This window comes from Eucalyptus grandis, chromosome 2, assembly GCF_016545825.1.
Source record: "Eucalyptus grandis isolate ANBG69807.140 chromosome 2, ASM1654582v1, whole genome shotgun sequence".
NCBI classification, from domain to species: domain Eukaryota; kingdom Viridiplantae; phylum Streptophyta; class Magnoliopsida; order Myrtales; family Myrtaceae; genus Eucalyptus; species Eucalyptus grandis.
The window spans coordinates 42884151-42954299 of NC_052613.1; the positions used below are offsets into that span (position 1 = coordinate 42884151).

The 70149-nt window shown below is 40.1% G+C and overlaps 7 protein-coding genes and 1 non-coding gene across 8 annotated transcripts in view; 6 read left to right on the forward strand and 2 right to left on the reverse strand.

The window, feature by feature from the left end:
• Positions 1–18689: 18689 nt before the first annotated feature.
• LOC104432970 (peroxidase N) lies at positions 18690–21325 on the forward strand. The gene is made up of 4 exons (XM_010045574.2): positions 18690–18929; positions 19784–19966; positions 20132–20297; positions 20698–21325. The coding sequence occupies exons 1-4, from the start codon at positions 18705–18707 to the stop codon at positions 21126–21128; spliced, it is 1005 nt and encodes a 334-aa protein (XP_010043876.2). The 5' UTR covers positions 18690–18704; the 3' UTR covers positions 21129–21325.
• Positions 21326–21664: 339 nt separating this feature from the next.
• On the reverse strand, positions 21665–27015 carry LOC104432971 (formate--tetrahydrofolate ligase). The gene is made up of 5 exons (XM_010045576.3): positions 26644–27015; positions 26398–26547; positions 23296–24471; positions 22575–22721; positions 21665–22286 (listed from the first exon to the last, which is right to left on the reverse strand). The coding sequence occupies exons 1-5, from the start codon at positions 26806–26808 to the stop codon at positions 22011–22013; spliced, it is 1914 nt and encodes a 637-aa protein (XP_010043878.2). The 5' UTR covers positions 26809–27015; the 3' UTR covers positions 21665–22010.
• A 149-nt stretch (positions 27016–27164) lies between these two features.
• On the reverse strand, positions 27165–27237 carry TRNAA-AGC. The gene has a single exon. It is a non-coding gene; the product is annotated as a tRNA-Ala (tRNA).
• A 4613-nt stretch (positions 27238–31850) lies between these two features.
• Positions 31851–36323, forward strand: LOC104432973 (E3 ubiquitin-protein ligase SINAT2-like). Its single transcript, XM_039307589.1, has 4 exons — positions 31851–32384; positions 33375–33692; positions 34703–35089; positions 35715–36323. Exons 2-4 carry the CDS (start codon positions 33495–33497, stop codon positions 36057–36059), a joined length of 930 nt encoding a protein of 309 aa, XP_039163523.1. The 5' UTR covers positions 31851–32384; positions 33375–33494; the 3' UTR covers positions 36060–36323.
• Positions 36324–37927: 1604 nt separating this feature from the next.
• On the forward strand, positions 37928–41501 carry LOC104432974 (GTP-binding protein BRASSINAZOLE INSENSITIVE PALE GREEN 2, chloroplastic). Its single transcript, XM_039304503.1, has 3 exons — positions 37928–39237; positions 39694–39861; positions 40521–41501. Exons 1-3 carry the CDS (start codon positions 38026–38028, stop codon positions 40830–40832), a joined length of 1692 nt encoding a protein of 563 aa, XP_039160437.1. The 5' UTR covers positions 37928–38025; the 3' UTR covers positions 40833–41501.
• Positions 41502–46079: 4578 nt separating this feature from the next.
• LOC104432975 (DNA (cytosine-5)-methyltransferase CMT3) lies at positions 46080–58135 on the forward strand. Its single transcript, XM_039307119.1, has 22 exons — positions 46080–46085; positions 47846–48319; positions 49760–49794; positions 49904–50003; positions 52001–52108; positions 52187–52306; positions 52383–52482; positions 52626–52834; positions 52914–52979; positions 53075–53338; positions 53691–53749; positions 53826–53892; positions 54142–54471; positions 54583–54651; positions 54723–54809; positions 54886–54973; positions 55737–55852; positions 55950–56054; positions 56176–56219; positions 56289–56358; positions 56805–56908; positions 57536–58135. Exons 1-22 carry the CDS (start codon positions 46080–46082, stop codon positions 57705–57707), a joined length of 2793 nt encoding a protein of 930 aa, XP_039163053.1. The 3' UTR covers positions 57708–58135.
• A 5303-nt stretch (positions 58136–63438) lies between these two features.
• On the forward strand, positions 63439–64932 carry LOC104432976 (protein SLOW GREEN 1, chloroplastic). The gene has a single exon (XM_010045580.3). The coding sequence runs from the start codon at positions 63630–63632 to the stop codon at positions 64659–64661; it is 1032 nt and encodes a 343-aa protein (XP_010043882.2). The 5' UTR covers positions 63439–63629; the 3' UTR covers positions 64662–64932.
• A 3346-nt stretch (positions 64933–68278) lies between these two features.
• Positions 68279–70149, forward strand: part of LOC104432977 (pentatricopeptide repeat-containing protein At5g13770, chloroplastic) — a 2141-nt gene continuing 270 nt past the window's right edge. The window contains exon 1 of the mRNA XM_010045581.3: positions 68279–70149. This exon is cut by the window's right edge and continues 270 nt beyond it. Coding sequence (XP_010043883.2) covers positions 68290–70137 — 1848 coding nt within the window. The 5' untranslated portion in view covers positions 68279–68289 and the 3' untranslated portion in view covers positions 70138–70149.

Sequence of the window (70149 nt, forward strand, 5' to 3'; positions counted from 1 at the left end):
AAGGCAGCATTAGCCTTGATTCTTACCTTCAAACACAAAAAGAAGTTCTTGAAAGTGGCTCCAATCCTTCAGTGATTCTTCTGTAAGTTTCTCAACTATAGTCCATCTTTGTCAAAAAGATAGCTCTTATGGTGATTTTGGATGAGCTCATAGTTCCTCAACATAGTCCAAAGAAATTTACCGCTGGATCGCTCGCTCGAGCGAGCAGAGCGTTGCTGATCTGCTCACAATGCCCCCAGCGAACTGCTTGAGCGAGCAGAGCATTGCTGCTCTCTTGCGATGCTCACTCGAGCGAGCAAAGTAGCGATGCTCGCTCGAGCAAGCAAAGCAGCGAACTACTCGCAATGCTCGCTCGAGCGAGCAAAGCGCCGCTCACTCGAGCGAGGAGATCGTTTGTGCTGCCCGCTGCGATGCTCTCTCTCGCGAGCGAGCAACGACGCTCGCTCTCACGAGCAAAATGCTGTTGCTCGCTCAGCGAGCGAGCACCGCTCGCTCTGCTCACGACGCTCGCTTAGCGAGTAGACGTTGCCGCAAAATATGGGCGAGCAACGCTCGCTCAGGGCTCAAGCGCGAGGGCTCGCTCGAGTGAGCGTCTCGTAGATATAGGCAGGCGCTGGCTCGAGCGAGCAAAGCAGCGACGCTTGCTCAAGCAAGCAAACGCTGTCGCAGATTTGGGCAAGCGCTGGCTCAAGCGAGCCATCACGCTCAAGACCCGGAGCAACCGTCGCCCGGTCTGCGAGGGGTGGCTCTCACCGAAGCCCTTGTCAAATGATGAAGGAGGAGCGTGGCGGTGAAGGATGAAACTTACCTCAAATCAGAAGCTTCAACTGGTGAAGGAGCAGCAGTTGTTGGCACTGGAGAGAATGACGAGTTGGGAGGCGCCGGATCGCTCGACGGTGGAGAACTTGCGAGAGACGCCGGAAAAGGGAGGGACTTGAGAGGGCACAAGGCACAAAAGCGAGAAACAAAAAAGAAACAAGTTTTTGTGTTTTTGTTCTTTTTGGGCCTTCAAAAAGTGTTTCCGGAACAAAAGAATAACTTTTTTTGTTTCTTATTTCCGTTCCAATTTTGTTCCGGGAAGAAAAAAACAGATTTTGAACAAAAACACAAACAACCACGATTCTATTTTTTTTTTTTTGTTCCTAGGAACAAAAAAACAAAAAATTTGTTCATAAACACAACCATGCACACCCTTTCTATTTTTTCAAACCCCCTTCTTTACACGAATTGTGGCCCCTTTTATAGCGAAGACCTTCGCTTACCTTTAGAAAGTTTGAAACTACGTTTCCTTGATTGTGGGGATTACCGAATTTCAGCCCCAATTTGCCATCGCAGATTAGCACTTTGATTCTTTTCACTCACAGTACCAGAAATGCCCAAGTTTATTTTTTATTTTTGTGAACAGCTCACCTGATGAGTATAATTCCTCGATATTTTCCCTTCAATTTATTAATCTGGCTATTATTCCCACCTATTTTGGATTTGGTTTCCATTTTGACTTTCTATTCACTTGATTTCTCGATCCTTTATTGATTATCTAATTGAAGTTGTTGGAATTTTGTTTGTTAAAACAAAATGAATGCTTTTTACTTTGTCCCACATAGAAAAGGTGGGAGTAGGAGGGTCACTTTAAAAATGTGGGATTTCCCTTTTGTAGTTAAAGGAGTGATTAGGTGGGGTAGACCCCACCATACCCGCGTGCGGGTGCGCGAATAATTGCGCAATTTTTGGCGTGATTATCACTTTGCATGCTCGCGCCCGCGGTTTAATTAGCATTAATCCCTTGCTTTTTATTTATTTATTTATTTATTTTATATTTTAGTTCAAAGGTTGCCTTTTAATATGAGAATTTCGGAAATGAAATATAAATGAAAATTCGAAATTCTGTTTTTAAAAAAATATTCTGAATTTTTTTGTGTCTTTTCAAGATAACTTTTGGAAAATTAGTTATTCGGTTTTAATTTTTCCGAAGGATTGCAATTGTTCGTTTTTCGACTTCTTCCGAAAAGTCGCATTTGTTTATCCAAACAATTTTCTAAAGACGTGTTTGTTCGCAATTTTCACGAACAGTTGCAAGACTGTTTCATATATATACTTGTCATTTTTCAGAAAGAATAGTGTGGTCATTTTTCGAGTCTTTTTTCTGAAAAACTGCAGCCAATTTTTCGATTATTTTCCTATAGAGACTCTGGAGAAATACTAGAATTGCTATTTAGTATTCTCATCCGAGACTTTGTTGTATCCTGGAGGATTTTTGCTGGTGACCATTAGCAACGTTGTGGGGCAAATAAATCCTTAAAGAAAGTGATATCACGCTTCAAAGTCCAAGTTATTTTACTCAATCCGATTTTATTGTACTACCCATTTTGAAGTCATATTTTCCCAACAATTTTAAGGATTTATCTTGCTACAATGGAGTCGGAGACAATCAAAGTTATGAATCAAGATATGGTCGAACTAGACGGTTCGATGGGAACAATTTTGCTCGCCGGAGGGACAAGATGATGTTCTTACTCACTGCTCCGAAGATCTCCTACATTCGGATCCTAACTTGGCGCCTATAGAAGATCCTAAGCCTACTTTCGATGGAGGACAGCCAAGTGCAGAAGCCATTGAGAGGGTTAATAAGGAAAAGAAGAAACGTGTAGAGGATGAATTACTTTGTCGGTGACACATTCTAAACACACTCTCCAATCGTCCGTACGACTTATTCTTGAAATGAAGTTGGCCAGAGAAATTTGGAATGCACTGGAATTCAAGTACAAAGCGGAGGAGCAAAGTACCAACAAATATCTAATTGCAAAGTATTTTGATTTCAAGTTTATTGATACTAAGCCCTTGCTGGAACAAGTCCATGAATTGCAAGTGATTGTGAATAAGATTCGTGCTCTCAAGATTGATATTCCAGAAGCTTTTCAAGTTGGAGCAATTATTGCGAAATTGCCTCCAAGTTGGAAAGACTATGGAAAAAGGCCGATTCACAAGTTGAAGGACTTTACTTTGGAGCAAATACAGAAACATCTTCATATTGAGGAAGAGTCACGTTTACGTGATAATTCTGTTTTGTACAATTCCAAGGTGAATTTTGTGGATAAAAAACAGAAACTCGGCCAGAACTTCAAAGTAAAAAGCAGGGGGCATAAATTCAAGAGAACACAAAAGAAGCAAAAGGGTTGTTGTTTTGTATGTGGCAAACAGGGACACTACGCCAAGGATTGCATTCACCGTAAGAGCATTTTAAAGGACAAGAACATTCCGGTGGTGAAAGCAGATACAAATCTAGTTGAAGAAAATTATGTAGTCAAGATTTCGAACATGTTTTCGAACATGGAAATTTCTGAAATAAATGATGCGATGGCTATGGTTTCTGAAATTAATTCTACCACTGTCCAATCCGGTTGGTGGATAGATTCTGGAGCAACTATTCATGTGTGCAAAGACAAATACATGTTCAAGCAATTTGAAGAGATTGTCAACTCAAATGTTCAAGAGATCTGATGGCGAATAATGCTCTTGCAAAGGTTGCTGGAAAAGGCACGGTGGAGATAGACTTCACTTACGGAAAGAAGATAACTCTTCTTAATGTGTTATTTATACCCAAAATTAGGAAGAACCTAGTTTCTATTGATTTACTTTGTAAGATGGGGTTTCGGGTTTTGTTTGAATCCGACAAGGTTATCCTGTCGAAAAATGGGTTGTTTGTTGGGAAGGGTTATGCCAATGATGGCATGTATCAACTGAGTATCGATAATAATATTTCTAATTCTGCTTATATTGTCGAGTCTTCAATTTTATGACATAGTAAGTTGGCACATATAAATTTTCGTTATTTGAAGAATATGAAAAAATTAGACTTGATAAATTTTAATGGCGAATTTGATAAATGTGAAATATGTGCTAAGTCAAAACTTACTAAGAAGCCATTTTCTAGTGTTAAAAGAAATTCAAATTTATTGGATTTGGTTCATAGTGATATATGTGAATTTAATGATATGCTAACATGTGAAGGCAAAAGGTATTTTATTACCTTTGTGGATGATTGTAGTAGGTTCTTATATGTTTATCTGATGGGATCGAAGGATGAAGTATTTACCATGTTTAAGAAATATAAATCTGAAGTAGAGAATCAATTAGAAAAGAAAATCAAAGTTCTACGATCAGATAGAGGTGGAGAATATTTCTTAAATAAATTCTCTTCATTTTATGAAGAACATGGTATTATTCATCAAGCTTCAGCACCATATACTCCACAACAAAATGGTTTAGCTGAAAGAAAAAATCGATCTCTTGGAGAAATGGTTAATTGTATGCTTTCGAATTCAAAGCTACCAATTAATCTTTGGGGAGAAGCATTACTTACTGCATGCTATATTCATAATAGAATATCTTCCAAGAAAAATGACATAACCCCTTACGAAATATGGAAAGGTAGAAAGCCAAATTTGTCATATCTTAAAGTGTGGGGGTGTTTAGCATACTACCGAGCTCCAAATCCTAAGAGAACAAAGCTCGGTTCTAGAGCTATCAAAAGTGTCTTCGTAGGGTATGCTGAAAATAGTAAAGCTTATAGGTTTCTTGATTTAGAGTCTAATGTCATAGTAGAATCGAGAGACGTCGAATTCTTTGAGAATAAATGTTTTACAAGTTCTGAAATGATTGAAAATAATTCAAGATCTAGGGAAACTCAAAGTGATTTTCAAGATAAAGAAACGAATTCTAAAAACTTTGATCTAAGGAGAAGTACTAGAGTTAGGAAATAAAAGACTTAGGTCCTGATTTTATTACTCATGTTTTTCTTGTTGAAGGAGATGGAGATAATAATGTGGTAAATAAATACCCTTTAGTGTTAAATTTAGAAGATAATCCTGGAAGCTTTGATGATGCTATGTCTTCTAGAGATGCTTATTTTTGGAAAGAAGCTGTGAATGATGAAATAAACTCAGTTATGTCCAATAATACTTGGGTATTAGTAGATTTACTGAAAGGATCAAAACCTATTGGATGCAAATGGGTTTTTAGAAGAAAATATCATTCTAATGGTTTTATTCAAGCTTTTAAAGCTAGGCTTGTAGTTAAGGGATATAGACAGAAAAAAAGGAATAGATTATTTTGATACATATGCTCATGTTGGACGTATAACTTCCATTCGAGTTCTTTTTGCTCTAGCTTCCATTTATGATCTTTGTGTTCATCAAATGGATGTTAAAACTGCTTTCTTAAATGGAGACTTAAATGAAGAGATTTACATGGAACAATCGGAGGGTTTTGTTCTTCTTGGAAATAAAAGAAAAGTATGTAAATTGATTAAGTCTCTTTATGGACTTAAGCAAGCTCCTAAGTAGTGGCATGTAAAGTTTAATTCGGTCATATTGTCAAATGATTTCATCAATAATAGTGCCGATAGGTGTATATACTATAAATTCACTAAAGACTATGGTGTCTTAGTGTGCTTGTATGTTGATGATATGCTTATCTTTGGAACAAATATGACTGGAGTTAATGAAACTAAGAAGTATTTAACTTCCATGTTTAAAATGAAGGATTTGGGTGAAGTAGATACTATCTTAGGTATTAAAGTTAAGAAAAATAGTGGGGGTTATTCTTTAAGCCAATGTAGTTATGTTGAAAAATTATTAAATAAATTTCAACATCTTGGTTTTGAAGAAATAAGTACTCCATTTGATTCTAATATTAAATTAAATTATAATACTAGTAGAGCGGTGGCACAACTAGAATATGCAAGTGCTATAGGGTCTTTAATGTATGCGATGCATTGTACTAGACCCGATATTGCTTATTCTGTATGCAAGTTGAGTAGGTATATAAGTAATCCAAGTACAGAACATTGGAGAGTTATTACTAAAATTTTTGGTTATATTAAGAGAACTAAAAATTTATGATTGTTCTACAATAATTATCCGGCTGTATTAGAAGGATACACCGATGCTAGTTGGATTACAAGTGTGAGAGATGAGCGTTCCACCTCTGGATGGATCTTCACACTAGTTAGAGGTGTTGTATCTTGGGCGAGCAAGAAACAGACATGTATAACTCACTCAATAATGGAATATGAATTTATTGCTTTGGTGACAGCCAGGAAAGAGAATGAATGGATTAGAAATTTGTTGTTGGATATCAAATTATTTCTATCCACTGTGATAGTCAGGCCACTTTGGCAAGAGCCTATAGTAACACCTATAATGGTAAGTCTAGACATATTAGTCTAAGACATGAATATGTGAGACAATTAATTAAAGATAGTACCATAACAATTGTCTATGTGAGGTCAAGTAAAAATCTTGCCGATCCTTTGACGAAAGCTTTACCAAGACATATGGTAATAACGACCTCACAAGAAATGGGGCTGAAACCCTTTAATTGAAATCACCAATAATGGTAACCCGACCTTTTTCTAGAACATCATTAGTTACAAGGTTTAATGGGTAAGAACAAGTTATTGAATGTGATTGTTTGATACTGACATAGCCCTTATATGAGAAGTCAGTATTGTCTATTACGTTTTGTAGGCTGAATTGAATTCTTAATGAAGTATGATACAAGTTTGTAATATGTTGATAGTAACAGAAACACATGATAGATACTTCACCTATATGAGCTTAGAAGTGGTGCCGCTTCTTACGAAAGTGAGGGTTGCTTTCTAGAGAGCTCACGAAACAAGATCAAGCACAAGGCCATAATAGTGCGGAGTAATATAGAAATTATCGCCGAAACAAGAGGTTAGTGTATGTGTGGTATGTCCGGTTCTATTACATAAAAGTATAAGTTTAAAGTCGAGCTACTTGTCACTTTGATAGAGCTTTGATATACTTGCATTAAGTAAAGGTTTAACTCGAAAGAGACCTTTATGTATGTATATTAATCTTACTGAAACTTTGGCTGTATGGTTTTTTAAAGTTTTATTTTGAAATCTTTGTTTTACAAACAAAGTGGGGGATTGTTGGAATTTTGTTTGTTAAAACAAAATGAATGCTTTTTACTTTGTCCCACATAGAAAATGTGGGAGCAGGAGAGTCAGTTTAAAAATGTGGGATTTCTCTTTTGTAGTTAAATGAGTGATTTGGTGGGGCTAGACCCCACCATACCCGCGTGCGGGAGCGCGAATAATTGCGCAATTTTTGGCGCGATTATCACTTTGCACGCCTGCGCGCCCGCGATTTAATTAGCATTAATCCCTTGCTTTTATTTATTTATTTATTATTTTATTTTATATTTTAGTTCAAAGGTTGCCTTCTAATTTGAGAATTTCGGAAATGAAATATAAATGAAAATTGAAATTCTATTTAAAAAAAAAATTTATTCTGAATTTTATTTGTGTCTTTTCAAGACAACCTTTGGAAAATTACTTATTCGGTTTTAATTTTCCGAAGGATTGCAATTGTTCGTTTTTTGACTTCTTCCGAAGAGTTGCATTTGTTTATCCGAACAATTTTCTAAAGACGTGTTTGTTCGCAATTTTCACAAACATTTGCAAGACTGTTTCATATATACTTGTCATTTTTCGGAAAGAATAGTGTGGTCATTTTCGAGTTTTTTTCTGAAAAACTGCAGCCAATTTTTCGATTATTTTCCTAGAGAGACCCTGGAGAATACTAGAATTGCTATTTAGTATTCTCATCCGAGACTTTGTTGTATCTTGGAGGATTTTTGCCGGTGACCATTAGCAACGTTGTGGAGCAAATAAATCCTTAAAGAAAGTGATATCACGCTTCAAAGTCCGAGTTGTTTTACTCGATCTGATTTCATTGTACTCGAAGTCATATTTTCCCAACAGAAGCAAGAATAGCTAGTCATAAATCCTACCTTTCATGCATTCTCTCTTTTTTTTTCTTTTATTTGCTATGATGCAATTTTTATATGCTATGCAATTTTTATTTTATTTCTTTAGGGTCGCCAAAATTTAGGTGTCAACAAACATGATGATGATAATGGAGGATTTTGCAAATGTATGATTTTGATACTTTGCACCCGATGAATTGGGTTAACCATGCGGAAAGTTAATTTTCTTATTTTCTTTACTTTCTTCTTTCATTCCTTTTCTATTTTTAATAGACATTTTTCATTTCCAAATTGATTTATATTTGCTAGAACAATGCCCTTTTGTGCCATGAACCGCTAGCCAAGTTTTCCATATTAATAACATTTTTGATAATTTTCATATATGATGCAAAATTTCAAGCGTAAAGCTGACCGTGAATTGAGACTATCTTTTTTACTTTTCATCTAATTTTTGGTATTCTTTTTGGGAAGCTTCATCAAGATCTGGGAGTGAGGCATCAATCCTCACACAGTTGATACAAGATACAATAAAAAGGGGAAAAAAAGGTTTTATATTTCTTGATTTAATCAGAAACAGAGGAACGACTATTAGAATAATTTATGAAAGAATGTGGTGGCATGATCATTATAACAAGATTTAGTGAGCATCTACCAAAAAAATTAATGTAAAATAATACTTGATACTAAGCGCGAATTTTCAATTTCAAATGGTGCATAAAATAGCGATATGTTATTAATAGTCCAGTGGATGGATGCAACTATTTAGTCTTGCCAAAAAAATGTCATTTTCAGACCAATTTCCTCCCGAGGACACAAACAACCGCATAAAATGTCATCTTCGTCTATATATAAATCTATGTTCTTGTTCGTGAGTAACTATAATGTAACTCATCTTAAAGAACATTAACAAATTTTTTAAGAGACTAATAGACATGTCTGATAAGATGTTTAGGAATGAGCCAAAACATATGTTTCGATGTCCTCGTCAATATGAGAAGCCCGGACTTTCGATCCTCGAAAACAAATATCTAAAAATCCTTTCTTGTTCTAATCGAAAAGTGTGCCGTATGTATCCATGATTTTCATGAGGTGAGAAATGAGCCTTTTTTTTTTTTTTTTTTCATGTCTCTGAAGCCCAAAACCTCTTTCCACTTATAAAGGCAAAACTTCTCCCACTTTTACTATCCACATACCCCATAAACCCACTCTCAGACAAACTAAACATTGGAAAGATATGGGAAAGCTGAAGCAGAAGGACCAAAGAAAGTGATCGTGCATTTCAGCCATGATCATGCCCTAGAACTCACCAAACTGTTGAAAACAAACCAAGCAATCTGCTCCGGCTGCGGAATTTGCATCCTTCCCGGCGAGGACTATTTGGCTGTGCAACTTGCAATTTCTTTCTTCACAAAGATTGCTCTGAATTGCCCAGAAATATCTATCATCCTTCAGACAAGAATCATGACTTGATTCTTATCCTGTTACCCTCATTTCACTGCAAAGCATGCGGGACTCCTGGTTCTGGTTTCTCCTACAATTGCAATATCTGCCTTGGCGATATCCAGAGTAGAATCTCAGGTGGGACAGAAAGTCCATATTATTCAGGACAAACCAGCTTCTGAAGCTTCAAGCAGAGCTCTTAGTCTTCCTAATAGCACACAAAAGCCTGCCATCCATTAACACCACTTCAGTTGCTCAATCTGGCAAGTCATGCAACAAGTCATGCGAAACTTTGCAAGGCTTCCGACAAGTTAATGTCTCGGGCAATAACAACTACTCAAGGTTCCTTCAACAACCCAGCCTCACAGCCCTTGCCAACAGTCACCTCACAGTGCAGGCCAAATGTTGCTTGTGTTTACCAGTCAAGCAAGTCCTCAATCGGATTTCTGGCAAACGGTCACGAACTTGAGACAACCAATGCTAGCAGCTCAAGTACTAATCAAGCAATTTGTATCGATCCAATCAACACAACCTGAGGTCCCATAGACAATTCACACCCTCCTAGGGGTGCCACCCAATACCAACCAAACGTTGCTTATGCTCAACATGGGACTAACTTTTCTAGTGGAAGACAAATGTACAGCTGCAATGGCTGCTTAGGCAGTACTCATGGAAGAAATGATCTACCAATGCACCTCAGGCCAAATGTAGTTCTCATCAGCCCAAATGCAATGACAGAATCCACTAATCAAGTCCTCTTAAACGCCACAACCCCACCAGTTGTTGTGTCGGAGTACAGGTTGAACAGTGCTTCTGTCGGTCAGGCAGGCAATTTCTCAAATGGGATCCAGGCCTACGCCTACCCCTTTAGCCTAACCACTGCCTCAAGCACCATTCAACCATTCCCAATGAGTCCGAATGGAACAACCATGTTCTCCACTAACAAGAGCACAAACCCTGCAAGTGGTGTCCCCCAAAACCGGCCAAGTGCAGCATTTGCCAATCAAGGAACAACTTCCCCCAACGGATCACAAGCGTATGACAGCAACAGCCTCATCTATCTGAACGGCACTCAAGGGATCAACGACCAACCGATATACCTGAGGCCGAATGGTGGTACGGCTTGAATGGCCCCAGTGGTTCCACGAAACCAAGGGCTCCGTTATGGGAATCCAGTATACTATGGAACAAACCAGGGCATGATAGGTGCGGTGACTGGCACGTGGGGTGGCTGCGGCGGCAATGAGAGATCAATGGATCTAGATGGATCAGAGATCCTGAATTCCTATGTCGGTAATTATTTCTAGTCCCGAATTGCCGATTGACTGACGTTTCCCATTTTGCTAGTATCATCATGTGTTTTCATGTCAATTACAGCAGTGTAATTTCAAGTAAATTCAATACTGTTCTTCCAAATTTAATCCAATATTCAAGCTGGAATTGGGCAACATTTGTCCACAACTTCGTCAAGAGGGAGATTTAGAAATAACACAACAACTACGGATGACATTCAAGCAAAGGAAACAGAAGAACATGGAAACAATATTAAAGTCTAATTCGACAAAATAGAAAATATATAAGAGACCCACTTACTTGTGGAAGAATCGTGTTGAAGAAAGGATGAAGGAGACAAAAATTTTGGTTTCAGTGAAATCTATGAATATATACTAAAGGGTTAATACCACGAAAAATCCAAAACTAATACGTGACAAATTTATCAAAAACTAATTTTTTGACCACTGAAAATCCAAAATTAGTATACTTGTAACAAATATACCTCAAACTAATTTTTTGACTACCAAAAACTCTAAAACAGCATACGTGATAAATTTACCCAAAATTAATTTTTTGACTACTAAAAATTTTGAATTGGTACATTTGTGACATATTTACTATCCGTTAAATTAAAATAATACCACGAAAAATCACAAATTGATACATTTATGACAACGCGAAGGTAAAATCCCAAACTTAGTAATTCGATGGTAAAATTTAACAAAAACTAACGGAGGGTAAATTTGTCACAAATGTATTAGCTTAGGATTTTTGGTTGTTAGAAAATTAGTTTAAGGTAAATTTATCACAAACATACCAATTTAAAATTGTAGTGATATTAACCCTATACTAAATATATAGATAGATATAAGGTAATTCGATCTCATCCAACATCTAATAAGTAGATATAAACTTCACAACATTTTTTTTTTTTTTGATATCCAGGATCCGGCCTGGCACACCTTACGGGTGCTCACGGCTGCCGTAGGGTTGACAAGCCCAACGGAAACCACCGACTATACTTGGAAGAATGCTAGCGGGATCCCACCACCATAGTCCCCACTTAAGAAGTGTTAGCAATGTGGAGATTCGAACTCATTCTCTTGGCGCTAAGGTAGTAGAGCCCAACTAGTGCAGCTGCCATCGGTGTCAAACTTTGCAACATTTCATCTCTTGCTACATCTATAAATAGATATAAAATATATTATAGACACTAATTTGGTAGATCTAATTAAGATCGAGTAAGTTCATTTATGCTCCAGTCAATTAATTTAATTATAGGGAAATAGAGAGAAACTGTAATATATGGGCTCTTTAATAAAAATAAAGAAAGAAAGAAAAAGAAAAAGAAAGAGTTTGAAAAGTCAAAAAATGAGACTGAAGAGAATTGTGGAACCTTCGGCTAGGTTATAAAAAGAGAGAAAGAGGGAGAGAAAGAGAAGAATATTGGCAGAAGCAAGGGAAAAAGCGAAACAGGGGAGAAGAGAGAAAGAAGAGAAAGGAAAAAAGGGAAAAGGGAAAAATTTGACGCACTTGTGGTCCGGACACCTCATCAAGCCGACTCAAGTGTGTTTTGTAACGATCTAAATAAATCAAGCTTTTAATCACCTACTTCAAGTAATCACTGCGATTAGGGCTCAAAATTCATATTTTTTGGATATTTGTATGGCGAAGTCTAATTTTTGAGTCGTTAAGCTGTATATTTTTTAGAAATGGTACTTTGGGATGTTTGAAGTTATAGCATCTTTCGGATCGTGATTTGAGCTTGCGATTTGTTCGGAATGAAATTTTGAAGTTGGGGGCGCAATCTGGTACTGTAGCGAACAGTATCTTCGAGTCTCCTTTTTTGTTGTTTTCGGTACTGTTTTGAGGCGGCTGAGTTGGGGTTGTTGTTGTACGTTAAGAGAGCTTTCTAAAGACTATAAGACGGCTTAAAACGGAATTTTGTGGAGGAAGTTATGGCGTGATGAAGTTGGCGCATGGGCCGTGCCTAGCTGAAAATGATGGGTATCCGCTAAATTGTAAGCTTTTGGGGCGCGTAGGTGTCGTTTTATTGACTAATAAGCCTAGTATAGGCGAGTCGTTATAAGAATATCCTTTTTACTTGACCTTTTGATATTGTTTTTCCGTTAATTGTTAGGGATCCGAATGCGTTGGTTCGTGTGAGCGTCGTAGTTGGTTTTTGGCTTTTCCCAGGTGAGTGACATTATTTCTTCTTTGTATTTTAAACTCATATTTTGATAAACATAGTGGATTATATATTCCATGAGTTGATAAAAAGCATATTTTGTTATATAAAACAGGATCGGGCTATTACTGCCATTTTTTTATTATTTGAAGGGAGTTATATTCTGACTTCGATTTAAATGGTTGTTTGAAAATTGATTTTTGGAAATTCTTTGTGAAAGAATCTTGAAATATTTTGGAGAATGCTTTGATATTTATATATCAAATTTTGAGTTGTGATATGACTTCTTTTCTAACGTTGGATTACTGGATATTGTAATTGGTGGTTGGTGCTCAATGTCTCTATGGACCCTGAGGGGTGTGGGTATGCGCATACTATTCTAGAATATTCTTGTGGGCCGAGCCACCGGCTAATAATAAGTGGAGACCTTGCCAAGGGGGGAATCTTGGTCGTTTTGTCACAGGCGTTACGCGTGATCATGGTTAGACATTTGAGCATAAATTGGTCAATGGAGTGGACCATTGACGTGTAATTTGAGTTTGGTCAATGGAGTGGACCATCGATATGATTTGATGAGATTAATTAATGAAATAAACCATTGATGCATGTTTTACGAGATTAACTAATGGACTCGACCATTGGTACTTTCGGTATTTGAGTTATGATTTGGTATTATGATAAAGTGAGTTATGTTTGTGTTTTAAAATGTACATAGTGATTTCTTGATCCACTTAGAAGAAATGTGTTACTCATTGAACCGTGGTAGCTCGCTCCTCTCTTATACTTGTTTTTCAGGTTCTTCAAACATATAGAATAAACGTGAGCGTTACAAAGAGGACTTTTCCAAGTGGAAATTTTTGGGTATGGCTTATGCATAGTTTATAAACTATCAGAGTATTGTGAAAGGAACAATCATAAAAACCGGCTTCATTTTCACGTGCTTGAGTTTTTCAATGACAGGACAAATGACTAAACTCTCATCGTGACATCTCAGCGGACTAAATAAGATGGGTGAATATTTTTCATCCCTTGCCAACATAGAAGTTGTCTTCCTATCGATTTCAACTAAAACCACAGAGTAACTATACATTGGTTTGAACTGTGTTCTTAGGAAATGAGCCCAATGAGGACATCCCAGCGGGCTAAATAAGATAGGTGAATATTTTTCACGCTGCCAACATAGATGTTGTCTTCCTTTCGATTTCCACTAAAGGTACAGAGTAACTGTACATTGGTTTGAACTGTCCTCAGGAAATGAGCCCAACAAGGTGCTGTTAAGAATTACAATTGACCTGCAACTTATCACATTGAAAGAGAGATAATATCTTGACAAGTTAGCATGATTATACTCATTTAAGAGAATGTAAGAATTCATTATGACAAGTTAATAACGTCTTACAATAAGTTAAGAGAACTAAGCCAAAACATCGCTTTTCGACATCACCACCACAATGTGAAATGCAGACTTATTCAAGAGAATGTAAGAATTCATAATGACAAGTTGATAACAATGTCTTGCAATAAGTTAAGAGAACTAAGCTAAAACATCGCTTTTCAACGTCACCACCACAACGTGAAATGCGGACTTCAATCCCAATTATTCGACCCTTGATTTTACTGACAAGTTACATGTATATTACTTTATGGTTTCAGGGAGAATCCAAAACAGCATATGATGACGAATCTTTGGTATTTACTAATAGTTATATCCCAACGCTCCATGAATTCCTCAAGGTTAAAGATGAGCTCATCGTCGAGGTATTGAAGCTGACGCACCTTCAATGTATGAGATATAGAGGATCATTTATCTCGCTTCTCATTTAGTCTGTTCCACACACACGAACACATTGACACACTCGAACACACACAGGAGGGAGATGGGCAAGCTAAAGAAAGAAGCAGAAGACCAAACGAAAGAATTTGAGCTTGAAAAGCATCATCATCCAGTGGTACTCACCAAAATACACAGCACCAGTGAAACACTGTGCGCCGGCTGCAGATTTAACATCCTCCCTGAGGAGGACTACTTCGCCTGCATGCCGTGCCATTTCTTTATCCACAAAAGATGCTTCGAATTACCCTCATCCACTTCACACGATTCATATCCTCATTCCCTAACTTTAATATTTAAAACCCCCCTTATGAAGGAGAAGAAGGCTTCAGGTGCGACGTCTGTGCACAACCGGGAACTAACCAGTGGCTCTACTGCTGCCGGCAATGCAATTACGACGTGCACCTACACTGTGCTAGACCTCCAACTGGACCAAACTTGGAAGCTTCTTGCAGATCCCGGAGTCTTGCAAACGTCAAACCAGCACCTCTGATGGTATATGCCGCGACTGCTGATGCTCAATCAGTGAGTCCACCATGAGGGGTTCGGCAGAATTTCCGCAACACTCATCCAGGCAACACGCCGATGGCTAATCAACCAGTTCTCTTCAGGCCAAATGCAATGACGATGACCACTAATCAAGTCCCTTTAAACACCGCAACCCCACTAATCATTACGTCGCAGTGCACGCCGATCCCTGCTTGTGGCCATCAGTCAGGCAATTACTCAAAAGGGTTCCAAGGAAGCGGTTATTCCTTTAGCCCAACCAATGCCTCGAGCACCATTCGACCCATCCCAATGAGTCCCGATGGAACCACCGTGTTCACCGCTCGGAGTCCCATACACAACAGCACAAATCCTCCAGCCGGTGTTCCCCAGAGCCGGCCAAGCGCGGCGTATAGCAACAACGGTGTCGTGTATCTGACCGGCGCCCAAGGGATTTTCAACAACCAACCGATGTACCTGAGGCCAAATGGTGTCGGAGCTCCGATGGCCGCAGTGGTCCCACAAGGAGCGAATCACGGCATGACGGCTGGTCTGACGGGGACGGCAATTGGAGGAGTCTTCTCTGGGATTGGGGAGTCGTTGGGCAAGAGATCTGCCACGGGGCGACCGACATGTGGGATGGCGGCGGTCACGGCGGCGGCGGCCAGGGATCGATGGGTCTTGATGGGACAGAGACCATGAATGCCTACGTCGGCGATTACTTCTAGTCCTGGATCGCTCATCTTGCAATTCAAGTTTCCTTCTCTCTTTTTTCCTAGTATCATCATGTGCTCTGTCCTCACGTGAATTATAGCAGTGTAATTTCGAGTGAATCCAATGCTGTTCTTCTTCTAAACTTAATCCGACATACGAGCTGGAATCTGGCAGCAATAGCAAAGTGCAGATGCATGGGATCCAACGAAACAAAAAGAACAAAACAAGAGACCCCCGTAACTTATGGAAGAATCGTGCCGAACAAAGGTTGAAGGTGAGAAAAGTTTTGTTAACAAAGAAATCTATGAACTTTGCAACAGTTGATCTCGTACTATATCTATGAATAGATGCAAAATTCATAGGTGTTAGATTGGTAAGATGTTATTTGTATTATGGGGACAGAGCATAAACTTTGGCGGTTCTAATCAAGATCGAGTTCAATGCTTTACCTCTCCCGTTGAGAGAGAGCCAATACCAGACCTCAGTAAATTTGCTAGTGCATGTGCGTCTATAGATAAGCCGACATCGAGAAGCCAAAACCTTCTTGCATGGATGAAGACCGGTAGTATACATAAAACCAACCGAGTTCTTATGCGAGAGAGTTAAAGAAAACGCAATTAGAGTTCGGTTTAAACTAAATCGTCTCCTCGTACTAATTTCATAAGTAAAATAGGAATAAAATATACAGTTATGAATTTCCAATATTTTTTCTCATGCAAAATTATAGAAAAAATTATCAAAAAAACCTAAACTTATTATATTTCGACCAATTCAGTTATAGACTTTTTAATTATACCTTAATCATAAACCTTTTAAGTTTTACCAATGTAATCTTAAACTTTTTAATGAATTGTCAATATGGTTTTTTCATACTAATTTTGACTTGAAATCGCTAATGTAGCAGTCTAGTCAGTTCCAACCATTCAACGCGATATATTAAGCATAGACATGGATAAGTTTTTAGAACTTTTTTCTTTTTTTTTTCTTTTCCATTGTGCTAGTGGAGCCGCCGATACAATTGAATAGTTTGGAATTAAAATGGCCTTCGTACAATAAGCTTAGGACTTTTTAAATAATTATATGTATAAGATATTATCTCTATTGAGGTAGAGACTAGAGAGAATCTATTAATAAATGTAAAATCCAATCTTAAAGAAAAATCTCAAAATGAGACATGACAAATCCATAGAGTACGAGCCCGATGAGCCACGTGACAAGCTTATATACGCTTATATACCCTCGACTTTAGTTTCGGTCAGTGGCAAATTAATAGGACTTTAGTTTGCACTTGAAGTGCTAAATCCTAAAACGTGACCATTGTCTTCAGCCTCATATACTTTGCACTTAGAAGGCCTTGTGATTAGAAATGAGGATAATATATTTTTTTCCCCGAAGTTTGAAGTGTTCACGAATCAGCTAACTTATCCTAAGTTTCAATTGTCCGAATTCTGATCATCCACCCAAATCTACGACATTGTTATAATAATTTGCAGCCACAACGTGATCACGTAAAGCTTCATCTATTGGCATTTGGACCGTTCTGCTACTAGTAAAAGTTATCGTCGACCTTTAGCTTCTCAAAGCACACTGATCACCATAATGCTGTACACATGGCATCTTGATGGAGATTACATATATAAATTGGGTTCTAACAACGGACGCAAACCTATTGCCCAAGCCAACTGAAATTTAAATGGTACACGTGCTCCTAAGAATGACACCTAGGAAATGCGTGAGTATGATAATCCGAATCAGACATATACAAAACAATAAAATATGTTAAAATACACATGTGAATTGTATTAGAAAAATCTTACATCAGAAAATTAGTGTAATGAGCAATTAATATATTTTAGTTGGCCCAGAACTTATTGACTTAAACTTTTTATTAAAGGTAACGGACTTGAATTTGGACTGCATCTTGACGATCTCCTAAGTAAATGTATCAGACTTCTATTTCTATTGGATATATTGAGAGGCTCGGACTTAAACTCTCTTTCAGTGATCTTTCCGATGAATATGTCAAACTTTTGTTGCACACTTCTAACAAAACGCACTTACATCGAGAGGCTTCTCCCAAAATCCTCTCGCAACCTGTCATATTAATTTTGCAAAACTATACTTCAGGAATGTCCCTTCAGCTCTTTTCATGAAACAAACGACAATCGAGACAATACTATTGATGAATTTCCAAAGCGTTTGGACAAGCAAAAACTCAATAAGCAAGCTTAACATCATTTCAAAGACATAGCGTAGAGCAATGAGATCCATCTTATCCCAAACTCGTATTTGCAAGAATATTGGGACCAGCTATACAATATTGGGACTAGACATACATTCATATTTATGTCTCATTTCCAAGATACCTTCTCCCTCAATTTTACTTTAGTACGTTGAGAGAGGTTCCTACAAGTTTTTTTTTTTTTTTCACTTTTACGCTCATTTGCGTGTTTCAATTCGCATTTATCCTCGTCTCCACCGATCAAGTAATATCAAATCAAATATATAAATAAGCACGCATGCATCCATATCTTAATCATGCACTTAGGTGGAAGCAAAGATGATCTTAGCTTCTGTAATGACCCCGAATGCTTCCAAACTTACATGTATTGCATGCACTATCCTCATATAATAATACGCCTAGTGATGGCCACGCTAAACCACCATTTCTTTTAATTTAATCACATTACTTAGATTGCTTTCCGCAACATCTAAGCTGCTAATCAATCAAAGTTAGGTTTAATGCAAATATCACTCTGAGTTCATGCAAGCGAAACACTAACGCTAATGCAGCCGCCATACATCACCAGCACTACACCATGCTTCAGGATAATATCACCACAAAAAACATGGTAATTAATTAAACATTTCCCCATGTGCATTACTCGGGTCCTAGTCCCTTGGTCATTATAAATAGATCGTAGTTGAGATGCCCTTCTATCTTGCATTTGTAGTTCATACAAACTGTAATTCATGAAGATGTCTAGAGGTGCAAGCTTTAGGAGTTGGTCTTTGCGATGGGTGGTTCTCTTGATCTGTTTTGTGGGTGGGAAATCTCAGCTCACAACAGATTTCTACTCCACTAGCTGTCCTAATCTGCTTAGCATAGTAAGGAAAGAAGTTCAAAATGCTATCAAGGCTGAAACGAGAATGGGTGCTTCCTTGCTCCGGCTTCACTTCCATGATTGCTTTGTCAATGTATGTCATGTGTTTAATATCAATAACTTGATCGTTACCGTACCATGCAATCAACGACTAGGTTTTTTACGTGATCAATTATATAAATTGTTATTTCGATTTTGTGTTATTGTTCTTCTAAGTGGGCAGTTTCTTGTAATTGATAAATATTAATAAGCTTGAGATATTGGTTCTCTTGTTCGTAGGTTCTATTGTGGACTGGAATAGGTTTTTAACAAGTGGAAATAATTAGGAGAATTTGAGTATAGACCTTTGTTGATTGTGAATATATTTTCATTTAACTCATTTCCCTAAGCAATTTCAAATGGTAAATATGAGTAAAATGCTTTTTCGTGATTGATTTTATGTGAAACTAATATGAGCTATCATCATATGCACTTAAAATTGAAGTCTAGCTTTTACTCTCACCCAAGACCAAGTCGAGCTATTATTAGAAACACTAGGTTCTAGGAACCCAATGCACTTGATGTGCCACGGCCGTTAAATCATGTGAATTTCCCGCAAACTCAAACAAAAGATTGATGCACCTGGCAAGGGACATCATTGTTTCGCAAAATAAGTTAGTGAACAAAAAAGGTACTTCTTGACCATTCCAAGAACGAGAAAGTCAATCTTCTAATCCTCTTTTTGGAAAAAGTAAGTTACCTGCATGTTAGTTTCCTCAGTCATCCTAGGACTTCCTAGTATTCCGAAGGCTAGGGATATGTATATACATCAGAACAGGACATGAGAGGCTACCCATTCAATCGTCCTCTTTTCCCCATCTTACATTGACTTATCAGCCCTTCATGCTTTCATCATCATTCATGGCTTATATGTTCTCCTGTGAATACTTCACTCTGCTCACACACCAGGGATGCGATGGATCGGTTCTCCTGGATGGAAGTGATGGCGAGAAGTTTGCTGGCCCCAACCTTAACTCCGCTCGGGGGTTCGATGTCGTGGACAACATCAAAACTGCTGTGGAGAGTTCGTGCAGCGGCGTTGTATCGTGTGCCGACATCTTAGCCATAGCCGCCAGAGATTCCGTGCTCTTGGTAAGTGCCAATCTGTATGAATACGAGAAATCTAAAGAGTTTTGTCTGGATTCCACCAAAAAATACAAGAATCAACGGTACCCCGTAAACTATAAATAATTTGGTCCACTGTATTCATCGTAAACTCGGTAAGAAAGTAACTGTATCTGATGGATCCATGTGCAGAGCGGGGGGCCGACATGGAAAGTTCCACTGGGAAGAAGGGATGGGTTAGTGGCGAATCAGACTGGTTCAAACAATGGCCTTCCTTCTCCTTTCGATCCTTTAGACACTATCATCTCCAAGTTTGCCGCCGTTGGCCTCAATGTCACAGATGTGGTAGCTTTATCAGGTACTCTTCTTTTTCTCTTCCTTTTTTCTTTCTCTCTTTGGATCAGTGCTTTATCCGGTACTTTGAGGACACTCCTCAGTCATTCTAATTTCTATACAAACTGCGTATTGGTATCCCTCGTTCAATCAAGAGGCTAGTTAGTGTCTACCATGTTTGATATTTTAACATCCATCTAAAATCAAAGTGATTGTAGTTACTGATCACGCTTAAATTAGGCAACAAAACTCTGACGGCGTTGTCACCTCTCTGTATGTTCATATCGAATCATGCAGATCTTGTTGTAAATTATAATCATTTCCAGATCCATCTGAAGTTTCCTGAGAGAGAGCATGTGCAACTCTTAATGGTGTATAGGATGATCATTTCATGCACTGCTGAACAAAAAGAGGTTTATGTACAGGTGGTCATACAATTGGATTAGCAAGGTGCGCCACCTTCAGCAACAGATTGTTCAACTTTTCGGCGAATTCAGGCTCAGACCCCACGCTTGACACAACTATGACATCGGACCTGCAAAGCCTATGCCCTGTGAATGGCGACGGAAACAAGACAACGGCCCTAGACCGCAACTCAACCGATCTATTCGACAACCATTACTTCAAGAATCTAGCTGTAAACAAGGGCCTTCTCAGTTCGGATCAGGTTCTCTATTCTGGTGACAGCAGCACGGCCAGTTCTACTACAAAAAGTCTAGTAGAATCCTATGGTAGCAACCCCAACCTTTTCATCACCGATTTTACCAACTCAATGATCAAGATGGGAAGCATCAGTCCACTCACTGGTTCAAACGGCGAGATTCGGAAGAACTGTAGAGTGGTTAACTCTTCATGAGCTGCAAGCCGCTGATAAGGAATGTAAAAAAAATAACTTTGTGCAGCGTGCTAGAGGTCGGTCATGTTGCTGTAGTATTCTGACTTATAATGTCCATGAGTTCAGTCAGGATAGGTAACTTTTAATAAAGTGCACCACAAGAATGTAGTATGCTGAATAGGTTCCTCAAACAATAATCAATCTACTTATTCATGTCATCGCCTTCTTTAATAGATGTGCCGATATATACATATGAGTGCGATAGAGAGAGAAACATGGAAGTATCTCAAGAAGTCCTAATTCCTTCTTTACAGCAAGCAGAGGCGCAGTCAGTACACCATACCATTTACTTCTTTCTCAGAAGCACTCGCTCATGGTTTGATAGCTCAAAGTTCATCGTCAGTTGTAAGAGACAAAACAGATTCCCATTTTTTGCATCAAAAGAACATAGAATTAGGCTCCTTTTGATTCGTCAAAGTGATCAGGTACACCGACCATCTTTAAGCATAGAAATTGGCAACCAAGACATGAAGTAGATTATTGCCCAAAACCCAATATGCCGCGAAAAAATTTAAATTTACTAGCAGTTACATATCTCCTTCAAAACATGCTAGTAAAGTCATAGGGTCACATATGCTTACTCGTGTAATTCTCTTATAGAAGTAACATAAATCAAGTTTATTGATAATAAAGCTGAGGTGATACAGATTAACCAACAGTTACCAACATCTTATCGATTCTTTTCATAAAGTACTTGAAACATGGACAAGATGAGAAGAGCAAGGATGCCTAACAGTGACCGGAAGCAAGCTACAGCCAATATCTTCCTTTACGAAGTTGGAGATGGCTTCTCCAGGCTAGAGACTGGATGATGCAGAAACATAGTGGGGTGCTTTGCTGACTTCACGACAGACCAATGACCCTGCCAGTCGCAGTATCAAGATCAATGTCATAAAAGCAAGGCCTTGTGGGAAGACCCGGCATTGTGCTCATGGTGCCAACCAGAGGATATATAAATCCTGCTCCAATGCTGGCCCTGACATCTCTTATTGGCAAGACAAACCCAGACGGGGCCCCCTTCTCTGAAGCATTGTGAGAGAATGAATATTGTGTTTTCGCCATGCAGATTGGGAGATCCAGAAAGCCTTGCCGACTATACATTTCAATTTGTTTCTCAGCCTGTGAGACCAACATTCTAAGTATCAGCAAGAGTCAAAGCTTTTGCAAATCACAAAAATAGCATTGTTACTTATAAAAGATGTATATTGTCTGTATTTGAACAAAAGGACACTCGCAACAATTTTATGACTCCTTTAAATTTTGAACTTCCTCTATGAAAGATCCTTTTAACGGCAAATTTCACATAAAGTAGAATACATGACAATTTCTACCTATGATCTAGTAAACTAAAATAAATCATCACATAAATGGAACTTGTTATTGCAGAGACTACATGAAAAAAATTACCTGGTCTGAGTATTCAACACCGCTAGCACCATATGACCTTGCAATTGCCCCAATCTTATCCTTGATGCTTATGTCCAATGGATATAAAAATCTCAGTGGTTGTGTTACATTCTCACAGGCCTTTTGAACTGCAATTCCAAGGTCCACCTGTAAATCACATCATTTAAGGGAGAATCAGTGCACTGGAAGCAGTCTGTACCAAACTAAACAATGACAACCCAATCCCAGTGAACGAAGAATGCCCAGGGGAAGAGGGGGACCATATTCACTAATAATTATCCATAAAGCACTTGGCACTTTCAAATATTCAACAAGACAGGAATAACAGTTAGTTCTAAATGAATTCAGTTGACAGCATGAGAAATAGCAGGCATATGCCTTAAAAAAGTGGAAAATAATTGAGAATTTTTCAACAAGGTTCATAGTGGATCCTTGAAACTTGAAACTAAATGTTCAAAATACAGAGTTCGTAAAAGACAGAGTAAATCAAACTGCTGAATAGCAGTAACAGATTCTTAAGTTGAGCATCTGAATTGGATCGTATCTGCTTTACTTATGTTGATATGGTGCAATCTACTTTCTTGTCTCAGAAATAAAACATCAATGGTGAATACCACCTCTAAGAAAAATTCTTTATAGGTATACACACTCCGCTAGCTATTACACTTATTTTTAATTGATACAACATACTAAAGCATTATGTTTAGAGGAGGAGACTTACCGCTCCTTTTCCACCATGAGCATGATGAGTACAGATAACAGCATCATAGGCTCCGGCAGAAAGTGCTGCCTTTTTCACTGCATTCAACTCTGCTTCAGTATCTGTTGAAAACATGTTCACTGCCACAACCACGTTTACGCCATAAGCCTTTGTATTGGAGATATGCCTAGCTAAATTCACACAACCAGCTTCAACAAGAGCAACATTTTCTGATAAGTAGGTACGGTCAAGAGGCTTTCCAGCAACAACTTCAGGCCCGCCCCCATGCATCTTCAGGGCCCTTACCGTTGCCACAATGACAGCACATTGTGGGGTTAATCCACTATATCTACACTTTATATTCATGAACTTCTCTGTACCAATATCAGCACCAAAACCGGCTTCTGTCACCACAAAACCACCTGGACCTACTAACTTCAATGCAATTTTATCTGCGACAATGGAAGAATTTCCATGAGCAATATTAGCAAAAGGACCGGCATGCACAAGTACAGGAGTCCCTTCAAGTGTCTGCATCAAAGTAGGGTGAATAGCATCTTTCATTAGCACAGTTAGAGCACCACCAACACCTAGATCGTCAGCAGTTATAGGTTCACCAGCCTTGCTATTTCCAATCACCATCTTCCCTAGCCTCTCTCTCATATCTGCAAGAGATGTTGTAAGGGCTAAAACAGCCATTATCTCACTAGCAACTGATATATCAAACCCTGTTTCTCTCACCATTCCTTTCTCTTCTGGCCCCTGGCCAATGCTAATTTTCCTCAAGAACCGATCATTTACATCCATCACTCTCCTCCAAGTGATAGAATCTGGATCAATATCAAGCCTCGCGAACTTCTTAACTTCTTGTGGGGAAAGATCCTCTGGCTTGTCCTTGGAGATGCCAAGCTTCTTCAGACGCCTCAACATGACATCGCCAAAGTTCCGTTTACCTTCTTTATTCAGCGGGCATAACCGGTTAAAAAGCGCCTTATCTGACTGCGCAGACTCATGAAATATCCGAGTATCAATAGCAGCAGCTAAAAGATTGTTTGCAGCAGTTATAGCATGGATATCTCCAGTAAGGTGAAGATTGAACTCATCCATTGGAATGACCTGACTATAGCCACCCCCAGCAGCGCCACCCTTAATTCCAAAAGTGGGTCCTTGCGATGGTTGACGCACGCACGTGACCACCTAAAATTGTAACTACATGGTTAAGATCTATTGTATTTAAATAATTCACATAAAATATCACTTAGTTTCATGCTTTACTAGACTGCCAAAATCAAGGATCAAAAAGAGGGACCTTCTATAAGCATCTTGAGAGGCCAGGCATCCCTTATTAGTGTTTTTTTTTTTTTTCTGACTCTAGAAATTTATGACAGAATTCTTAGGTGAAAATAAACTCACTCTTTCAATTATTGAATATGTATGCATGCCAGAAAGATGCCTTACCATTATTAGTAGTGATAGAAAGATGACTTGTTGATTTAAAGTAAACAACAAGAGTATGCAACTAACTTAGTGACCTTTTGAGTCTTTAAGATACTAAGCACATCAAGGTTTCTTCCTAGAGGGTCTCTCCCAAGAGTAGCAGAATGCAAACTTTTGATAATGTTTAATATTATCAAACTAGCAATAAATCCAACATTTGTGTTAGCTCTTTCCACATACACCAAGTGTGTTTACAAAAAAATGCCCATCAATACTTCCGTTAAAGTTGGGATCTACAAAAAAAATTCCTATAACGTTGCGCAAAGGTTTATAGAGTTTTCATATATTTTTATTAGTAGGTGGGCTGGATGATAAGTCCTTAGAGGTTAGGTTGGATTGGGCGGGGAGATCCGTCCCTAGATGAGAATGAGTTGATCATTCCAATAAGTTAACAGAAACTAATGCTAACACCAGCCTCTAACATGCCAGCATTCAATGAAGCAGACAATCAGTCTCATATCTGTAAAATGAATAAAAAATATATAAATTACGTTTTAAAATGCATTAACTGCATACTGATGCCACTAAATGATTTCACCACTGACATCATTCTTAGTTAAACAAGATGGAAGTGGAACGGCTTGTGCAAATTTTTAGTTGTTAACTGAATGATTTTGCAATTTTAGAAGAACATGGAAATTATTGAACAAAGAAAGAGCAACTCTTATTTCCAGATGTATTAATGGGAGAGGAACAGTTTAGGTGAGTCATACTCCTAAGATCTCTCCACCTTTCTCTTGCTTACTGATACAGAATCACATCTAACGAGACAGACTTCAGAGTGGTTTTAGTCATTCAGAACATCCAAACAATGCAACTTCGATAGATTAGAGTATCAGTTGTATCAGTTTGGATCAACGTGCTGAAATTAATTTTCGAAACTAGCTTTTCTGAAATACAAGAAGAAAGTGAACTTTATTAGAACAAACAATTTTTACATTTTCACTGTGACACATTCAGATTATTTAAATACTCCTTAGGTCATAGCGATTGGATTCATCGTGCATCAACATAATATTGTGCTCAAGCAAGTCAGGACCATGATTCCACTCACGACACCATGTGCATTCAGACCATGTCCTGAGAATAGCCATGTCACAGTTGAAAGACACCGGTGAATTTGGAAATCCGCTAGATTTTCTGTTGAGGTGCTGACATTTTTCAATCATAAAGTTCTTCATATATAAGCTCAGTAGAAACCGACTGGAGAGAAGGACGGGGGAATAAAGACAAACCCCACAGCAGGAACATAAGAGAAGGTCCACGTCCACCATAATAGCCTAGCCTCATGCCGAAACCTAACTGAAAGCTTTCGAGTTTGACAGCTTGTTGGCTTAGATTATGAGACAACACTCAATTGACATCGTCAGAACCCATCAAATGGGCAATAAAGAACTGCCGCGACAAATCAAATATCGTCATCATGTCTGGCATCACCATGCTAGAGTTGGAAAAAGCGGATCCCAGTAAAGGCATTTTGCACACAGTTTTATAAACCAACGATTACCACGACAACCACGTCCTACGGATTTCCGTGATTAAATACCCGCCTTTCGAATCGATTCCGAATGAATCACCCTTGAACTAACAAGTGGCGATCAAAAGAAGGAAGAAGCAAGGCTTTACCTTCTTATCAAGAAAGGCACCCAAAGCTTGGCAGAGCCCAACAGTGGTAGTGGATTTGCCTTCCCCAAGAGGGGTAGGAGTAATGCCTCCGACCACCACGTAGTACCCATCTCCACGTCCCTCGAGCTCATCCAGCGTCGACAACAGAACCTACGCAATTCACTCAGTCAAATCCAATCTTCATTCATCAATCTCACAACATGGCAACCCGACAAGCAGCAGAACCCGTTCGAGCCTGGCGCTTACCTTGGCCTTATACTTGCCGTAGAGGTCGTAGTGATCGGGGCTGAGGTCGAGCCCGGCGGCGATCTCGGATATGTGGAAGGGCTCGACGGAGTTGGCGACGTCGATGTCGGCGGGCACGGGGTACACCACCTGCAACTTCCGCAGCGTCTTCGACGACGAACTCATCTCCTTAACTTCGGATTTTGAACAAATCTAGGAGCCTGCCACCGAGAACTGCGAATCGGATTCTGGGTATCCTTGCTTTACTGCTGTTTGCGTCGGGTCCGATTCAAACGAAATGTCAAGTGGCGATTGGCCGGGGAGCGGGATGGGGTGGGACTTGGGGAGCGTGCGCCAGCGAGTCTTATCCCGAGCAGGGGAGGCGGTATCTGGAGAGAAAAAACGATCCTTTTATTATATTTTGTGAGAGCGGTTGAGTTGGCGTCATTTGCTGGGCGTGGATCGAAAACGACAAAAAAAAGGTATGAAATGATTCCAAAACGACAAAAAAAAGGGAAGAAAATTCGTGGAAAACAGTGGGTTGGAGATGCGGGGTATCGATCCCCGTACCTCTCGCATGCTAAGCGAGCGCTCTACCATCTGAGCTACATCCCCTTTGTTGGACGATCAACAAAATATTTAAATAAAAAGAAAATTAAATGGATCTCCGCTTTCGCCTTGATGAGAAGTCCAACGAAGTTGTACCCATGTTTTATGCCGAAAATCATGTTCAGTCACTCGTGCGCGAGCATGCTTGGTATGTATAAGACCAACTCACAGATATCGACACTCACGTGATATTCGATTTCTTTTCGTGATGACAGAGCATGCCAAATAGATAAAATATAAATTTGACAAAAAATTATGAGAAATATAGATTATCTTTGCTAACTCGAGTTGTGTTATAAAAATATATATAAATTTTACTAGCATAATGAGATTGAGTGACATGAGGTTTCTATTGACTATGCCTTAAAGTGGAGGTGTTTATTTTGCTACCACATGGGACGACCTTGACATGCTTCATCAGACCAGTATTCTAAAATAAGTGCCCTAGTGCTATTTATTTGAGTTCGATTATTTACGCATAAATAACCCCACAAGTTCTTTCATTTGATCTGGAACTTGGAATGTCATGTCTGCTACCCGGTAACACTCGATGAGGATTGCTATAACCTCGTGTTGTTTGCCCAAATAATCAAAATAAACAAACTAAACATCTTATAATTACAAAAGCAATGTATTTAACCATATCCAAGTGTGCAAAATAAAAGATTTAAAAGAGAAAGAGAATTTCTCGGCTGATTTGCAGTGGTTGAATTCCAAATCGTTGCCACTACAGCACTCCCCAAACCCATTCGGGAGTTCTCCCAATCCACTAGTTAAAAGATTGATTACGATAGTTAGGATGATATCGAATCACTCTACAACAATTACTTAAGTGTAACTAACTCTATAATAATTACTTTCGCTCAGTAATTTGATTGCAAAGTGTTTATAATGAGCTAGAGTGAGTAGAATTAAGAGTGAAATTAGGTTGCATTTAGTTCGGCTTTTAGGTAAGGGGGGCTTGCCTAAATGAGGGAGTGCCTTTTTTATACGAGTCAAGAACGGCCATCTCTTATGGCGACAACATTCCGATGGCTGGACGAGGGCCATCGGTTGCCCAAACATTAGCCCCTATAGCTTCCATAAAATGGCGCGAAGCTGCACGCGGCAATTGAGCAACCAACAACAATAACAATTTATATTAACATAATTAAAAGTGATTTTGGAATCACAAAAGCTAATTTGGGGTCATCAGCCCTCCGCAACCTTTCGCTAGCACGAAAAGGGGGAAAATATAGATTCTAAGATTTCTAATCGAGATTTTGAAAAGACTTTCAAAGTGTTCTGAAAAATGAAGAAAGATAATCTATTTCATCCTTCTTTTTTACTCGTAAGTTATTTAATAAGTCGCATTCAGGCTTTCTTTGGGACTAAAATAACATTTTATGTAAACATTCTAAATAATTTTAAATGTCAGCATATATCGCAGTTAGATTTGTGTAATTTGAAACGCACAGGACTGAAACGCACAGGACTGATGAGCATTGGCTCTCTCCGTACCCTTTGTCATATGAATAACGTAGGGTTTTGGCAAAATTCTCAATTGTCAATGGTCCTTTCAATTATATACAACAAAGATGGAGATTGATATGCATCGACAAACCAATCCGCTAGTATCAATTTTATTTCCAACACAAATATTTGAACAAACAAATCAATGAATTTTGGCAGAACTACGAGCTATTGCCATAGTAGCCCCTCCACACACCCCAAACAATTTCAGGACGAACAGTCATAGCCACTGGGAGGATCGTCAAACATCGGCATGCTCTGGGCATCAGAGGACGACGAGCGCGGTGACGGCTCACCGGCAGTGGCCTGCGGCACATCGGAGAACGCGGCCAAAATCCGGCGGATGCTGGCGGAGCGAGCTGGCTTGAAGCTGAGGGACCTGAGCTTCTTGTCCTTGGAGAACACGTCCGATGAATTGGAGAGGATCAGGTACACCAGAGCCTGGACCACCAGAAAACAGCCACCTTAACCAACACGTCCGGCACGTACGCTGCGATCTCTATCATGGCTATTCGGGACAACGACCACGTATACGAAAAGGGCGAAACTAGAGAGAAGAAAACCAGATGGGAGAGGGTTTCTACGTCGAGTTCTTGGATGCGCAGTTTCTTGCGCTTGGTATATATACACGAGCGGATGACGGGTAATATGGAAAAGAGAAGTCCGGCTGACGGATGCTGCGCTTACCTTTTTTCCATCCGGCTGATGTGGATTTGACGGGGCGGGTCGATCCGTGGGCTAGTCCGGTCAATTGATGCTGCTACGTGGTACGTGTTTACATGGCTTTGTTAGGCATTAATCTATCAAGATTAAAGTATGCATGTCCGCATGAACGCTGAACATGTGGAAAACGTTGCGCGCGAGCGAACGGTCCACCTGAAGATGAGGGATCGAGCTGTAAATTCGACGGGATCCCTCGCATCACGTGGTGAGAACTAGTAGCTCCTTTGAAATTTCTTATTTGCTCTTTGAAAAATTAGAATATGCTGACATGTTATGGTAGGAAGAATAGTTTATGTTTATTTTGTCTATATAGTTTAGGAGTGAAAAATATGGCTAAGTAATGAAACAGGAGAAAGGATAGCTGGTTATTAAGCACGGCAAAAGTCGTTTAATAAATGTGAGAGCCATCTAGAATGGTAGTTGAGGGATCGAAGCCAATTCAATCTTCTACCCTTAAGTCTCCTTATATTTTTTCTATTTGAATTCTTCTTTGATGTCAGCGGCTCTGTCAATGAAACTGTGTTGGTCCCTAATTCAACCAATGTATTTTCTTCGATCGGTCTACCATCAGTTCCAGCTTTTAAAATTAGGTACATTCATCTCTGCTTTGGTATAAAACAATATTACGTGACATGAATCTCGTGATTAAAGGACCAAATTACGCTAATTTAAAAGACACGAAGCACCTTGCTGTTTCAAATTATCAACCCACAAACCAAATTCCCAAATTTCCATATCCTGACCGCCACCGCCCGCCACCACCTGCAGCCATTGACCGTCGCCCAGCTGCCATCTCCACCGTTGTTGCCGCCCCCGATATAAGCTTGTTGTGGCCCACCGGCGAAGATGTAGAGGAGGTCGAAAGCTCAACCAGCACTGGAAGCAATCGCAACTAAAAACTTGTTTGTAATCAACTGTCCCACATAACGACAAAGCCTTAGAAACATTCTCACTCCATGGCAACCTATCATGTCTTGGGTTATTGCCTAGTGGAGATAAATTGTTGCGGTAAAGAGATGTTTGCATCTCTTGCAACTCCTACTTCCTTGAAATGAAATGTCAAAATATGGATCAGTAGCTTGCTTGCAAACAAGCCTCCAGCACCCGCGAGCACAATCGTACGTTACGATGTGCCATTGTAATCAAGTTTAAAAGAGTCATGATATTTTCTTAAATTAAATCACAATAAGAGAGAATGTTAATATAAGAGGAAATAACATAAATGATTCTCAAACTTTGCCCGGTGCAAAAATCCTCAATAAATTTGTTATTTGTTTAATATTGATGTTGAACTTTAGCCCGATATACAATATCATCCATAAACTTTTAATATGTTCATATGATGTACAAACTTTTGGTACGCGTTCAATTAAGTCCATGAACTATATGAAAATATTTAATATTTTTCCAATAATTCAAGTTTAATGACAATAATGAACATTTATATATAGAAAAATTAATGGACAACATTGGACATTTAAAAATTTTAGAGATAACATTGCGTACTAAGCTAAAGTCCATGAATTGTATTAAATACATTAAGTTTTCGAGATGACATTGCACATTAAACCAAGTTTAGAGATCCTTCGAATAATTATCCCTTAAGGGTGCATTTGTTTGGGAGAAATTATTTCTTCGAAATTAGTTTTTCAAATTTTCATCAATTTGATTCGCCAAAAATGATTAGTTCATTAAAACACTTTTTGGCTGAGAAATATATACATGCATAAAATTAGGAAAGTAAATTCATAAATCTAAAAAATTGATAACACTTCCTAAAATTTCTCTTCTTGATTTTTTTTTTAATATACCATCTTTTATTTCATTTAAAAATGGCTTTTTGTATTCTTTTTTTTTTCTTTCTTCTTCCTTCATTTGATGACTAGCCACAGGCTGTAGCTTGGTGGAGACCAGCAAGGGTTGGGGCCTCAGCAACAATGGCAATAGCTTGTCATGGCCTTTATCGAGGCTCGACAACTGGCGGAAGAGGAAGAAAGAAAAAAAAAGAAAAAGAAAATTATTTAAAGAATATTTTCTTTTTGTCCCAAAATTAAGTGATGAGATCCAAATTCGGTCCCTATCACCAAATAAAGAACATTTAATCACTTTCTTTAAAAAAAAAATAAATTTCGAAAAGTTTTTTTCCCATAAAATTTTGTATGAGACAAACATCCTATTATTATTATTATTATTTTATTTTTGGACAAGAGACAAACGTCCTATTAACATAACTCAAAAATACCCTCCAACGGCACGTAGCGGGGGGAGGAAAAAGGCGTCGTCTTTTCATAAGACTTTTTTTTTTAATAAGCGGGGGTCGTTTCGAACGTTGCGTGCGGGGGAATCCTCGTCTCCTCCACATCCCTCCCATCCCTCCCATCCATCCAGAGACCGCCACAACAACACACCAGACCCGAGCGTATCTCTCCCCCATTAATTCCACTGTCGATAGTGCAAACCTCCTCTCTCTCTCTCTCTCTGTACGCGAGAGTTCAAAAGCACCAACCGACCGACGATCTCCCCCATTTTCCAAAATCCGACAGGTGTGGCGACGCGACTCGAGGGAGCTTCAATCAGAGACCCCGTCTCCCCCGATCCTTCGTCGCTCCCGCACAGCTCTCTCTCCATTTCGCGACACCCCATTCCCCACCCCCACGAATCGTCCGGCTCTCGCGGCCGTCCGTCGCTCCCCCGTCGTCCCGTTCTTCGGCTTTTCTTCCTCCTCCCCCCACCTTTTTTTTGCGGCCTCTCCCGTGGCGGTACGGCGATCGATCGCCCGCGAGCCCGAGATGATCGAGGCCTCGCCGGGCCGTTCCGAGCTCTCGGCGCCTCGCGGGTCTCTTGCGGCGCTCCTCGTTTCCGCCCGCTTCGTCGGCAGCGACTGCGACGGACGACGTGCCGGGGTTGTTCTCGTCGAGGTATGCGCGCTCGCGGCGAGCCTCTCCGCGTGGTGTCGTTTCGCTTTTCTGCTCTCCGCGGGATCTGCCGCGATTTGCTTGCTCTCGCGCTCCGTGTTGTTGTTTCGAATCATCGGAATCTCCGAAAACCTAGAATGTCGGGGGGATTATCGAATCGGTCGGTTACGATGTCCGTTCTATGGGAGGGAGAGGTTGGGAAAATAGTCGATAAAACGTTGAGTTTGATGAGATCATTTCGCTGGTACATTGCTCGCCACCGCCACAATAAAATAGTGCTCGACAAGTATAGCATCTATTCTTCTCTTGACTTGCCCGCTGTTGCTGCTTTTTGGCATTGGGAAATGGGATAAATTTACTCCGATAGTTGGCCCAGCGCTGTTGCATCTTTTTCTTCTCTTAATTTGCCCGCCGTTGCTGCTTGCCTAGGGTGGGCTTAAGCCCTGGTATGTCAGTCTCTGGGAAGCTGATTGGCATATTCATTTCCTTGAAGTAGACACGCTTATTGTTCTTGTGGACGAGGGCAGTAGTAATACATGTCGATGGGCCTATTTTGTGGTCTTCATTTGATGAAAAAATTTATGATTAGAGTCCTGTGGCACCAAAGAGTAGTGGCGATGGGTTTTGGCAATAGATGCTTCTCCATTTGATATGTCTTCCATAGAGCGTCCTATCTCGGGTGTAATCTATTACGGGTGTGGGGTATGTTAGGGAGGAAGGTGAGTACACGTCTGGAGGATGTGTTTCCCAGTTAAACTTTATAAAGCACGAAGAGTTACTTCTTGTTGGTGACCTTTTGTTTGGAAAAGTAATCTGCTGTTCTTACATTGAGTATACATGTAGAATTTTTATGGATATCTTGTACCGCTTGCCAAAATTATATTTTGAGCTATCTTGCTGTCATACTTAGAGCAGCGATTGATTAATAGACAATCTTTTACAGTATAAGCTTCCGCTGAACATTTATTGCCTGATGGTGGCAATCTTTGACAGGGCTAATTCATCTGTGACATAAGCTAGTAGAGCATATTGGATACATAAAGAGCAAGATTGAGCGAGTGGGAAAGGGGGTAGGGTGCTATTTTTGAAGTGTGGCCACAGCTACTAGAGGACATGAGTAATATGCTTGGCTCCCAGATTTCATTTACTGATTATGAAACCACATCATCAGAGTTGCTGTCGAGAAGGTCCAATTGTGGAAAAGTTGCCACAAGCATGGGAGGAAGTGCCTGGTCACCCTTAAATGAGGATGTGCATGATCTACTTGAATGTCCCGTTTGTATGAATTTAATGTACCCTCCCATTTACCAGGTAAATCTATTTCTACCAAACTTCTATACGCTCAAAGGCTCCATTACTACAAGTTATTTCAATGTCTTAAGATGAAATAGCAAAAACTTGCAACTGCTTTGAGATTTGTGGGTAAAGAAGTATCTAATTTCATCATCATACAGTAGTCAGAGTGAGGATTCAGTGAAATCTTAATTCACATTTCTTGAGGACAAATAAGTAGCCTCAATTCAACAGAATCTATGTTCAAAGGTAGTGCTGCAGTCTCACTCTGTTGTTAATGCACAAATCTGAAGGGTCAGGTCCACAAGGTGCTGGTGTAGACAAAGTTGTTAAAACTTGATTTAAATATTAAAATCACGTGGTTTTATGATTGTAAAACCTTATATAATCTCAGTCACGTACTTAAATCAGTAGAATCCTATATAATAATGATTTTTAACCCATGCTTATTTGTCGGAATTAGTTCATAAGATAAAAATATGTCTAGCAGAGGCCCTAAAATGAAGGCCCACTATAAGAAACCCTGCAAATGGAGGTCGATAAAATATATGGCTTGCCTGGGTGATGTACTTGCCCAGGTATACCATAACACTCTCTTTAAATGCACACTTGCTTTTCCTTTCCCACTTAAAACCTATATACCAGCTTAAGCATCAGAAATTTCCCCGTGGGGCAAAGCTTGGTGACTTATTTGTATATGGCATCAGGTGTGTAGATTCCAAGCATCTAGGTTCTATACCGGCACCTTGAGAAGCTGTCAAATTTGCACATCAACAGCTATGATGTTGAATGGTTTATCATTGTTTGCATACCCCTAAACTCAGCAGTATCATTGGACTTCCTTTGAGGGGTTTGAGGATGAGGGTGGGATCGTCACAGTACTTATGCTACTACTTCTATTCAAATTCAAGTAGGACTTCTTTTGAGGGGTTTTGAGGGACGAGGATGGGATTGTCACGGTTTTCATTTACTCGAAATGGTTGTGTGCTTCTAGCTATTAACAATCAACTTGGCTTCAATTCTGTCAGTGTCCGAATGGCCACACTCTATGTTCAAGCTGCAAGACCAAACTCGAGAACCTATGTCCAACTTGTCGCCATGAGCTTGGAGATATACGATGCTTGGTGCTAGAAAAAGTTGCAGAATCCCTAGAACTCCCATGCAGATTTCAGCTTCTGGGTTGTAGGGGCATATTTCCGTACTACAGTAAGCTTAAGCATGAAAAGAACTGCAAACACCGTCCCTATGCTTGCCCTTATGCTGGAGCCGATTGTTCTTTTACTGGTGATATTCCACGTCTTGTCATGCATCTTAGGGATGACCACAATGTTGACATGCATGATGGATGTACCTTCAACCACAGATATGTCAAATCCAATCCACGAGATGTCGAGAATGCTACATGGATGTTGACTGTAAGTGCTCTAACTTCTCTCTCTACCTGTTGTTTTTATTATAAAAATTCCAAGATGTGGCTAAGGTTGTTTGAAATATTGTATCAGCAATTTAATGTGTGATTAGGTAGTGCATGACTTTTTTAGAAGGGGGAAAAGATATCTCGAGTACATGGCTCTATGATATTTTGGTGAACCAATTCAGTGTATCTGTAAGTTCCTAATATTTTGTCTCGAGTATGAAAAAGATGAGTAGTGATTAGTCCTGTACATTTATCTGATTAGTTGTCTGAGCACTACTAATAATTGGTCAGACTGTTTATCTTAAGTTTTGCTGGCAGAAAGCAAAATCACTCTGCAAAGGCTGATTATTTCCTAGACATATCATTTTTTAAAGATGCCTCAGCTTAGAGTTGGTCCTTCGAAGTATAGAGTTCATGCCATGTAAAGTGGCAGCCTGTCTAATCTCAAATAACAATAGTTGCTTTACCTTTTAGAGTTATTTTATAGCAAAATGAGAGGAAAAAAAGAAAGAAGGTACGAAGTTGGCCTAAAGGGAAGAGGTTTTTCATTTTTCAACTTTGGGCTATCATATTCCCTAATGCCAAGAATAACAGGGAATTGCATAAATCTTCTATTGGTGCAGATCTTCAACTGTTTCGGTCGACAATTTTGCTTGCACTTCGAGGCTTTTCTGCTTGAGATGGCTCCTGTTTATATGGCCTTTCTACGTTTTATGGGCAACGAGGAGGAAGCAAGGCAGTTCAGCTACAGCCTTGAAGTCGGGGGGAATGGCAGGAGGTTAATATGGCAAGGCATTCCGAGGAGCATCCGAGATAGCCATAGGAAAGTCCGAGATAGTCAGGATGGTCTAATAATCCCAAGAATCTTGGCACTGTCCTTCTCCGGTGGTAATGGACAGGAACTGAAGCTCAAGGTCGCCGGCCGCATATGGAAGAACAGTGATATAGAAGCTGGCTATTTCTCATGACTTGAAGCTTTCTTTGGTCGGTAAGAAAGGCTCACGAGTTTTCCACAAGCACGCACGTACACAATTGGGAGCGGTTCTACTTAATTCCACAGGAGAAAAACTTAGCTTATTCGCGTTTTGGGTGTGTTGATGCGTGATGACTGTAACATTATTATTTCGGGCTAAGCAACTAGTATTTGAAGACTGGTGTTCAGACAAATGACGTTCAGAAGAATAGTTTCTTTGGAATTGAATCAATTTCGGGACTCGGCATTTCTCAGTCAAGCACTTGCCTGGCCGAGTAAGTATAGAGCACAATTATCAGAACAAAAGATCACCCAAAGTTACGTGCGATAAAACGGAGAAAGAGAAGTCAGATGAGCAAAAGCTCCACATTGAGACATTTTAGAAAGGACTAGTATAAAATTTGTTGTGAAAGTGCACCCAAAATCTTAAAGTTTGGAAAATCATAATTAAATATTTATATTTGTCAAGTTAGCGCAGTCTAGATAAAAAATAAATAAAAAAAAGTTAGTGCAGTCACCTTCTTTTGTTAGTTTCGTTTAATACAGGTAACAGGAATTAGCTAAGATTACTTTTTTTATTATTGTCTTATGGAGAGATGAGGAGCTGATGTGATTGTCACAGTAATCATTTTAGGAAAAAGCGTTTGAAGAAATTAAAAAGAAAATTGAAAGATACTTTATAGATTATTAAATTTCCTACTCGATTTCGACTAAAATAGAAACTTGAGATAATTGACCTCAACTTGAACATTAAAGTTATAAATGAGTTCGAGTATAAACTAAATAAATTTGTGTCCCTTGGTTCGCAAAGGACAATTCTACCTAATACCAATTCATGCTTTTTTGTAGATATAAAAAATATATGTATATATATAAAGAAAAGCTCGGTTAAATTTATTCTTCCATTAAATAGGAGTGTACAAAAAAATTGAAAATAGCCTAAAAGTGGACCGGACCAGCCCAAAACCAGAAACTCTTATAGGGAGCAGTTTGGTTTCCAATTCAAAGCATAGAACTGTCTACTTGTTCATGCAAACCGAGTCTATGTAATTTGAATGTGATAAACTCGAGTGTGGTTTGTGTCATTTAACAAATAATTAATTACGCTCCTTAGGTAATCAATTGCTTGCTATATTTTAATGTGAAAACAAAGTCACAATGTCTTGCATTAGATTCCTTAAATTCTTCTTGCCACCTCATTAAAAAATCTCTCTTTTAGTTGTGATGGTTAGAGAACACCATCCAAGTGGGAGACCTCGTCTCACACCAACAATGAAAGCATGTGAGAAATGAATGTTGCTCGCATCTTCGCATCTCAGCTGGTCCATCCCCTGGAAGCATGTAAGGGACGCAAAAGCGGTGAGTGATTGGGATTAGGGACCTGTTACATAGATCCATCTGGTGACTAACGATTTTCTATTCCAATTTTTTGAAATCAATCTCTTTATGAGTTATTCTCAATTCCAAAGTGAGGACTGCCCATCAAGACCCTATCAAATCTTGTAATCGAGAGTGAGTATTGACTAGATTGAATTTGATAAGAAAATGAATGAGTCCATTCCAATGGATCACCAATCTAAACCCGAGAAGTCTTAGCTTGATCTCTCTACTTGGGACCTCATTGATATGGGTGTGCATTGATGTCGATTGAATCTAGGAACCAAACTAAATTGAACCGAGTCGGCCTATTTCAAGGGATTTCCGAGGAACTGATTCGACTCTCGGTTTCAAAACCAGTTCCGAATTCCACAAACTAAAAATCAACCCAGCCCGGTTGGGTTTCCAGTGAGAACCGACCCCCCCAATTGAACGCTAACCACCCTGCTAATCGGTTCGGTTCTCACCGTCACAAGGCGCAAGCATACCTCTCGCATCTTCCTCAAACCCTGTCTCCCCTGCATCTTCCTCTGCTCGGGCCAAAAACCCTGTCTGCAACCATCCTCGCCGCCACGAGAGGCTCGATGCTGACGCTAGTCCGTCGGACGCGAAACTCGTCCGTCTCGAAGCTCAGGTTCCTCGTCTCCCCGCCTCTCCCTTCTTCCCAATCCCTCCCCTCCCCGATCCTTCGATGCCCCAACAACGCCGCCTCCGCCGTCTCCTTCGCGTCCCTGCCCGCGGCGAGACAGGCGCCGAAGCCGCCGCCTCCGTCTCCGCCCCTGCCCCTGACCCGGGAGGGGAATTACGATGAAGCCGCTCCCGGCCACGCCGTCTGCCCCGGCTGCGGCGTCCACATGCAGGACGCCAGCCCCAAGCACCCCGGGTACTTCACGAGGCCCTCCCCCAAGACCCCGCATTACCGCCTGCTCGATGCCCACCTCGCGCCCGTCGCTCCCGAGCCCGAGTTCTCGGATTCCCTGAAAAGGGGCTTCGCCGTCGAGGACGAGAGCGGCGGCGGCGGCGGCGGCCGCCCCGGTTCGGACGATAAGCCGGTGGTCTGCGCGCGGTGCCACTCGCTGAGGCACTACGGGAAGGTGAAAGACCCGACCGTCGAGAACCTGTTGCCGGATTTCGACTTCGATCACACGGTCGGGAGGAAGCTGGCTTCGGCGACGGGGACGCGGTCGGTGGTGTTGATGGTGGTGGACGCGGCCGATTTCGACGGGTCGTTCCCGAAGAAGGTGGCGAAGCTGGTTTCCATGACGATTGAGGAGAATTCGACTGCTTGGAAGGAGAAGAAATCGGGGAATGTGCCTAGAGTAGTTTTGGTGGTGACGAAGATTGATTTGTTGCCCAGCAGCATATCGCCCACTGGGTTCGAGCATTGGGTGAGGCAGAGGGCGAGGGAAAATGGGGTGATCAAAATCACGAGTTTGCATATGGTGAGCGCAGTGAGGAATTGGGGGTTGAAGAATCTTGTGGATGATGTCATTGCTCTGGCTGGGCCTAGAGGGAATGTCTGGGCAATCGGCGCACAAAATGCGGGCAAGAGTACTTTGATTAATGCGATCGGGAAGCATGTTGAAGAAGGCAAAGTTACCCACTTGACAGAGGCGCCGGTGCCTGGTACCACGCTGGGAATAATTAGGGTCGAGGGAATTTTGCCTGGTAAGGCCAAGCTGTTTGATACACCAGGGCTTTTGAATCCGCATCAGATCACGACGAGGCTGACCAGGGAAGAGCAGAAGCTTGTATATGTCAGTAAGGAGCTCAGGCCAAGGACTTACAGAATTAAGGTAAGCATGCTTAGACAAGTAGGATGATGTAGCTACTGCTAGAGAATTCTTTTGAGCTTCTTTAAAGGCCTAGTTATTTATGTTATGGAAGGTCGATATGCTATCTGAATGGTGCAAGACCTTTGATGGGCATTTACTACGCTGGAGAAAACAGTGTAGTATGATGAATGTTGTATGTCTACCCTTTCTCCCCTATAAGCATAGTATTTTCATTGCACTTGACTTTACTTTTCAGTCAACTGATTGAAGGTGTTAGTGGGATAATGCTTACCCTAGTTGTTGCCGGTTGATTGAATGTGCTTAGCATTTCTATGTCATTGAATTGATAGCATTTCTGTGTCATTGAATTAGCTAAAGTAAGCAGGAACAATTTGCTTACTCAGGGACTTGACATGACACCTAACCAAGTTTGCATCATGCGTGTAAGGTTCATGTGTTTCTCTTTTGTCATGACAGGCAGGTCATTCGATTCATATTGCTGGGCTCATGAGGCTGGACATTGAAGAATCATCTGTAGATTCAGTTTATGTTACTGTATGGGCATCTCCCTATCTCCCATTGCACATGGGGAAAACAGAAAATGCACATACAATGGTAGAAGACCATTTTGGTCGTCAATTGCAGGTAGAGCTTTCATTTAGAAGCCACTTTCTATAACAATTTTTTTGTGGAAAAGGATACTTTTACCTCGAAGTCTTGCTGGAAGCATTGCTGGACCAATTTCAAATTGAAAAATAGTTTATGGTTTCTGGAGCAAGTTGAGCTCTAAGAGCCTATTTAAACATGTCTGGAATTGATTTGTTTGGACTTTCATCTTCTTCTTGATTTTGTTTCCTGTTTGAAACAAAGATCACTTGAATGACCTTGAGCATATTTTTAATCGGTCTAGAATGCTTTGAAGTCTTCATTTCTGCCCATACGTCTTCCGGATCTTGTTATTATACTGCTGAGGCAATGCTGATTTTTGTCTTTGAGAGCACTTTCTTTTGGGAAATATAATGAACTTGAGTCAATTTTCCTTTTCCTAGCTTGCATGCTAGTGTCAAGCTTGCGAGAGCAGCAGCTCCAATATTTTGGACGTGGACTCTGCACACCATGGTGTTCCCACAAATGTCCTGATATATCTCAACCATTGATGCATATCTACATACATCAACAATTGAGAATTGGTTGAGACACTAATGGGAGCATTGTGTGCGGCAGAGGATCTCCATCCCCAGTATTTTATCGCGAGCTAGTTTTTAGATACAATTTTTCTGACATCATATTAATGCCTTTGCCAGCCACCAATTGGTGAAAAACGAGTGGAAGAGCTTGGACAATGGGTGAGAAGGGAATTTCGTGTAAGTGGTAACAGCTGGGATGCAAGTTCTGTGGATGTTGCAGCAGCTGGTCTTGGGTGGTTTGCCATTGGTTTAAAAGGAGAGGCACTCTTAGGGGTTTGGACATACAACAGAGTCGATGTCATCCTCCGCAACTCACTAATTCCCCATAGATCCCAGATATTTGAGGTTGCGGGATTTACGGTTTCCAAAATTGTCTCAAAAGCGGACCAGGCTATGAATAAGTCAAAGCGCCAGAGTGAAAGAAAGTGAAACCAAGTGATCCCGAAAAAGCTGTACCTGTTAAGTTATCGTCATTGACCTCCGACACAAACTCAAATGCTGACGGTAGCTTAGTGTGACAAGAAATTTTTTCAAAAAATTTTGGAAGACCAGTTGGGAGTACTTGATGGGACTTGGGTCTTCAAGCAGGGACATGTGCTCAAGCAGCCAAGGAAGACTCGGGTGATCAGAGTTCAGTTGTATCTTTTCACTAGAAGTGGCATTTGTGGTGGAATAGAAGCCATTTTTGCAGAGAATTTACATCAACAGAATAGAGGAATACTCTGTTCCGGCAGACACATTGTGCCTCCTAACTTGTTGGCTAAAATAACCTGCCGGTGGAATCTATGCATTAAGTTAATGGCCAACTGCTGGTAAGATTGATGCTTTAACCTGAAGTTGTGACCTTAGTCCGGGACAAGAAGCCAGGGCCATCTGATCTAGCAGCAAAGGTGCACTTCTGATACATCTGTTTCGTTTCAAAGACTTGTGTGACAGAAATCAAATAGTACATTTAGAAGCACGATCTTCTTCTTTGTTCCATTTGGTGGACTGACCATGAGATTCTGTTTATCAGGAAACCTTTTCTTTTCTTCTCCGGATGCTTGGTTGTAGCTGATTCGGTTTTGTTTGATCAGCCCACCAATCGAAACGGATTAGGAAAAAACAAGTTTGGTACTTTTTCTTAGGTCGGAACATGTAAAATAGGATTGCCACGAAAGTACCAAACACATGAAATAATGAAAAGACTTAATTGAACATTTGAAGTACAGAACAGCAGTACACTTCAAGATGTCATCGGAAGAATAATCCAGATTATCAAAAGTCAGACGAGTGGGTGATATCTACCGTCACCACGGCCATATAATTTTTGCAACGCTTCTCTCTGTGTCGATACCATAACAATCGATCTCCCACAAAAATCATAACCATGGTCTGCTTGCGGTCATGATGGTTGTGTTGTGTTGTGTCTGTTTGTGTAAATCTGGCCTGGGAGTTAGCAGAAGGAAATTATTAGTGTTGTGTCTTTTTGTGTCGGTTTATGCACATCCAGAGAGTTAATAGAATAAAACTATTAGTTGAAGAATTTGCAAAAGCTTTTTATTTATTTATTTTTTGCCCTACTTTTACTCTCTATTTACTTTCAAGTTTTTGTCCTGCCTCTTAATAAAACATAAAATTCTAACCCACATCTAAAACTAAGGATATCTAAAACTAAGGGTGCGCATGACAAAATTTCTAGAACAGAAATTGATTTTTCAATTTCTATTTTAGAAATTGAGAAATTAAAAATTTTAACTTTTGATTTCTTCTTCAAATCAATTTCTGGAATAGAAATCTATTCCAGAAATAGAAAAATCAAATTGCGTTACCAAACGAATTTCTATTCCAAACCTATTCGGGAATAGAAAAATAGAGAAGTAGAAACTATTCCGGGGAATAGAGAAATAGAAAAGTATAAATTTTATCATGCATGCCCTAAACTTCTACGTCCCAGCCTCATTGAAAAGGTGGGGAACTTTCTGCCTCCCCTTTTCCATACCCTTTTGTGGCCATTGAGACAACATCCAGTAGTTGAATTTGTGAAAGGTTAAGACGGCGCAACTTCTCCAATCCTATGAACTCACCAAGCCAGATCATTCAAGGAGCCACCCACAAAATGATCACTTATTCATCGACAATCTCTTCCACTCGTTTTTCATCATACAACTTATTTTACATCACATTGAGAATAAGTTACCTACGTAATGAGAATGTTTATTAAGAAAAAGCAGCTTTTTTACTAAAGTAATAAACAACTAGATCAGTGAATCAAAAAATGAATGGGCCATATTGCTTGTAATTTTTTTCCACAATAAAGACTTAGCCCTTGACTCTCGGAATTTTGAGAGAATTATCAAAAAAGTTCTAAATTTATTATAATTGTGACAATTCAATCCTAAATTCTTTTTTTTTTGTTTGTCAATTTAGTCTTAAACTTTTTACAATTATGCAAGTTAAGTCTATCTGACCAAAATTGGCTAGCGACACGACATGAATGCCGGCCAGCAATGGCTATCTAGTGAATGCTAACGTGGCATTTTGAAATTATTTTTATAATTTTTTATTTTTTTCCATCCACTTCTTCTTCCTCTGGCCGGTTGGTGCCGGCCTCTGCTGGCCAAAGGTAAGGGTCGGCGAGGTTGGCCTCACCTAGCCATGGCGAGGGTTGAGCTCGCCGGCACTGGCAAGGTCGACCCTCACCATGGCTAGGCGGGGCTGAGCCTACCAAATCTAAGGCGAGGGTTGACCTCGTCATGGCTGGGCAAGGTTGAGCCTCGCCAAATCTGGCGATAGCGACCTCGTCCGTGGCCGGCAAGGCTCCTTGCTTAGGGACAACAAGGCTCGACCTCACCATGGCTGGACAAGGCTAAGCCTCGCCAAATTTGGCGACAACAACCTCATCGGTGGTGGCGAGGCTCCTTGCCTAGGGATGACAAGGCTCAACCTCACCATGGCTGGGTGAGGGCAAGCCTCGCCAAATCTGGCAACGGCAGCCTCGCTAGCCAAAGGAAGGAGAATGTGGAAAATAAATAAATAAATAATTGAAAATTTTGAAAAATATTTAAAAATTAAGCCGTTGGACGTAAGCTTTCATTGGATGGACTTGGTTTGGTCAATTTTGGTAGGATGGATCACAACTACAATTGTAAAAGGTTTAGAACTAAATTAACCTAAAAAAAAAAAGTTTGGGACTTAATTGTCACAATTACAATAAGTTTGTAACTTTTTTAGGGCGTACATGGATTTATTTCTCTTTTTTTTGTTCCCGGGAAACAAAAAAAAAGTGTTTCATTGGGGAACAATTTTTGAACAAAAGAACGCGTTTGGTAACGTTTGGTCGGAATAAAAAATGAACAGAAACACGTTTGGTTAAATTTTATTATTTTTTTGTTTCTTTTAATTTTTTAAACATTTTTTATTATTTTTATTTTTTCCTTTCTTTTTATTTTTCTTTTTTTTCGGCCGGTCACGGCCCCGGCGACTCCGGCCGACGGGCCGGGCTTCGCCCGGCCACGGCGAGGCTCGCGGCCCCCGGCGAGGCTCGGGCTCGCGGATCCGGGCGGCTCGAAGCTCGCCCGGCCATGGCGAGCTCGGGCTCGCGGGATGGCGAGCCCGAGCTCGCCCGCCTGGGCGAGGCTCGGCCTCACCGGCGCGGCAACGCGAGCCTCGCCTTGGCCGGGCGAGCTCGTCGCCTGTTGCCATCCGGCAGCCCGAGTCGCCATGGCCGGGCGGCTCGGTCAATTTGGCCGGGCGACGCCGAGATGGACGCCTCTCGGCCGGACTGGCGAGCCCGAGCCTCGACGGCCGGTCGCCGGCCATGGCCGAGGCCGGGCGACCGGCCAAAGAAAAATAAGAAAAAAAAAGAAAAGAAGAAGAGAAGAAGAAGAGAGAGAAGTACAATTGTGCGGAGAAACAAGATTTAGAACTAAATTAACCACTTTTTACGAAAAAAGTTTGCCTTAGTAATTCTCCCCAGGAATTTTCTATCGCTGTTTTATGCATAGGGCATTGCATCATGACTAGACACCGAGCTCACCCTTTACAGGACGTATTTGTATTTGCAGCTTTGAATACCTAATTAGCAAAACTAAATTTCTAAAATGTATTAGACATTGGTATATAAAAATTAACCTCACACTAGAAGATTACAACAGCATAATAAATTCGGAAAATTAACTATGAGACAGAAAAGTAAGACCTCAATAGTAAGAAGACAAGTTAATCAGATCTATTTTGTTATTACCTCCTTCCTAGCATGCGGCATTTGAGATTAATGCGTTTTAAACATCCAATTTGCACCGGTGTGTCAGAAGAGTTGTGGTTTTCTTCTGGGCATGTGTCAAGGAGTGTAGAAATGTTGGACAACAAACGTTTGAAGGAGTGAAGTACTAAATTTAATCACGCAGCATCATCTTTTCACCCTTGCTTGACGCTGTAGTTATTGAGGAATAAGACGTGCACTAAAAGCTCCCATAGCTGTTCTCCACCAGAGGATTGTTTAGTAAGATTGAAAAATAGGGTGCAATTAGCACGACAGGCCACTGCAGAATGACGCTTTGACGGTCAAAGGCCAGTCATAAAAAAAATTATTGAGGAAATCGGTAGGCTTTCTCAACCGGTTTTAATTTTTTACTCATTGTTTCCTTCTTTTTCTTCTTCTTTTTTGACTTCTATGTTTCCTTATTGTACGCTTAAATTGAGAGACAAATTATAAGAGGGCCCACGAAATCAATCTTATTGACTATAAAGAAAGACAGTATAAATTATTTGCTAAAATTAAAATAATTACAAGTAGAAAAATATGGTCACTTATTAAAAATAATTTGTCAATGTCATTATATAGATCTATTAAATTTAAAATATGAAAAAACACTTGAAACATTGACATCACAACTAATAATGAAATTATTGTGCAAAGAAATTACTTCTAATTTCTTTCGTTCAAAGCAAATTGTCCTAGAAGGACTTCCGCCAACCTAAAATTCAATGATAATGATTTTTTTTAACCCAGGGAAGCATACGAGGAGGACTAGTTCCCTATTTTTGGAACCAAGACCACTTGGTCCAAGGACTAGATCAAACCAACCAATCTGGTCCAATTATCGAGTGGTTCAATAGAACCGATGTATTCACATATATTGGCTGAAAGTTTTGGATCAATTGAATTACCAATCTATGTCACAATTCGAAATTGAGATTTTGTCCAAGATTTGTGAAGAAGGCTAAGGTATGACAGGGTCATGATTGTAGGGGCATGCTTGAAAAAAGAAGGTTTGTGTGGATTTTTTTTTTTCCATAAATGACTAACTCACAAATTTAAGGAATATAAAAGTAAGCATGGAGGTAAAATCGGTGAATCTCATAGGAAAAGAAAGAACGTAAAATAAATAAATGAAGACAAAAGTGCCAAATTTGGCAACAATATGAAAGAAACAATGATTTGCTTCGTCATCGGACAAAAGTGCCAAATTTGGTCAGAATCGTCATGTCCTGAACCACGCCCGGATTGGTTACCAGGGAAGGCTTCACGGGGATCTGAGGTGGGACCCTAACCCGAAAAGGGCTTGGCCGGGTTTCCCAATGGGACCGCTATCCCATACTACTCTCCCCTCACTTGCCTGTAAATGGCTTGTGAGGAGAGTCCCAGGATGACGTCCAGACTAACTCATAAATTTAAGGAATATAAAAGTAAGCATGGAGGTAAAATCGGTGAATCTCATAGGAAAAGAAAGAACGTAAAATAAATAAATAAGCAGAAGACAAAAGTGCCAAATTTGGCAACAATATGAAAGAAACAATGATTTGCTTCGTCATTTGGAATAAGTGAGGCATGAGAGAAGATTAGTGTTTAGGTTTACACTTACTTTGTTATGAAATAAAAATAAAAACTGGTCCAATTCCTGCTGATTCCTACCTTGGAATTGGAAACTGAATTGGAAATCATTTTAATATGGAATGAGAACTAGATTGATGCCCCTAGAACTGCCCAAAATCAACCAGTTCGGTTTGATCTAGGCTATTCTCGGTTTAGGCAATACCATGTGCTCACCCCAAAATGGTTAGCCAATCTTTTTCCAAAAATAAATGTTGAAAATGTAAGTGGTAAATTTTAAATGCTGATAACCTTAAGTGCCGAAAATAGATACAAGATCTCATTTGGTGATAATCGCATATTAATAGCTGTATATTAAATTTTTATTTTTTTACCAAAGATAGAAGAATGAGTATTACCGATGGATTTTAGCAATGTATTCGCAATATTCTAAATCAAGTGGTGAAAACCAAAAGTTCAGCACTTAATGAGATTAATCATGCTTGACGACCTCATGTAGAATCCACTTAAATGATTCAATTAAGTAACAACTCAACTCGGTAGTAAGAAAGGGGCTATTAAATTTATTTAACAGAATAATAATGCAAGTAATTAAAATCTTACCAAACAAATCGACAAATGTTGATATTTTTCTATATTCGGTAAGAAATCGACACTATTCAGCTATTGATTTTTAATGTCATAAAATGACTTTTCAATTATATTTTCAACACTTCAGATTATCAACACAAAATGTTTAGTATTTAAATTTCCAGTACCTAATTTTTAAATTTTACTAAGCAGGACCTAACGCCAAATGCCTAATTAAGGTTATGAAACAAGTTTCAATGAAATCAGCTGCATTTTCCAATTTCCAGCTCATAATTTGGGTGACCAACCAATTCTTAATTTTGGATGAGTTAAATTCAAGATCATATATTTTCTATCAAATCTCAACCGTACATTTGAAAGATATCTACAGTTAAGCAAATAGGATCCATTTCTCTTTAGTTTCAGTTAATTGGAACTTTCATTCAAAGAGCTGAAAAAGATTAAATGAAATCAGTCAGATGCTTGTCGCCCGACCATCCTAATTTTAAATAGCCTCGAATGAATTGGACGAACCATACCATCCATAAAAATAAAAAAAAAACTCTTAGTGGGTTTTCTTTGAAAATCATTAATCAATCGTTCGAAATGGACAGATACCATATTCAAATTTACTCGAGGATAACTAGATAACTGGAGGCCGTACATTGTTAACCATAACGTTAGCAGCAACCCTCGTGAATCGTAAGGAATAAAATTTCGATGCGAAGCCAGCATTCATCACCAGCAAGGCAGCAACCGATCGTATCGTTTTCTCCCTAAATCACACGGCGGTCTCCACCCGAAGCTCCCGTGCTCTCGCGAACACCCGACCAAAGCCCCGCGAACGCGCCTAAAATCCCTTCCCCAACGTTCCAAAAAGATTTCGTGCCCCCCACCCAAAAAAAGAAAAATTCCCGAAAAGAGAATTTTCGCAGCTGGGGCCCCACCCCGGCCCCCAATTTTTCCCTCCTTCCGTAAAAGAAAATCCCCGAAAATTTTCCGCATTCCCGCTCATCTTTCAAACTTCGCTTCCCCAAAATCGAGGGAAAGATAATAGAAGAAGAGCAGCAGCTGCCCTTTCTTCTCCCCTCTCCTTCTTCCCCTGCCTCCCTCCCTCCCTCGCATCCGTCGCTTCCCGCCGCCGCTGCCGCCGCCGCCGCCGGCCGACCTCTCTCTCTCACTCTCTGTCTCTCTGACTTCCCCCGCGGCCGCCGGCGACAATGCCAAGCAAGAGGAAATCGGGGGCCGGAGCTGCTTCCGCGTCCGCCAAGCGGGGCAAGGGGAGAAGCCCAAGGAGGCGCCGCCGGTGGAGTTGGTGGTGGATGAGGAGCAGCCGCAGCAGCTGCAGCTCGACGAAAAGTTGGATGCCGCCTGCGAAGCGCCGGCCAAGCCGGCCAAGAAGAGCGTCCCCCCGACGAGGGCTAGTGCCGAGGAGGAGGAGGAGAAGTCGGAGTGCCGGGTCGTTGGGGCTCCGATTCGCAACGAGGAAGCTCGCCAGAAATGGCCAAAGCGATACCTTGGTGCCGGCAAGGTAGTCTCTCTTGTGTTTTTTTCTTTTTATTCGTTTCCTCTCGAATCTTGATTCAGCTCGGCGGCTTGTCGTTGGGTTTTGGCGCTGGTTTGTTTCTGCTTGTTGAAAAGTGTTTCTTCAGGGGGGGTTCGGAATGCGGTCTTAGTTAGTGTGCTGCGAAGGTGGCTGCATATGCATGATTTGGGAATTGTTGGTAGGTCCATTGGAGTTAGCAGAGCTACGTGGATGTTATTGAGCTGAGCTCATTAGGGAAATTACACCAAGAATTGATTAGAAATACTGTCGATAATATATGCGGAAAAAGAGAACGCGTGGGTTGGGTTAGAAATGATACTGCTGCACCTGCAGCTAATGCCTTGAGCTAAATGTAGTGCCCGGAATTGAGCCTTTTTTCGTCTGTAAGTGTGCTGAAAATTAATACCTGATGTATTACAGGGCAAAAAGGACTGTCTTTTTGAAGTATTCAACGGAGTGGCATACTATTGTTCAGTGTATTTAGGTTTTGATCGAACTCCCTAGTTACAATCTTTAGGCAGATATTTTATGGAACTTGACGCTTCTATATTAATGTGCAAGGCATACAGGAGACGATAAGAGTATATGAAGGTTAAAACCTTAACAAGCTTGTTAAAAATTGAAAATGGCCCCCTTAGATCCTTAGTATTGTTTACAGGCTGTTGATCTCTTTTCTCCCCTGTTGAACTGCTTTAAAGGAATTTTTGCATCTAAGGTTATGTAGAGATAGAAAAGCTTCCATTTTTTTTTTTTTTTGGCAATCTAGTCTTGTATTTCTACTATTAGAGAAGGATGTTTAGAGAATAAATGATTTTAGCAGTTTGAATCGCTTAGATTCTGCACCTTCAAAATGTGTTATCCCTATATTTTGGTCGCTCTTGCATTTTGTCAGATGCTCTCATCCATTGTTATCTAAACTTTAAAGATTTGAATCATTAGATATATGAGGCATCTACGATTTGTAGATGGTATTGAAGCTTATTTCTGATGAAGCTTTGAATTCCCAAATAGCTCGTTAAGGTGCTTTGTCATCATTTCCTTGGTGCAAGTATTGATCCTTTAATCTGGAGGATAATTAGCTAAACTAAACTAGCTAACTAAGCAATCTCATTTGTTCATGGCAGGAGAGTAGGTCAAAACACAGGAACCCTTGCACTTGTTTAAGAAATAATTAGTCTCAAGCCAATGACCTTTGCTGTGTCAAGTTCACATTCCAGCTATCTAGTGTGTGGAGAAATAATATAAATATCATACAATGTCATCTACTTAAAGGCAATGAACCCTTACTGCCATTTTACATTGCCGCACATAAGATCATTGACTTGCAATTTCTTTCGTTGCTTTGAATATTCCTTCTGCTGATATTAATCTTTTATTATGTTATTCGTGTTGATATATTGCCATGGTGCCTCTTCTATCTTGCAGAAGAAAAAGGTGGTCAGTGTAAACGGCAATAAAGAGTAAGACTAGATTTGAATACCTGCTTATTTTTTCTGAGATAGGTTGATCTTCGTTTCCTTGTCAACAATATTATTTCCTAGACGTTGTAATACTGCATTTCATCTTAAGAGGGGATAACTCTGAAGAAATTATACAAGCCAAGTGCCACTATAAGAAGGCTAATGTCGATGGGGTTTTCTATGATATTGGTGATGATGCCTATGTGAAGGTGAGTTATTAAATATTTCTTTCCAAAATTGCAACTACACATATTTTGCAATCATATGGCATTGGGCTAGTGGAATAAAAGGTTTATCTAAAGAAACAAATTTTGATCTAGCAATGGTTTTATTATAGCTTCAACGACTACTTTTTCTTGCTAGTTTGAAATTGCATTGATGTGAAATGATTTAAAGGATTCTACTTATGGTTGTATTATATGACTATGCTAAAACATTTTATGCATCAATCTTGTACTTGATATGGATGTAAGTGATGCATTTTTGTTTGAAGTGTCATTCAAATGTTGTCTGAATCAAGGGAGTAATGTGGCAGATTCTGTGACGATTGACATGACAATTGGGGTGTGCTAGTCTCATGCAAAGATGATTTACATCTCTAGAATACCATAGATTGCCATTGGCAACACAATTGCATAAAGCTTGAATTGCACACTCTAAATCTAAGTTGTCTAGGTTATTATTCATTTTTTATGTTATTTGCATCATCAAAGATGAGATGTAGCATTTTCATTTGGTGTAAACCTTTCAATGCATGTTGCTCGTACTTTTCTTTTTCGGGATAATAAGGGAATTGTATTGGGAGGACTGGTTCCCAATTTTTGGGACTCAAGACCGTCTAGTCCGGTCCAGTTCCATTTCATGGCACCGATCACATAGCAAAAAAATAATAATTTAAAAGTAAAAAAATACTATAGTTTTTACTATTTTTAGGGTTTATTGCCATTTTTGAGAAATTAAAAAATGTATTTAAAAAAAAGAGTTGGTCTGGTCCACTCCGGTCTGGTTCCCCTTTGGAATCGGGAACCAAACTGATCCATTTGGGAATTGGACCAAATCGGCTGGTCCTGGTGGTTCCTGGTTTGAGCGGTCCAACATGCTCACCCCTACGGGATAAGTAAAAGGGTTGGAAGGAGTGATCAGCGTGTGTTGCTTGCACCTAGGCTCTATCAATAGGTTGGTTGGAAATAATTGACCCATCTAGTTAAGTTATATTGATGAAGTATATGCAGCATCAAACTCACAAGTTTGTTCATAGATGACTTAAGCTTTCAGTAAAATTTTGCCTTGATGTAATTAAAGTGTTTTAAAGGTACTGGTTTTTAAATTCTCTTAGATTGTACTAGAAATATGGTAATATATGGAAAAAACTATGATTAGTACTGAAGTTGTTTTCATTCATCAGCCATACACGTCTCATATTCTTGGTCCACATGGCTAAGATGATTTTGTCTCTATGTTTTGTATGGAAAAAACTGTGATTAGTACTAAAGTTATTTTCATTCATTAGCCATACACGTCTCATATTCTTGGTCCACATGGCTGAGATGATTTCTTCTCTATGTTTTGAACTTTGGCTAAGAATGTGTAGGGCTCCACAATCGTTTGACTTGGAAGATGATGTACTTTCTAGCTAAAGGATCTAATCTAGGTTTTGACTTTGTCTTTCTTCCTCTTCACTTTCACTAGGATTTTGTAAAGGAGGCTGGAATCTTAGGATTGTCTCACATAGTTGGAGAGTTCGGCAGTTGCAAAGTCAAAAGTTTTCTGACTTTTGTTGAACTGAATGTTACCATTGAAATGCATCAAACTTCCAATTACTTAATTGGACCGAGTTCTACACAATCTTCTCCTTTAGTGACTTAAAATTACTTAACCAGACTGAGTTCTATGCAATCTTCTCCTTCAGATGCTAAAACTAAAATTGCTAAGCCGTGATTTTAGTACACTTATTGAAGCTTTGATTCTATATTCTAGGATTGTAATTTTCTGTATGAACTTCATATTGCGATTGGAAATTTGTTTGTTGGCTAATTTCATATGTATTCCTCAGCTTTTGGTCCATTTGAGGGAGCCTTGATACCAAAGTACTTCAACCATGTGAAAATATCTATAATGGCTTAGTAGCTAATTGTAAATCGACATTTATGAATTATGATACCACTATAAAAACTTCATTGATGACCTTTTTTCGCACTTAACTTAGGCTGGGGAAGGGGAGGACAACTATATCTGTAAGATTGTGGAATTGTTTGAGGCAGTCGATGGCTCACTTCACTTTTGTGCGCAATGGTATTACAGAGCTCGAGATACAGTAAGTATGTTTATAATCATTTGTTATTCTCTTAGCGGCTTTATGATTATCTTATGTTAAGTTCTTTATTTGTAATAGGTCATCAAGCAGTTGTCCTACCTTATCGATGACAAGCGTGTATTCTTCTCAGAAATACGTGATGACAATCCTTTAGAATGCCTTGTTGAGAAGTTAAACATTGCTCGAGTGCCTCTCGATGTATGTTTAACCCTAGTTTCTTCAAATTAAATCTTTCTTAGTGACTACACATCAGTAATTTGCTTCTGATTTGTAGGTTAATTTGGATGCAAAAAGAGCGGCAATTCCGCCATGTGACTATTATTGTGATACCTTGTATCTACTGCCTTACTCAACATTCAAACACTTACCTATAGGTATGCTTTTCTTCTTGGATAACTTTGTTCCCATACTATTTTCTCATTAATCAGATAAAAACATGATTGGATATCCATAATTATTGTTGCATTTGTTTTATTTTTTGTTGGGATAGTATCTAATGTCTGATTTTATGTTGTAGATCAAAAGGTCGATGGTTGTGAGACTTCATCAACCATTTCAAGTGATGATGTTGATATGGCTGGTTCAACATCCGAGGTGAATTCCAAGGAGATTTCCCAGAAGAATAACAAGGGGGAGGTGACATTACTAGATATGTATTCTGGTTGTGGTGCGATGTCCACAGGTTTATGTCTTGGAGCAAATCTTTCTGGTTTGAATCTTGTCACGGTATGCATTTCTTAAACTTTTGTCTTAGAAAAAGGTTAGTATGCACAACTAATGCATTCTTGATGTCATTTATTCATAGAGATGGGCTGTCGACATGAACGAACATGCATGCAATAGTTTGAAACTAAACCACCCGGAGACAGAGGTATGGCCTTTCTTTTTGGCTGATGAATGTATTAATTTTGCCAATCCGCATATTTTCTGACAGCATTGTACTGTTGTCTGTTATTGTAAAATCAGGTGAGGAATGAGTCTGCAGAAGATTTCCTCATGCTGTTGAAGGAGTGGCAGAAATTGTGCATGCAATTTAACCTCATTAAAAGTGATGGTCAGCAGCTGCCATATTCTGATTTATTTAGCGTGGACGATGGAACAAGCAATGAGGAGGGAGATAGTGACGATGATGATGGGGGAAGTGATGGCGAGGTGTTTGAAGTAGAGAAAGTTCTAGCAATTTGTTATGGTGATCCCAAAGAGAAGGGAGACAAAGCATTGTATTTCAAGGTACTTAAAATATTGAATTTAACTTGACAAATTTGGACATTTATTATTTCACAGCTTCATCCATTTTTTTTTGTCCTTCATTTATGCATAGTACTTAGAATGCAAACCTTTCCGTTCTAGTCGATTCTTAGTATACAGCAATGGTAGGTTGTTGATGAATTTGGTGTTTATTAGTTCTTTATATATGTCTCACAACCCCATTTATGTTTATATATGGATGTATATGTCGTAATTTGATGAAGATGCTTTTTTGTGTACTTTAGCATGTGATTATTATTTTGCATAACCCTGTCATAGCATGTGGTTCTTTTCTAGGCTTTAAATTATTTTGAGCCTCGTCATTTGGTTGCAGGTTTCATGGAAAGGCTATGGTCCTGATGAGGACACTTGGGAGCCAATTGATGGTTTATGGTAGGCACAATGATAAAAATGAACTTGGTATGAAAATCCTATGTACTGTATCTCTAACATCGAGTCTTTGTTCCAGCAACTGTTGCGAAAAACTAAAGGATTTCGTCGTTGAAGGTCACAAATCAAAGATTTTGCCTTTGCCTGTGAGTTTTTCATTCCAGTGATTTTTATTTTTGCATCTTGTCGTGTATCCTCTATATGAACCTACTCAATGATGACCTCTGCATACACTTTACTGGAGAAGCCTTTGATTTAGGAGACTCCTCTCTTTGTTTCATCATTTATTATTTCATACTAGATGTTTCATAGTGAAAACTATTAGTGTGCTCATTGCACTTGATTACAAAGAAACAATCAACTTAAGAGTTCCTTTCCTTGGCTGATTTTTTCAGGGGGATGTACATGTGATCTGTGGTGGACCGCCTTGTCAAGGAATAAGTGGTTTCAACCGTTTTAGAGATAAGGACAATCCTTTGGCTGATGTGAAAAACAAGCAACTTCTCGTGTTTATGGAAGTTGTAGAGTTTTTGAAACCAAGGTTTGTTTTGATGGAGAATGTGGTGGACCTTGTTAAATTTTCTAATGGTTTCTTGGGAAGGTATGCACTTGGTCGTTTAGTGCAAATGAACTATCAAACAAGATTGGGTATGATGGCCGCGGGAGCATATGGGCTTCCTCAATTTAGAATGCGTTGTTTTCTGTGGGGTGCTCGTCCTGGTGAGGTAAACTTTTATACGCATCTATGTTTCAGATAAAGTAGTCTTACACTTGTGTCTGTCTTTGTAATAGTATTCAAAAGAATTTCGCTCATTGGTTTTTATTTGATGCTTTAGAAGTTGCCCCAGTACCCATTGCCAACACATGATGTTGTTGTTAGAGGTGTCATTCCTATAGAATTTGAGGTATGAGTTTTTGTATTATAATGTGTAATTTACTAAATGCGTGGACTAAAATTTCTTTGAACAAAAATCAGATGCACACCGTTGCCTATGATGAGGGCCATTCTTATGAATTGCAAAAGAAATTGCTACTGGAGGATGCAATCTCTGATCTTCCACCTGTATGTATCTTTATCATCCTGGTTTTGTTTTTAAAGCTTTGTTGATTGTAATTTTGATGGATTTCAATTGATTTAGGTTGGAACTCATCATGGAAGAGATGAAATGCCATATGAGAAAGGTCCCCAAACAGATTTTCAACGTTTCATTAGATCAAGTGCAAAAGGTTAATAGCATTCCTTTATTTTCTTGTACATGAAACATTAAATGCCATATGAAGAAGGTTTGCTCCAGTGGCTATTCTTCCAACATAGAAGGGGGAAGTAAGGGGGTTTGAATTTAGATCTTCTCATGGGGAGTTGGGGTGGGGACAATTTAGTTTCAAGTGTGGGTTTCGATTTTCACGTATTGCAAGGAGGCAGGACAAAAGTCTAAGAGTTAGAGTTAGTAGGATAGAATAAGACCGACAAAAAAAAAAAAAAAACTAAGCATCTCAATATGGTGCTATATTTGATTTCAAGTTTTCTAAATGGATACTCTTTAGATGGATGCTAATATATTGTAGCGTAGTTCATGAGTAGATAGAATTGAAAGACATAGTTAGGTGCCATCGTTATACCATCTTTGCTTCAAAAGTCACTTTAACCAGTGGTTTCGTGACAAGCATGAGACTTGGCTTAAATTATAGAAGCTATTAAAAATGAGCATTTTGAAAATTGTGTTGATACAAGATTGATATCCGCGTTGCTTGACGGGCTTTCCCTCTTTTATTGCCTTATACTTTTTCATAGTGCCTTAGAGGCTAGGGTGGCTACTAGTAGGAGTCCATTTAGATGGGGTCTAGTTTAAGGAAAGTGAGCTTAGCGGGATGTTTCTGGTCATAAGATTTATGCATTGAAGCTTTTGCGTGTTTTAGGCTGCTTAACTAAGTTAATTGTTCAATTCTAGTTTTTCCTTCTCTTTCTTTTCTAATCATGAAACTTTTACAGAAATGATGGGGATCACAGACAACTCGGTGGATTCAGGTCGATTACTCTTTGATCATCGACCACTTGAGTTGAATTCAGACGACTATGAACGTGTTTGCCGTATACCAAAGAAAAAGGTAATCTTTTTTTTCTTGATTTCGTAAGAGTCAACATTCTTCTAATCTATTTTAATAACTCTGCTGTTTTGCTGAAAGCTTTGTGAATTTTGTCAAGGGTGCGAATTTTAGGGATTTGCCTGGTGTTCGTGTGCGTCCGGACAACAAAGTTGAATGGGACCCTGATGTTACCAGGGTTTATTTGGACTCCGGGAAGCCATTGGTAAAGATACATCACTTCATACTTCCCTCAGTTTCTTTTTGACAGAATTTTGTTCATACTTCCTAATGACAGTTAGCGTTCTCCCTTTGCAAGTCTTATAATACAATTTCTGTCCCTGCAGGTCCCTGATTATGCAATGACATTTGTGAATGGTTCATCATCAAAGTAAGTGTTAAGGTGCTTATACTTTTAGTTTTTGCAATTTCAGTATTCCAACCTCTTCAAACTATGTAGGCCTTTCGCACGTGTGTGGTGGGATGAAACTGTGCCTACTGTAGTGACTAGAGCAGAACCCCACAACCAGGTATGCTACTTCCCTTGATTAGGGGCAGAGTTCGATTTGGAGATGATTATATGTCCATCATTTAGGGTTTCTACCCTTGTGGTTGTCGAATAATATGGAGTTTCTGATAGTTATATTTTGTCTAACCTCAGTGACCACAACTTGTGTCACTCTATTTTGTTGACAATAAATGTTGTGTAGTTGCTAAATTAGCTTCAATTTTGTTAACTATGATGAGATTTTTATTTTATGAATATTGTTCCAAACATATAAAGCCGTTTCACTGTAAATTTGGTGGTGTTAGGTGAGACTTGGGTTTTTCTTGCTGTATTTCCAGTGTCGTGTCAAAAGTTACCGTCCATTACATCTTTATGCTGAAAAGTCTAGCAAAGAGGAAATTGGTTATTCATGTAATCAGACAACAGTAGATAAGCTATGGCCAATGAATTATTTGATCAACTATGCAGGCGATATTGCATCCCGAGCAAGACAGAGTTTTTACAGTTCGTGAAAATGCAAGACTTCAGGGTTTTCCTGATTATTACAAACTTACTGGGCCCATTAAGGAGAGGTAACTATTTTGATAAATGATGCTACTCTTTGATTCTTCAACTTCACTGAAACCCACAATGTATAAAGGCCATTAATTAAACCTAAATGCACCCCAATTGCACGGGAGTTCTTTATGTATGATTACATCATGTTGTGAGCTGCATAGCATGAATGCCAATAGAGTGTAAATATACTTCCTTGGGTAAGTTGAATATATATTATGAGGTACCAATTATCTTCTTATGTTAGAATTTTTTGGATCAAAGCTGTTATATTATCAGCATGTGTTTTTAGCTTGTTACGCTTTTAAGTTGTGCTGAAGTGAGTGCATGAAGTTCTTATATCTACTGATGCGCTAGATCATAACATCAAGTAGATCATTTATCATCAAGTCCTGAGACAACTTGTGTTGATGTTACCATAATAATAATTTAGTGCCAGAGCTCGGGTACAACGTACACTCCATACAAAGCATTTTCCTTCTGCTCACCAGAACATCTAGAGAGATGCGTAGCCAATGCAGTTGAAATTAGAAATGCAAGCATCCACTAGAAAAAATTCTTACGGATTATGTGCTTCACAATTATATCTACACCTGAGTATTTCTGTGCTTCTGCTCTTACTTTGATTCTCCTATTTTTACCAGGTACATTCAAGTTGGAAATGCAGTTGCAGTTCCTGTAGCTAGAGCGTTGGGATGCGCATTGGCTCAAGCCTTCCAGAAAAGTGCTAATGAAGATCCGTTGTTTCGGTTGCCTGATTTATTTGTCAATAAATTCGAGCAACATTCTTCTGCATCTTCTGAAAATGATGCATAGTTGTACTGTTGTAGAAGTGAATCGTAGGTTATTGAGATTAAATCACAATGATTTGGAGTGGAATCTTCACTCCCAGCTAACAAGGTTATTTCTGAAAGAGACTGCAAAGCTGTGGTCGAAGCGATTGTTTGTTCTCCACAACAAGTTGGAGTGACGCTCAAGTGATATCATCCAAGACATTAGAGAGGTTTTAGGGAAAAAGAATAGTCTCGGCCTCTCAGGCTTGTCTGGACTCAGAGGGAAACAGAGCTGCACATGAATTTGCTTTTAGAAACCCTTCTGTGCTTAGTTTGCTCTGTAATTTTATTTGGTTGGAGGGTGTCTAAATTATCCTCTTTGATGGCTTATGTGAGGACCCTCTGACAGAGTCTTTTCTGTATTTTGTGGAAGCAATTAATTGAATGACTCTCATTTCCTAGCCAAAAAAATAAAGGCATGTTGATTTGCTATTCTTTATCTATATATGCATCAAACTGAGGTCATGCCCTCAGCTAGTGCCACTGCATCATATCAGTGAATATAACACGTTTGAAGCCCAAAAGTGTAATTTTCTCCACCAAACATTAGTTTTATATTTGCATGATAGTATTCAAATTTTTGGTCTTTCAAATATTCAATTGAATTAATTGAACATTTACAGATTGAAAATTTACCATGTTGCACGATGGGCAGGAGATCAAAGACTAGTGGTTCAGTGCACTTGGTCCCTTATCCAAAGGAAGACTACTATATTAAGATTAATGCTTACTTTCAGTTCCTCTATCAGTGAAGAGGCAATTACTTTGGCATTGATTAAGAGAGATTGAAGAAGGTTAACTCAAATTCAATAAAATGAGTGTACACATATCTAGTGCTGGTACACTGCAAAATTTAGATTGCCTAGGTTTCTTGGTAAGTGTCAGAAATAAGCTAGTAAAACGACAGAATTAATTTTTCTACAAAAGTATCAATTCAAATAAACTATTTGGTAAAAGCAGATATTCATGCCTATGCCTGAATTCATCCTCCCTCCTGATCAAGCATGTCCAGCATTTGGTACAACGAGGGTTGCTTGGAACTCCTGTTATTTGGTCGTAAGGACAATGCTTACGGTATCTTAAAGCATGCGATGCTTTTCCTTTTGAAGCAAGCTGACGTGCTTTCTTTGAATATATTTGGACAATAACACAAAAAAAGAAAACAATAAACAAAAAAAGTTGAAAGCTGCTGCAGTCGGGCTTCGTGCACGGTTTGAATTCTGAACTTCAGATTGTGAAATCAAATGTGGTGCAGTTTAGTAGTTAGCTTAGGACCGTCGCTGTGGGAATTGGTCATAAACCTCGATCACTTCGGCATCACTCACCACTGTGTCCCTCAAGAATCGCAGAGGGGCTGTTCTTTGTGGGAACTTGTTTGAAGAAACTCCTCCCGACCTTCATGACAAAAACCGTTAAGTCGCTAATGTCTCACATATAAAAGCGCCGATTGAGAAGTTGGTTACGCAGAAGTGACTTCCAACCTTGGAATCTGAATATGGTAGAGCAAAGGCAATGCATAGCAAAAAGGCATATAAGCCTGCTCTAATAATAAGTCTAAATGAGGTACAAAGCGATGGCAACTTGAAGGAGAGGAGGGAGGTTGCATCCTTTCGGGAAGACTAACCTTTCAGAGACACAAACGGAAGATGGAAAAGAGTTGCAGGGAATGGACTCGATGGAAGAAAAATGTACTAAGCATCCCCTGTAATGGTCGACTTCGACGAGGGCGAAAATAACAATCAAAAGTGGACACCATTAGTTACCCTTCACACATCACACAAAAGAACAAAAAAATTTTAAACCCTGATCGGGAACTGAATATGAAGGTTGAACGCATTCGGTCATTTACAGGCAGGGCAGATATTGAACAGGTATAAAGCTTGTGCAACTGGCTTTGCTTCTGATCCAAATGAAATTGCCATTTTAGAAGGTAGGAACTCGGATCGGAGGGCAGACGAGGGGCATTGGCGGATTGAATTTAGCGAGGCGTCTATTCTTGATTCGCCATTGACGATAAGCAGGCAAGACTAAGGCTATGAACCTCAACCCATTCAAGAGTCCTATCTCCTGTTCAGTCTCATTCAACAGGCTGAGGCCATTAGCTAAACTCCTGACTCTTAGTCAGCATGAGTTCTAGAATGCAAACTCCAAATTTTCACAGCAGTTCAATCATCTTCTCACGTCCGAATCGAACGAAACCACCTACCATCTAAATGAAATCAGGAAATCAAGCCTTGACCAACCTCACGGGAAGGTGTAATTACATTCCTCGAAGAACATTGCATTCAAAATTCGAACTTTTGCCAGCAGGCGAAAGATTAACGAAACTTCAAACCACCGTCACAGGCAGGGCATAAGTTTTTAGCCATGAGCGAAACCGAAACAATCCCGACATCGAGAGCAAGAACGAGCATTCAAAAGGGGTTCAACCGGCGCCGGATTGGGTGCTCGATCGGGCGGCGGCCGCGGAGAGCGGGGGCAATCGCAGCACGGCTTCCTCCGTCTCGATCGGATCCGACCTCAGAATCTACCGAAACAGAAGTCCGAACAAACATCCCCACGTCAATCGCAATGCAAGAAAGAAACCCACGCGAAGGAACAACGCACTCAAGACGAGAGAGAGAGAGAGAGATACGGGGTCTTGGAGGACGGGCTTCGTGTCGTCCGCAGCTCGTCTGAAGCTGGGCTTGGGGCGAGGGATCCGCTCCTTCCCGACGGGGGTCTGGAATTGGGCTCGACGGTCGGCGTCGGCGCCGGCTCCATTGAAATGGACGACGGAGCTTTCGCTGCTCTGTTTCGTCCGGCGATTCTCTTTCTCTCTTTCGAATTTGGTTGAGGAGCGAAGCGGCGGTGCGTTTTTTTCGAATTCCGGAGACGGCGTGTCGGGAGGGAGAGGCGGTGAAAACCAGAGCTCACCGTTTTGGTAACCGAGGATGCCGTTTTAACAACCCAGTCTTGGCAACTGACGAGTTTTTATCCTCGTAACTCAATGAAGAACGCGTCTAAATATGATAAAACAATTTCATTACAAAGTTAAGTCATGTTCTCGAATGGAGATAGTTTAATCGAAGTTATAGTGATAAAGCACATCGATTCCTTCCCGACTTTGCTAATTCTAATGTAGCAAATCTGAATGTAGCATGTCGAGTGCTGAATCGTACCTTGATTGTTTATGTTTGGAAATCTTAAGATTGAGAAATGTTTGCTGGCTACCTGTCTTCCACTTCTTCCCTTTCAAACTTGCTAGGGTCGAGGCACGCGGTAGGCCGTTGCGCACAATTAGGTAACCGCACGTAGAATATGAAATAAGTGGGTATAAGAAAGTGGGAGCAGCTTACAAAATTAAAAGTGGGTGTTTTTTAATAAATTGGGCGGTTGTAAAATAAAGAAAAGAAGGTAATTTAAGAAATTTAAAAGCGAGACATATGGTATTTTTAATAGATATATAAATTTGTGCGGAAGTTGATGATTCTATCTGTGACTCCTCGCCATTCGTTTTCCCCATCTCTCTCCCCAATTTTGAACACCGTGCAGCTGTGAAGCACTTGAAAATTTAAAAATATACAGCTCGAGCTTGAGGTTGGTCACTGCAACGACCTTCGAGGAGCGCCCGCGGCTGATAGCCGTCTCCACGATCGGGACCGTAGGTGTTGATCGTCCGCCCCATCCGGGGCCATGCGCATCGATGCTGCCGCGCTCGTGGAGGTGCTCGGTGAAGGCGGGACTTCGCGGTGGGCGGTCGGCCGGCTTCGTTGGAATCAAGGCCGCAGCCACGGTTTAGGGTTGAGATGGAGCTCCCGGGGGCTGATCTGCCTGGGCATGTGTTGTTCACTAACGTTAGAGAAAGAGATGTAGCCGGTGCTGCATCGCCAGAAGTTAAAAAATTATATCAGATGAATACGTATGTGTTTCGCCTCATTGAAGGAAGAGAAGGCAAATTTAAGGAACCTTGCAAAGAAATCAAGACAATATCGATAGTATTTTGGTTTATTTAATAATTAATTTGAAGTTTTAACATGTACGAAATATGTTATACATTCAATGAATTTCTAGGGAAAACCTGATGTGAGAATGATTTGAAATTAAAAGTTGCCAATGTTCATCTTCTCTTTATTATAAAATTGTTAGTATTTCCTAACACTAGGGAAGAAAAAATATACAATGCCAACTAGAGGGTAAGAGACGTGTTAGCATTAATATGTTAAAATAAGGAATGGCGTTCTACTAGGGGATGACTAATGACAACCCTCACGAGTGAAAATATCTTCCCTCCTTCACCTATAGAACCTATAGGTGGTTAATTAAATTTGCCTTCTCTTACAGGTGGAAACGCCCTCCCTCCTTAGAAGGCAAATTTAATGAACCTTGCAAAGAAATTAAGACAATATCGATAATTGTTCATTTTAATAATTAATTTGAAGCTTCAACGCATGCAAAATAGCTTAACAACCAACAATTAGAATAATATATTAAGAAAAACATGGGCCTAGGCCTATGCAACACGCCCGCTTTTTTTAAATCACCTTTAATGAGATTTGTAAATTCAGCGGAAGACTTTGCAGGCCGGCGGTAGCTTGGAATGCAATCACCTTTGCTCTTTTTAAACTTTTTCGTACCAAAAAAGAGAAAAAATGAATAGAGGGTCGTGGTCATTTAAAATTATTGGGGAGTTCACATTTCTGTGAGGAAGTATAGTATCGAAACATGCATTAGTTGAACGCGATGGAAAGCGGATTTTCAAACAAATCAATGTTAGGTAAGGGACATCTTAATAAAAAAAATTGATGAAGAATGAGGAAGAAACCTGATTGTTTGATGTTAATTATGCTCCTGTTCGTCCCTTAATTTGCTCACTAGTAAGTGACGACGAATAAGGATCGGTTAGGAATTGAAAAACTTATGTTTCTCCTACGTCTTGCCATATTGACCTGAATGATGATCAAGCGACAAGCATCACGAGACGAGGAGGCTTGGCGAGAGGTGGTGATGTGGAACGATAATGGCCATGCGCGAGATGATGGACAGAGAGGGAGGGGGAGATACGAGTAGGTGGAAATTATACCATCACGCAATAACAAAATGCGTAAAATTAACAAACAAATGAAGAGTACTTAACCGGCCAGATAATTTGTAGATAATGATCAAAACTTATCAACACATAATCGAAAATTAGTCTCGACTTCGAACTTTACCAGTCACGAAAAACCACTTCATAACTCAACTTATCATTCGTAGGAGCTAGTCTTGCTTAGTCTTGATTTTACATGAATTAGGCTCACGAATTACACATACCTTAATTATTGAGGTTTGCTCCAATGACCACCCTTCTTACTTGGAAAATGGAAGATAGAGGTTTGAATCCCCACTTTCTCAGAGGTTGGGGGTGGGGATGATTATTTTTAGGTATAAATTTCGACTTTCATATCTTGCAAAAGATAATATAAAAGTTTATGAGTGAATTAATAATTAAGTAAAATTGACCAAAAAAATAAAATACCTAACTCACATGTGAATTCATATTTTACCAATAATGAAAAATCTCTTCAGAAGACAGTCTTACATAAATTAGGCTATTCACTGTAAATTTCATGTACGACTCTCGTGATTCACGATTGTGATGGGCCCGATCATTCCACACGATGAATTTTCCCGGGTCGGTTTAGGAATCTGTGGCCTGTCCGAATTTCAAAATTGTGCAACGTTTGACCAGCGAACTTCCCCACCAGAAGACAAGGACCGGCGTAGGAGCATCTGCCCTCGCCTTCTCCTCAGCCGCATCTCCCACCTACTCGAAAAACCCTTCGCAAAGCATAATCACATTCTCCTCAGTTTTCTTCCCCAATCCTCTCCGAATTCTCCCCCTCTCCATCGATCTCAGTCCTCTTCAGAAAATCCCCAGCACGCCATGAATTCGACCCTCTCTTCCTCGTCCCCGTTCGGTTTCGCTAAACCTCCTTCCTCCTCGCTCCTCCGCCGGCCTCCTCCTGCCGCTCCTCCTTCGATCGTTCGCTTCCCCGCTCCCAAGCCCCTGGAAGATTCCTCTCCCCGTCGTAACACGATCAGGGCTTGCTCCGTCGCCGGCCCCGGCAACCACCCCCCGGAGAACCCATTTGCCCGAAAGCTCCGGAACTGCGCCGGGGCCGCCGTCCTCGTCGCCGCCGCCGTCTCCTTCGTCTTTAGCGCCGAGAAGTCTGCGGCGAGAGCCGAGCCTCCTCCGGCTGCTGTCGAAACGGAGCCATCTCCGGGTTCTGAAGAGACCCAGGAACAAGCCCGGGAAGCCCGAGAGCCCCAGCCGCCCTCGCCGTTGACGGAGCTCCTCGGGTCGGACCCCGAGTCGGTCGACGCAATGAGAAAGCTTTTGCAGCAGAAGCTCGAGAACGGAGAGGACCAGGAGGCTCTGAAGACATTGCGGCGTTTGGTTGCCGCTCAGCCTGAGGTCGCTGAATGGAAGTTCTTGCTGGCTAGGTTGTATGGCGAGATGGGAGATACTGAAAATGCCCGCAGCGTGTTCGAGGAAATTCTCGCGGCGAACCCGCTTTCGTTCGAGGCCCTATTCGAGAACGCTCTGTTGATGGACCGGTGCGGAGAGGGAGAGGCGGTCATTAAGCGGCTGGAGGAGGCGCTGAGGATCGCGGAGGAGGAGAACAAGGAAAAGGAGGCGAGGGACGTGAGGTTGATAATGGCGCAGATACAGTTCCTGCAGAAGAATGTGGAAGGGGCTTTGAAGAGTTATCAGGACTTGGCTAAGGAGGATCCTAATGACTTTAGGCCCTACTTTTGTCAGGGGATGATATACAGCTTGCTTGATAAGAATGCAGAGGCGAAGGAGCAATTCGCCAAGTACCGTGAACTCTCGCCCAAAAAGTTTGAGGTGGAGGGTTATCTGAGGACACCACTATCGCGGATGAAGCTGTTCGGGACACATGAGGCTAATTGAGTTTTGGCGTATGGTATATTTAGCTCTTTGATCTTTTCTGAAATAAGGCAGGTTGGAGAGATGGTTCATTCTCTTGACACCTAATTTGGAGGAGGATTTGGCTAATCCTCTGGATTCTTGGCATATGGTCAGTTGTCGTTTTTGTTTTCTTGTAATTGTATCACTAGCAATTTGAAACGGAGAGGTAACTCTAGAGAACTTATGAGGCGTTACAGAGGACAAACAGTATGGTCAGAGTTGATCACTCAATAAATTAGGCTCTATTTACACATTTTTGTCTTGCAAGTTCTGGTTTTGGTAACTTAATGTTGCTTTTCCATGGCTGTTGTTCATCTGTTGCTTTGACCTTGTGTGGAAGAAATTGAATGAAGTTCTTGAGCAGTGAGTGGTGTTGAGACTACTAGGAAGTTGGACTGAAATAACTAGTATCCGCTGTTTAGCTCGATTATATTGTGATATCACCTCCGGATCGGAGGTGAACAGCAATGGTGATTAGCTGGAGAATAAACCTTAAGTGATCGAAACCCCCGAGGCCCCTTGAGGCAGGCTCTCGTAGTCAGCTAAATCAGGACCTCTTTTTGTCTCTCTGAGAGATCTCTCTGAACTTCAATTCTACTTCCTAGTTTCCATGTACAAGTTTATTTCTTCAACTTGAATCTTTTGCTTCGTCAGTCAATGCCTGTGTACTTCCATTAGGATTGGGGAGAATTCTTTTGACTAGATTATACTCAAAAAGAGAGAATTTCCTTCAACTGCAATCTGGTTTGAGGATTTCAGTTGCAGGTTTGATCAGCTTGTGGAAGTATGAAGAAGTTTGATGACGATACAACATGGTTTAGGATTTTAAGCCGCCCCTCTTGTCGCAATTCCTGTTTATAGGAAGAAGTTGATACTTATCAATCTTTGTGACAGTCTTGCCTAAACAAGATTTCCCTCAAACAGGATTTGCGGTAACCCAAGGCTGATCAATCTGAATGACAATTGATGATGCTAAGCAAAGACTTCAAGATGACATCTTGGAGTTAAACCATGGATTTAAGGGTGAATCAGAACAAAAGGCAAATCTGTGTCCCCTAATCAGTTGACTTGCGTGATGTAGAACAGAAAAGGACAACAGGAACCATTTGGCTTGCTCATCTACAACATTTCCCATTCGTCATTTTCTTACATGAAACAATGGAAAAGAGGAAGAAGAAATCTCTCAACAAAATGCCAATCAAGATCAGATTTTCTGCATCGTGTGCCTCTCATTGCTTTCTTGATAGTTGATACGTACCTCGGTAACCGCAAAGAGCCTCCCAATAGGTCAAGACACAAAATCAGGTTCAGTTTTGTTGCATTCAGCCTAGGGCAGCTCTAATCTTTTGGGCTCAACAAAATGCCAATCAAGATCAGGTTTTGTTGTCTTTTGTTTGGCTGCTTTCTAATGTTGGTTTTTGTTTTCCTATTCTTTTACGCTTCAAAATAGTTTTTGGAATCGAGCTGTGTATTGTATTTTTTGGTTATTAGCTTATATATTCTTACCTTAAAAAAAAAAAAAAAAAAAAAAATCATTTGATAATGTTAATTATTATTTTTAAATAAAAAGTGACAAGAAATATATTTGGCATAGAAACAAGAAATAGAAAAAAAGTAACTTCTATTTTTCTTCCTCCTGTCACCGCCCGCCTCCCTCGCTGCCTACCTATGCCATTCGTTGCCGCTGTCCACTAGCCACGAAGAAGAAGAAAAGAAAAGAAATCTTTTAACAATTAAAAGAAATCCTACATTAAAAAAAAAATTTGTGGATCATACTAAACGTATTTATTTTTTTTCTATTCTGAAAATAGAAATTCGCTGTAAATATTAAACATATTATTTTACTCAAAAAATATTTTTGGAAATTAAAGTTAAAAAATATTTTTGAAAAAAATTATTTTTTGGAACGAAAATATTATTAAACGTAGCCTAAAGGAATGACGTGATGATCACATTTTTCTGCATGCTCTTGCGTTATTCAGCGTGCCGTGATGTTTGACAAAAAAAATAAAAGAAAGAAAACGTGCGTCGTGACGTCACTATCGGTGAGATTTAGGTTGTATGAAAAATGGATGACAGGAAATGGGGCTTGCCTATATTATTTGAGAATAATGTTTTGTCCTAAGCAGTTCCATTCGAAGGTGAAGCCGCATCTACAGGATAAAGTGTCCAGGAGGAGGAAAAACGAAAACCACCAGGGACTTAGAAAATTTCCAAAAATCATTAAAATAGTTATATATCTATCGTAATTGTATCATTTCAATCTTTAATTTTTATATTTAGCCAATTTAATCCTAAACATATTAACAATTTGTCAATTGAGTTATTTCAGCTAATTTTGATAGAAAATCGTTGAAATGAACGCTAGCTATTTTATGGTGTTGACTATTATTTTTTTTATTTATAGTTTTTGAATTTTTAAATATTTTATTTCTATTTTAAAGTCACTAGCCACTTTCGTTAGATCTGGGTGAGGGCTGCCTTGCTCACAACTGGCGACGCATTGAAGGCCCTCGCCCAGGGTCAATGGGGTTGGCATTGACCTCGTTGACATAATGAAACAAAAAGCAAAGAAAAAAAATAAAATAAAAAAATTGTTCATGTTAGCTATTTTCTATTTTCAGTCCAAATTGGATAAAAATACATAATTGGTAAGTTGTGAAAAAAAATTTAAGATTGAATTGATCAAATTAAAAAGTCCATGATAGAATTAAGGAGCGTTTGGTAACCTTTTGTTTTGGAGAACAATTTTTTATCGAAATATTTTTTTTTATTCTATTCTCAAGAACAATTTTTAACTAAAAGGACACATCTGGTAACTCCATAAAATTTTTATTCCCGAAATAGAAATACAGTTGGTAGTATTCTTAATTTTTTAAAATATTTTCTTATTTTTTCTTTTTTCTTTTTCTTTTTCTCTTTGGTCCGCGATCAGCTAGGCAAGGTCTAGCGAGCTCGCCTGGCCATTGGCGAGTCTCGACCTTGCACGGGTGGCGCAAGGGCGAGCCTCTCCGTGCCCCCGATGATGCTTCGACGAGGTTGCCGACCCTCGTCTGGCCGGTCGCCGGCACCAGCTATGGCCAAGGCTGGCAATTGGCCAAAAGGAAGAAAAAGAAAAGGAAAGAGAAGAAGAGAGAAGAGAAGAAAAGATAAATTCTTTATCTTTGTTCTTTTAATTCTTAGGAATTATTAGGGAGCAATTTACTTTTTTCTACTTTTTATTTTTGTTCCAAATTTATTTTCGAAAATAAAAAAATAATTTTTTGTTTTTGAGAATAAAAATTTTACTAAATAGGTTTCTATTTCTTTTTCATTTTTTAGAACAGAAGAACAGAAATAATTATTCCAAGAAACAACCGAATAGGCCCTTAGCATGAAAACAAACGTTTAAGTTTTTTGTTTTTTGATAATTTTTGCTAAAAAATTCTGGCCTCAGAAGGAAGACAGACACAATAAAATTTCAGGACAGGATGTCGTATCGGGAAACCTCCCACGCGGCAGTCATTTAGTGGCTCCTACGATCTGCAACCCCGGCAAAATCCCGTGAGGATAAGGTATATATATAGAAAGCTGAAGCTCAACACGCTCGTCCAAGCTTTTCAAATCTCACATGGCCATGGCCATTCTGAGCTCACCCGAGAATGCCCTGCTGGCCAGCATCAGCTGCTGGGGAGAGCTCCCCCAAGTCCCCTTCACCAGATCATGCAAGACCCTCCTCTTCCCGCCGCTCCCGCTCTCGAATCTCGGAGTTTCTTGCTCCAACTGCCCTTCTCCCGTTCTCGAGGAACACTCCGGCGCCTCCCCTTCGACGCAGTTCGACTCGCGAGCGACGGATCCTCTGCAAGGTCCGACCACGGACTCCGAGAGTTTCGACAGATTCTTACGCGGGTTATTCGAAGCTCCTGAAACCGAGAAGTTCGCTTACGAGTACTACGCGAAGGCGAAAGAGAGTCCCAACTTCGAGCCGGAGAAGTCTACGGTGGATAGCCTCGCCAGGTACCTGATGAAGGAAAAGAAGTGGGATTTGATTGCGGGTCTTTCTTGTGATTTCGAGGTTTACAATGTGTTCCCTGATAAAGTTACCTGTGCTAGACTGGTCAGTAATTGCATCGAAGCTAGGAAATTTAGAGTAGCTGATGGTATACTTGAAGTGTTAGGACCGAATCGAGAGGCCGGTCTGTTGGCATTCGATGCGGCAATGCGAGGTTATAACAAGCTCCATATGTATAGCAGCACGATTGTCGTGCACGAACGGATGAGATCCATAGGGGTTGCTCTGGATCCTGCATGTTATTACCGGATAATGGAAGCTCACATGAAAATTGGGGATGTTGCGAAAGTTGTCGAGTTGTTTCGTGAGTTTGAAAGCAGGCAATTCGCTGCGACTTCCTTTTCAACTCGGATTTTCAGTGTTGTTTTCCAGTCGCTATGCAAATCTAGAAGAGCCTCTGAGGCTCTCGAGTATTTTAAGAAAATGAAAATCAGTGGAATTGCTGTCGACGGCAAAATTTATGCATCATTGATATCTTCATTTGCGAGCATCGGGGAAATAAAAGTAGCCGAACAGCTTTTCAATGAAGCCAGTAAAGAGAACATATTGTTGAGGGATCCGGACATGTTCCTAAAGCTTGTTTTGATGTACATAGAAGAAGGATTCCTGGAGAAAAATTTTCAGGTCATCGAGGCAATGAAGGGCATGAATCTGAAAGTGTCTGATTGCATAATGTGTGCGATAGTCAATGGCTTTTCAAAGAAGCGCGGGTCCATGGCTGCGGTTAGGGTGTACGAAACTCTCATCTCTCGGGGATGCGAGCCTGGGCAAGTGACGTATGCTTCAGTCATAAGTGCATATTGCCGTGTCAGGCTCTACTCCCGAGCCGAGGCGCTTTTCTCGGAGATGGAAACCAAGGGGTACGACAAATGTGTCGTGGCATACTCTAGCATGGTTGCCATGTATGGCAAGAGAGGAAAAATAAGAGAAGCAATGAAACTGGTAGCAAAAATGAAAGCCAGAGGATGCAAACCGAATGTATGGGTGTACAACACCTTATTGGAAATCCATGGTAGGGCGAAGAACTTGAGGCAGGTCGACAAAATATGGAAGGAAATGAAGAGAAAGAAGGTGGCACCTGACAAGGTTAGTTACACGAGCCTCATCGCCGCATACAATAGGGCTAGGGAGTTCGAGACGTGCATAAAATTCTACGAGGAGTTTCGGGCAAATGGGGGCTCGATCGATAGAGCAATGGGTGGGATCATGGTGGGGGTTTTCTCAAAGAGCAGCCGCATTGAGGAGTTGATTAGGTTTCTTCAGGACATGAAATCGGAGGGAACAGAGTTGGATGGGCGGCTTTACGGGTCAGCTTTGAATGCACTGAGAGATTCTGGCCTGCTAGTTCAAGCAAGGTGGTTCCAGGAAAGCTTCAGCATGGCTCAAGTTAAAGGAGTTCCTAGTTAAGACTATTTTACC

Excerpts from the sequence above, each read along its gene's own strand:
- LOC104432976 (XM_010045580.3), top strand. The coding sequence starts at position 63,630 with ATGAATTCGACCCTCTCTTCCTCGTCCCCGTTCGGTTTCGCTAAACCT.
- LOC104432971 (XM_010045576.3), bottom strand. The coding sequence starts at position 26,808 with ATGAGTTCGTCGTCGAAGACGCTGCGGAAGTTGCAGGTGGTGTACCCC. Across the intron at positions 26,548-26,643 it reads ACGGCAAGTATAAGGCCAAG|GTTCTGTTGTCGACGCTGGA; the intron begins GTAAGCGCCAGG and ends TGAATTGCGTAG. Across the intron at positions 24,472-26,397 it reads GTGCCTTTCTTGATAAGAAG|GTGGTCACGTGCGTGCGTCA; the intron begins GTAAAGCCTTGC and ends TTACAATTTTAG.
- LOC104432975 (XM_039307119.1), top strand. Across the intron at positions 52,307-52,382 it reads TTGCTCGAGTGCCTCTCGAT|GTTAATTTGGATGCAAAAAG; the intron begins GTATGTTTAACC and ends TCTGATTTGTAG. Across the intron at positions 53,750-53,825 it reads GAGCCAATTGATGGTTTATG|CAACTGTTGCGAAAAACTAA; the intron begins GTAGGCACAATG and ends TCTTTGTTCCAG.
- LOC104432970 (XM_010045574.2), top strand. The coding sequence starts at position 18,705 with ATGAAGATGTCTAGAGGTGCAAGCTTTAGGAGTTGGTCTTTGCGATGG. Across the intron at positions 18,930-19,783 it reads TCCATGATTGCTTTGTCAAT|GGATGCGATGGATCGGTTCT; the intron begins GTATGTCATGTG and ends CTCACACACCAG. Across the intron at positions 20,298-20,697 it reads AGATGTGGTAGCTTTATCAG|GTGGTCATACAATTGGATTA; the intron begins GTACTCTTCTTT and ends GTTTATGTACAG.
- LOC104432973 (XM_039307589.1), top strand. The coding sequence starts at position 33,495 with ATGAGTAATATGCTTGGCTCCCAGATTTCATTTACTGATTATGAAACC. Across the intron at positions 33,693-34,702 it reads TGTACCCTCCCATTTACCAG|TGTCCGAATGGCCACACTCT; the intron begins GTAAATCTATTT and ends CAATTCTGTCAG. Across the intron at positions 35,090-35,714 it reads ATGCTACATGGATGTTGACT|ATCTTCAACTGTTTCGGTCG; the intron begins GTAAGTGCTCTA and ends CTATTGGTGCAG.
- LOC104432974 (XM_039304503.1), top strand. The coding sequence starts at position 38,026 with ATGCTGACGCTAGTCCGTCGGACGCGAAACTCGTCCGTCTCGAAGCTC. Across the intron at positions 39,238-39,693 it reads CAAGGACTTACAGAATTAAG|GCAGGTCATTCGATTCATAT; the intron begins GTAAGCATGCTT and ends TTGTCATGACAG. Across the intron at positions 39,862-40,520 it reads ATTTTGGTCGTCAATTGCAG|CCACCAATTGGTGAAAAACG; the intron begins GTAGAGCTTTCA and ends TGCCTTTGCCAG.